The sequence below is a fragment of the Capricornis sumatraensis genome, chromosome 8 (assembly GCF_032405125.1).
Source record: "Capricornis sumatraensis isolate serow.1 chromosome 8, serow.2, whole genome shotgun sequence".
NCBI lineage: Eukaryota > Metazoa > Chordata > Mammalia > Artiodactyla > Bovidae > Capricornis > Capricornis sumatraensis.
In genome coordinates this window covers 108,747,174-108,819,262 of record NC_091076.1, presented here as the reverse complement: position 1 = coordinate 108,819,262, position 72,089 = coordinate 108,747,174, and the positions used below count along the sequence as shown (strand labels likewise).

Sequence of the window (72,089 nt, the reverse complement as noted above, 5' to 3'; positions counted from 1 at the left end):
GGTTCGATCCCTAGATCAGGAAGGTCCCCTGGAGGAGGGCATGGCAACCAACTCCAGGATTCTTGCCTGGAGAATCCCTTGGACAGAGGAGTCTGGTGGGCTACAGTCCATGGGGTTACAAAGAGTCGGACACAACTGAGCAATTGAGCATGCAGCCACACACCCCTATCCAACAATATAGTGTTTCCAAGAGTGCAAGAGATAAAAAGGTGCGACGTATGCAATCATTGAATAAGCGCACTGAGTTTGCTAAGGTCCTATTTGGATTTTACTGTAGAAGAACCAGAGATCAAACTGCCAACATCAGCTGGATCATCGAAAAAGCAAGAGAGTTCCAGAAAAACATCTGCTTCTGTTTTACTGACTACACCAAAGTCTTTGACTGTGTGGATCACAACAAACTGTGGAAAATTATTCAAGAGATGGGAATACCAGACCATCTGAGCTGCCTCCTGAGAAATCTGTATGCAGGTCAGGAAGCAACAGTTAGAACTGGACATGGAACAACAGGCTGGTTCGAAACTGGGCAAGGAATACATCAAGGCTGTATATTGTCACCCTGCTTATTTAACTTATATGCAGAGTATATCATGAGAAATGTTGGGCTGGATGAAGCACAAGCTGGAATCAAGATTGCCAGGAGAAATATCAATAACCTCAGATATGCAGATGATACCACCCTTATGGCAGAAAGTGAAGAAAAACTAAAGAGCCTCTTGACAAAAGTGAAAGAGGAGAGTGAAAAAGTTGGCTTAAAACTCAACATTTAGAAAACTAACATCTTGGCATCCGGTCCCATCACTTCATGGCAAATAGATGGGGAAACAACAGAAACAGTGAGAGACTTTATTTTGGGGGCTCCAAAATCACTGCAGATGGTGACAGCAGCCATGAAATTAAAAGATGCTTGCTCCTTGGAATAAAAATTATGACCAATCTAGACAGCATATTAAAAAGCAGAGACATTACTTTACCAACAAAGGTCGGTCTAGTCAAGGCTGTGGTTTTTCCAGTGGTCATGTATGGATATGAGAGTTGGACCGTAAAGCAAGCTGAGTGCCAAAGAATTGATGCTTTTGAACTGTGGTGTTGGAGAAGACTCTTGAGAGTCCCTTGGACTGCAAGGAGATTCAACCATTCCATCCTAAAGGAGATCAGTCCTGAATATTCACTGGAAGGACTGATGCTGAAGCTGAAACTCCAATATTTTGGCCACCTGATGCAAAGAACCAACTCACTGGAAAAGACCCTGATGCCAGGAAAGATTGAAGGTAGGAGGATAAGGGGATGACAGAGAATGAGATGGTTGTATGTCATCACTGACTTAATGGACATGAGTTTGAGTAAACTCTGGGAGTTGGTGATGGACAGGGAGGTCTGGCGTGCTGCAGTCCATGGGGTCGCAGAGTCAGACACGAATGAGTGACTGAACTGAGAGCCGCCATTTGACCAAGCCCAGCCTAGGGGAGAAGACCACATGGGCACATGAAGGTGGGTAGGAAACACGGGGCAGAATGCCAGCCTTCTATGATTACTTGGGAACCTCAGAGGTGGGAGGTGGAGGGGAGTCCAGTGTCTTCCACAGTGGATTTTTAAAGTAAAGATCTATTACTCTACGAAATAAACTTCCAGAAGAACATGAGTGGTAACAGCGTTCCCTGTAGCCAAGCTACTTTCCAGGAGCAGAAAGTATGTGGGGAAAAGGGTGGCTCAGACGGTGAGCTCTGAAACATGAGGAGGCTCCGGGCGGGGTTTAGAAGGAAGATTTCCCTGCTTTAGTCACTGGGCGATCCAAATTCGGGGAAATGAATATTACATTACACGTATAATCTTCATTTCCTCTCCGACCTCGGGCGGACCCCAATGCTCTTACTATAGCTGCCTGGGGGGAGGTTAATGTCCATTCCAGACCAGAAAGACCAGGCTCTAGCATGGAATATGCTGGGGTTGCTCAACCATGCGGTGATTTCTGCAGTCTGATGGGAGAGGAAAAACGACCCGGTCTCCTTGGAGAGTCTGCAAAGATGAGCCAGACCTGGGTCCCCGGTCTGGGCATATAATGATCATATCCCGGGTTCATCGTCTACTGATCCCTCCCACCCCCATGGCTGTAAATGTTCAGTAAATTAGCCTCCAATGTGATTAGTCACTTCATAAGTGGCCTTTTTGGGGGAAATTTGCCAGGACAACTGTTGAGTGATGTCTCAATTTATGGCCCAAGAGGGACACGGCATTGCTGGTAATGCCATTAAGCAGAGAAAGACGAGTGCAAATGTACCATTTTCCCCTTTCGCTGGTAACTTTAAAATGTTTTTAAATATCGCTGGCCCCATCGTCACGGCATTACTCCTGCCCAAGAAGGAAGAGATGGGGGCTCCGGAGGAAAAGAGGAGAACCCTTAAGTGGGGCTCCTCGGATTTCTTCACTTTTACTGCATAAAGTACTTTTCTTCCCTCCCTCTTGCATGGAAAAAAAAAAAAAAAAAACTTTCTGCTCTCAAAACTTGGATTGTGCAGTAAAGACTGCAAAGATGTAATAAAGATTTAATAAAATTCCTACAGCGGCTGATGGGAGGAAATGACCGCAGGGCCCAGTCGTGGAGACGTGTCCCTGGGTCCCTGTTCACTGCAGACGAGGACCTGAAGTCCACGGGGTGCTCCAGGGTCCAGATCCGGGAGGTCCAGGGAGCTCTCACAAGATGGAACTGTGAGGAGCGCCTTCTGTGCTCCTGTTTGAACCCTTGTCCTCTCCCTTGGCCTCTCGGCTCTTCACCGGTAGGATAGAAACAAGTGGGCCCAGGACACTGAAGTGGGGCCTACAAACAGTCTGGCTGCTCGTCCAGTCCCATCCTAAGGTTATGGATTTGGTCACAGGTGAAAATAGGCTCCCTATTTCCTCTCGGGGCAAAAATAAAATAAAAGAGTAGTTTGCCAGAGCATCCTCGGATTAATTGGAGGAGACCCCACCCTGTCTAGACGTGCTAGCCCAGAGCCCTCCTGTTCCCCATCAGCCCTGACTCTCGCATCACGGAGGTCACTGACTCCCCGGGGGTGGCAGGCATCATGGGTATGGGAGGGCCTCGTCCCATTGACCTGCAGGGATCCCAGCACCGCCTCTCAGACAACAGAGCATCGCTACTGGCCTCCATTCCCTCCATCAGGCTGCCTTCACTTCCCCCAGTGAAGCCCACCAGTTCTGCTGAGTTCATCTGCCACACTGACACAGCAAGGTGCAAAGGATGTGTCATCACAGATGCGGATGCAAAGCATCCCCTTTCCTATCTAATACTAAGGATTATATTATACGCACATGTGACTTAAATATATGAAGTAGCCACACATGCCCCCACTTTTGTAACATGGTCCTGAAATGAAGTGACAGTGTTAGTTGCTCAGCCGTGTCCGACTCTTTTGCCTCCCCATGGATCTTAGCCCACCATTCCTCTGTCCAAGGAATTCTCCAGGCCAGAACACTGGACGGGGTTGCCATGCCCTTCTCCAGGAGATCTTCCAAACCCAGGGATGGAACCATCTGAGCCACCAGGGAAGCCTCTTTATAAACCATCAATTGTTAATATCAAACTTAACTCACTAAGTATTGAAAACCATTTCTGACTATCATCTCCCAGGGGTCCCTTCTTAGAGCACATCTCTAGCAACAGGCTCTGGGCACACACGGTAAGGATGGTAGAAACTAGCAAGGCGGCTCACCCAGTTACCAGGAAGAGCAGGGAGATGTTCGCTGAGCACGACACCAAGGAGTGCAGACAGCACGTGGGCAGGCCATGCACCCCAGAGACGGCCTGCAAACCCAGTTCCTCAGACCCTGCTTCCTGATACCCACGTCTTATTCTTTCCTGGATTATTCGGAACATCTCATCTGTTTCTCACCTGACCTTCACACTCTGAAGTCAATGGGCAGGGCAGGCGTTGCAATCCTCATCTTGTGCTAAGGAGACTAACACAGAGCCCAGCGTCACACAGCTTGCCGGTGAAGAAGCTCGGCCGTGAGCTTCCATCTCTGGACCCCAAGGAGGCAGATGCCCTTTTCCAAAATCCAGTCTTAGAGCCTTCTACTTGACGCTACCCAAGCCGTCCCCAGCAGCCACACAGAAGTGAGCCAAGCACGAGTTCCTGCAGGGGCTCACGACTCCCCAGCAATGTCACGCGAGATGCTGTGGTGTAGACGTGTTTGCACTCATCTGTGGGGCAAGCCCTCAGCTTTCAACTAAAGAGCTAGAATCCCAGCGACGTGTGAGAACAGCCGTTTGCAGAAAAGCGGGAGATTGCCACTGCACAAAACCATCCCCATGTTTCCACCCGAGGGTCCCTGTAGAGGACCTGCGTGACCCGGAGAAAGCAGGGAGGCTGTTCTCTGTCCTCTTCAGAGCAACCGTGGACACCACTCAGGGACTCAGGCCCTACATGGAAGACCCCGCCCGGGCCCCAGTAACCCTTCCTTGTGGGAGAGGGGAAGAGTCCACGCCGGACGAGTGAGAAGGAAAAGGGTGGCTTTGAAAGTGAAACCGCTAGTCTCTGTCATGTCCAACTCTTCGCGGCCCCATGGACTGTAGCCCATCAGGCTCCTCTGTCCATGGGATTCTCCATGCCAGAATGCTGGAGTGGGTTGCCATTCCCTTCTCCAGGGGATCTTCCAGACCCAGGGATTTAACCCAGGTCTCCCGCATTTCAGGCAGACTCTTTATTGTCTGAGCCACCAGGGAAGCCCCGCCGTTTCAAGTGGCTTTGATCCCTGACATTTTGAGCAGGGTACAGGGAGATGGTTTTCTCCCACAAATGCTGACTCCTTGGACGAAACGGGGACTGGATGTTGTCAGGATTTCAGAGCTTGCGGCAGGCAGGGCTGGGCCGGGAGGTGAACTGAGGCAGTGAGCAGAGAGAAGGCTCCTTGACAGGATGCGGCTCCGTGTTTATCTTTCGAGCCACCGAGGGCACGAGTTGGCCAGGTCTGGCAGAGGCTGGCGTGTGGCACTTCCCGCCTCGTGCTTCTGCCAAACCACCTCAGTCCTGACGTGGAGAACCTTCGCTGCCTTCCACAGGACCTCCCTGGAGATCAGCGGCTGGGACTCGGCGCTTCCCCGCCCGGGGCAGACCGTCCAGACATGGTCCACTAGAGGCCTGGTCTACCCGTCAGACGCCTTTCCGTCCCCCGTCACCACGATTCAGAGTCACGAACAAAAACACCCCAGGAGCTCTTTGGTTTTCCTGTGGCCCTGCAGTCCAGGAAATCGGATGTCTACCGCGAAATTACCCTGTGCTTGAGATGCAGCGTGCTCTAGCTGGAAGCCTGCACGGCTGGAAATTTGGAACCTTTTCTTCAGAATCGGGGTCTATCACTAGTCCTGTGACTTTGGGCCCTTAATACAAACTACTGATTCAAGGACAGCTAACCGGGTAAAAACGGCCTTAGCTAAACGAGGCTAAACGGCCTTGTGAAAGCTTCAGAAATGGAAAATGTACAGAGACTGGACCACAAAGGAAGAGAAAACCAAGAGCAGAGTGAGGCTTTGCTGCAGCCAACGTCTTGCACATTCCTGCGTGTGCTCGGAGCGTTGGCTTCGTCCCTGGCTCTGTCTTACCTCCCTGGGCTTCCTATTTCCTTTACCTCCATCTTCATGATGCTTTTTAAATGTTTCTTCTATATGCCTACATTACGTATATTTTAAAGCCATCTTAAATCATTTTTAAAACATAAATTAAGGAAGGGAGAGAGGAAAGGTGGAAGGGAAAAGGGCTGGATGTCATTCAACAACACCCACCACCGTCTCATCACTCAGGTCACTGAAATCTCAGCCGGTGCCGCCTCCTCTGAAGATGCTGCCTCACCCCTGGTCCTGGAATGATCATGGATGCCAAGGAGAGCCATCAAGATCTGGGTCTCTCATGTGCTTGACCTCGTGGTCTCCCCTGATCTTCAGTCCTGCTCCGCCAGCCCCTTTACCACCAACCGCCACGCCACACCACCATCTAGACTTCAAACTCCTGGGACCTTGTCATGTCTGAAACGGCAAATTCTGGCACAGCACTGATATCAGTTAGGCCTCCATATACTGCAGGTAACAGAAGATGGTTTGAACTGTAAAGGGAACTCACTGGCTTATGAAACAGAAAAAGACTTCAGGGCTAGATGGATTCAGTGACTCACTATGGTCTTTCCAACCCAGTTTCTTTCCATATCCATCCCCTGCCGTCCTCAGTAGCATCTTCAAAGTGCAAATTATGTGTAGTTCTGGGCTTCATCCTGTGTCACACCATTAGGAAGAAAAAGCAGGTCCTTTTCCAGAAACATCCAGATCTTCTTCACTCTCACTGATGCAAGCTGGGTTCCACGTTCACTCTGGACTAGAAACGTGGCTCATCGTTGGATTACTGTATGCTGAAGAGCAGAGGCCTAAGACACTTATCTGCACCCCTAGGGCCAGTAGAATCAGCTCTACTATCATACACAGGCTGCATGAAGGAAGCATAGACACCAACACAAAAGCCAGGTGACTTTGTGAGAGCAGAGGGATGGATGCTGGGCCAGGAACAACAGTGTTAGGCATTGCTTCCTGAACCTAGTCCCCCATTTTTCTGCTTCTCCTTCAATTAATCTAATCTGCTAGCTCTTATCTTTATCAGGGGCCCCTAGCCTTAAGCAGCCCAAGATGGTAGCCACTCCTATGTGGCTTAATTGAAAAATAAATGGAATTTACAATTCATTTTCTCAGTCCCGCTGGCCACATTTCAAGTGCTCAGCGGCCCCATGTGGCCCGCAGCCACCGCACTGAACAACACGGACCCACACTTTCACCATTAAACCAAGTTTCACTGGACAATCTGGCTTCAGTTCCCACTATCCCCATTGTTCCTGCTCATCAGCATCTTTCTGCCCTGACTTCCACCTGAGACCCTCTGACCAGTATCTCCAACTTACTGACTGTATTTTCCTTTTGATTCACCCACCTGGGAACCGTCCCTTTCTGATGAATTCACCTGTCTATACTCTTCATAAATATATATACTGGAACTGCCCAGTGCCACTGGAATCAACCACACACACGGTCAGCGTGGGGACCTCACAAATTTCATTTCCAATCTCATCTAGGGTCTCAGTGCTGCCAAGCAGTCTGGTTTTCTTGCCTACAGTCTCTTCTCTTTCCTTTTATCAACTTTTTCTACCTCCTCAAACATGTGCAATGATTCTAAGAAGGTGGCCTTACTTTCTTCCAGGGAAGAAATTCAGTATGCCTTATCAACTCACTGCAACTATACCTATTATTTTCTCCAGCCTATAATGTCAGACCTACCACCCCTGTCTTCCAAATTCCTCCTCTCTTAGCTAAATCATCACCATTGTGGTTGTTCAGTTGGTAAGTCATGTCCAACTCTTTGGCGACCCCATGGACTACAGCCCACCAGGCTCCTCTGTCCATAGGACTTCCCAGGCAGGAATAGTGCAGTGGGTTGCCATTTCCTGCTCCTGGGGATCTTCCTGACCCAGGGGTCAAACCCGCATCTCCTGCAATGCAGATGATTCTTCATGACACCGTCTTTCAGAGTGCCACTCGGCTTCTTTTCTTCCCCTCAACCCTCCAGTGTTTGAAGCCACCACGATCCTAAGTCCACTTCTCAATGCGTTTCCTCACCCTATGCTTTGATTTTGTCTAAACACATGAACCCGCGGGTCTGTGTTTCAGCTCAGGCCTCCTCCTGGACTTTGGACCTGTTCACGCAACTGCCTACGGGTGCAGCTCCACAGGGACGTCCTCAGGCCCGCAGACTCTAGAGAGCTAACCTGACCCTGTCCTCCACTGTCCACACGCCAGGTCCCTCACGCTGGCACTCTTCTTACTCAAGCCGGGAACCCAGGCACTATCTTGACATCCTCTCACAAAACTCTGGCCACGTTACCACCTAAAGAGCTCTCAGATGTGCTAAACTGGTGCCAGCGTCCACCGTCATCCCCCTGCCCATGCTACCATCATCTGTAACTGACGTTACTGCATCAACAAAACTGGTCTTTGAGTCTGACTCCTTCTCCAATCCATTTACCAAACACAGGCAGAATGAACTTTTTAAGGACTATCTCCTAACTAAAATTCTTTGTCTGCTTCTCTTTGGAGAAACTCTAAGACGGAAAATGACTTACACGGCTCTCCATCATCGGAATAGTGCTCATTCCTGTCACTTTAAATTTTCCCGACATATTACATATCCCACCGTTAACTTATGGGAAAAGCACTGCATGGAAGCTAAGAGTTTGGATTCTGGTCCCCGAGATGTGGGCTCAAATCCTAGTTCTATTTTCATTGGTTTCTTCCTTTATAAAATGCTGTTAATCATAGTACTAACACTAAAAGGTTAATTTGAAGATGAGCTGAAGTAACAGTATAATTCCTGGCATGTAATATATGTTCAGTAAACATTTTTCAAATCAAAGAATAAACTATAGCTTTTTAAAAATAAGGTATCTTCATAACAATGTATTAGAGTTTAGACCTCGTCTGCATTAAGTGTGAAGAGGCTTGGTACCAATGTATGAAAAGAATACATACTGGCCAAGCTTCAGAAGGAGGTATATTTGGGCTATAGAATACTTTTTTTTATCTTACAACAGATAAATACCACTTACTGAAAGGCATAGAAAAAATATCTAATTAATAACACTAGGGTAAATCCAGCATATACTGCAATAAAGCACTAATAAGACTATCAGCAAAGCATAACTCTTTCATGGTACTTGCTTCTTAATGGGGAAAGAAGATGGAAGAAAATAGGAAAATAGAGATATAAAATGTCAAGAAATGATAAGTGCTCTGAAGATAAAGTTTAACGAGAAACACACGAAGGAGGTTAAGAGTAGTGGGTGAGTAGGTGCTGCTGTGGTGGGTGGTTAAGGAAAGCCCGCCCGAGTCCAGGACTGCAGGGACAGAGCAGGTGACCCCAGGAGCCACTCCAGGCAGGAGGCACAGCGTGCACTGAGCCTCGAAGCTGGAGCGGGCTTTGTCTGGGCAGAGAACCTCAAGGAAATCTATGCAGCTGCACAGAAGCGAGCAGGGGAGCCGACAGGGGCAGGTGGGAGACAGATGACGTAGGACCTTGTAGGTCAGCGCGGAGACGGGCGCCACTCTAATCCAAGAGGGAGCCGCAGAGCTCTGTAACCAGGCTGGTGGAGACCACCATCGCCTGCAGCCTCCTGCCGCCTCCAGTGCCTGTTGCTCGGTGTGTAGCTGCAACACAGACGCACGACAGTGAGACAATTCCAACAGAGCTGCCCGGTCTCGGCAGTGACGACACAGAAGAGTCCATACGGGGACAGTCAGAGTCTACTCTCGGATTAGCTACCATGCAACCTGGACCCCAAACGAATGGGCTGACTCTGTGCGTTGCTTGGAACACAGTATCGTGACCACATGTTATCAACCACCTTCCTCTGAAACTGCATCTTCTCCAAAGAGCAACAGTAACAGGCAGATCTGCCATAGTTTACTTCCCCCAATAAGGGGGCTCACAACTTTCACTTTTTCTATCAGCGTCATTACTTTGCGGCACTTAATACTGCATTTTCCTCTTTGAACACAAGGTGCTGATGAGATGAATGTATAAAGGTTTAGTACAGAAATTGTGAATCTCATCTGTAGGACTTCACTTGTTTAAAAAACTCCATGCATCACATTGAACAGGAGTGTTTGAACTCTGGATTTTTAGTACAATTATCTTGCTATTTGTCAATGAAGAAATTCTGATATTTGAATAAACAAATGAGAACACCAGTGACATCACCTTAACAGGTTTTTTCCCCATTTTTTTGTAAGCAAACTTATTGAAAGAAAGACACAAGAAACTGCCTGTCTCTACAATTCCCTCTCTGCTCGCCATATTGCAGTTGCCTTGTGAAATAACATTGTCCCTTTAGGTTGTTTAGTCACTAAGCTGTGTCCGACTCTTTGCGACTCCATGGACCATAGCCTGCCAGGCTCCTCTGTCCATGATCTTTACCAGGTAAGAATTCTGGAGTGGGTTGCCATTTCCTTCTCCCAGAGATCTTCCCGACATAGGGATCAAATCCATGTGCGGCGAGCCGGCTCACTAGGCGCAGCCGAAAGGAGCTACCCCACGTCCGAGGTCAGGGGCAGCGGCCTTGAGTGCCAGGCTGTGACGGCGCAGCAACTGCCGAGAGGAGCTACCCTCTGTCCAAGGTCAGTGGCGGCCGGGAGGAGACACCCAGCGTCCGAAGTCAGGGGCGGCGGCCAGGAGGAGACACCCCACGTCCGAGGTCAGGGGCGGTGGCCGAGAGGAGCTACCCCGCGTCCGAGGCCAGTGGCGCCGGGAGGAGACACCTCGCTCCCGAGGCCAGGGGTGGTGACCCTGAGGAACCACCCCAAGCCTGAGGCCAAGGGCGGCAGCTGGGAGGAGCCACCCACGCCCGAGGCGAGGGCCGGCAGCTGGGAGGAGCAACCCGAGGAGCGGTGGTTGCGCAGGCGCAGGAGGGCCTAGAGGAGCTATCCCACGTTGAAGGTCAGGAACGGCGGCGGTGAGGAGATACCCCTCGTCCAAGGCAAGGAGCAGCAGCTGTGCTTTGCTGGAGCAGCCCTGAAGAGATACCCCACGCCCAAGGTAAGAGAAACCCAAGTAAGATGGTAGGTGTTGCAAGAGGGCATCAGAGGGCAGACACACTGAAACCATACTCACAGAAAACTAGTCAATCTAATCACACTAGGACCACAGCCTTGTCTAACTCAATGAAACCAAGCCATGCCTGCGGGGTAACCCAAGACAGGCGGGTCATGGTGGAGAGGTCTGACAGAAAGTGGTCCACTGGAGAAGGGAATGGCAAGCCACTTCAGTATTCTTGCCTTGAGAACCCCTTGAACAGTATGAAAAGGCAAAATGATAGGATACCAAAAGAGGAACTCCCCAGGTCGGTAGGTGCCCAATATGCTACTGGAGATCAGTGGAGAAATAACTCCAGAAAGAATGAAGGGATGGAGCCAAAGTAAAAACAATACCCAGTTGTGGATGTGACTGGTGATAGAAGCAAGATCCGATGCTGTAAAGAGCAATATTGCATAGGAACCTGGAATGTCAGGTCCATGAATCAAGGCAAATTGGAAGTGGTCAAACAAGAGATGGAAAGGGTGAACGTTGACATTCTAGGAATCAGCGAACTAAAATGGACTGGAATGGGTGAATTTAACTCAGATGACCATTACATCTACTACTGCAGGCAGGAATCCCTCAGAAGAAATGGAGTAGCCATCATAGTCAACAAAAGAGTCCGAAATGCAGTACTTATATGCAATCTCAAAAACGACGGAATGATCTCTGTTCGTCTCCAAGGCAAACCATTCAATATCACAGTAATCCAAGTCTATGCCCCAACCAGTAACTGAAGAAACTGAAGTTGAACGGTTTTATGAAGACCTACAAGATCTTTTAGAACTAACACCCAAAAAAGATGACCTTTTCATTATAGGGGACTGGAATGCAAAAGTAGGAAGTCAAGAAACACCTGGAGTAACAGGCAAATTTGGCTTTGGAATGTGGAATGAAGCAGGGCAAAGACTAATAGAGTTTTGCCAAGAAAATGCACTGGTCATAGCAAACACCCTCTTCCAACAACACTAGAGAAGACTCTACACATGGACATCACCAGATGGTCAACACCGAAATCAGATTGATTATATTCTTTGCAGCCAAAGATGGAGAACCTCTAAACAGTCAGCAAAAACAAGACCAGGAGCTGACTGTGGCTCAGATCATGAACTTCTTATTACCAAATTCAGACTCAACTTGAAGAAAGTAGGGAAAACCGTTAGACCATTCAGGTATGACCTAAATCAAATCCCTTATGATTATACAGTGGAAGTGAGAAATAGATTTAAGGGCCTAGATCTGATAGATAGAGTGCCTGATGAACTATGGAATGAGGTTCGTAACATTGTACAGGAGACAGGGATCAAGACCTTCCCCGTGGAAAAGGAATGCAAAAAAGCAAAATGGCTGTCTGGGAAAGCCCTACAAATAGCTGTGAAAAGAAGAGAGGCAAAAAGCAAAGGAGAAAAGGAAAGATATAAGCATCTGAATGCAGAGTTCCAAAGAATAGCAAGAAGAGATAAGAAAGCCTTTTTCAGTGATCAATGCAAAGAAATAGAGGAAAACAACAGAATGGGAAAGACTAGAGATCTCTTCAAGAAAATTAGAGATACCAAGGGAACATTTCATGCAAAGATGGGCTCGATAAAGGACAGAAATGGAATGGACCTAACAGAAGTGGAAGATATTAAGAAGAGGTGGCAAGAATACATGGAAGAACTGTACAAAAAAGATCTTCACGACCCAGATAATCATGATGATGTGATCACTAATCTAGAACCAGACATCTTGGAATGTGAAGTCAAGTGGGCCTTAGAAAGCATCACTATGAACAAAGCTAGTGGAGGTGATGGAATTCCAGTGGAGCTGTTTCAAATCCTGAAAGATGATGCTGTGAAAGTGCTGCACTCAATATGCCAGTAAATTTGGAAAACTCAGCAGTGGCCACAGGACTGGAAAAGGTCAGTTTTCATTCCAATCCCAAAGAAAGGCAATGCCAAAGAATGCTCAAACTACCACACAATTGCACTCATCTCACATGCTAGTAAAGTAATGCTCAAAATTCTCCAAGCCAGGCTTCAGCAATATGTGAACCGTGAACTCCCTGATGTTCAAGCTGGTTTTAGAAAAGGCAGAGGAACCAGAGATCAAACTGTCAACATCCGCTGGATCATGGAAAAAGAAAGGGAGTTCCAGAAAAACATCTATTTCTGCTTTATTGACTATGCCAAAGCCTTTGACTGTGTGGATCAAAATAAACTGTGGAAAATTCTGAAAGAGATGGGAATACCAGAGCACCTGACCTGCCTCTTGAGAAATCTGTATGCAGGTGAGGAAGCAACAGTTAGAACTGGACATGGAACAACAGACTGGTTCCAAATCGGAAAAGGAGTATGTCAAGGCTGTATATTGTCACCCTGATTATTGAACTTCTATGCAAAGTACATCATGAGAAACTCTCACTGGAAGAAACACAAGCTGGAATCAAGATTGCCAGGAGAAATATCAATAACCTCAGATATGCTGATGACACCACCCTTATGGCAGAAAGTGAAGAGGAACTAAAAAGCCTCTTGATGAAAGTGAAAGAGGAGAGCGAAAAAGTTGGCTTAAAGCTCAACATTCAGAAAACGAAGATCATGGCATCTGGTCCCATCACTTCATGGGAAATAGATGGGGAGACAGTGGCAACAGTGTCAGACTATTTTGGGGGGCTCCAAGATCACTGCAGATGGTGACTGCAGCCATGAAATGAAAAGACGCTTACTCCTTGGAAGAAAAGTTATGACCAACCTAGATAGAATCTTCAAAAGCAGAGACATTACTTTGCCAACTAAGGTCCGTCTAGTCAAGGCTATGGTTTTTCCTGTGGTCATGTATGGATGTGAGAGTCGGGCTGTGAAGAAAGCTGAGCACCGAAGAATTTATGCTTTTGAACTGTGGTGTTGGAGAAGACTCTTGAGAGTCCCTTGGACTGCAAGGAGATCCAACCAGTCCATTCTGAAGGAGATCAGCCCTGGGATTTCTTTGGAAGGACTGATGCTAAAGCTGAAGCTCCAGTACTTTGGCCACCTCATGTGAAGAGTTGACTCTTTGGAAAAGACTCTGATGCTGGGAGGGATTGGGGGCAGGAGGAGAAGGGGACGACCGAGGATGAGATGCCTGGATGGCATCACGAACTCGATGGATGTGAGTCTGAGTGGACTCCGGGTGTTGGTGATGGACAGGGAGGCCTGGCGTGCTGCGATTCATAGGGTCGCAAAGAGTCGGACACGACTGAGTGACTGAACTGAACTGAACTGTTTAACAGGCAGATTTAACAGGCAGATTCTTTACCACTGAGCCACCAGGGAAGCCCCCGGCTATCAAGGTAGAGAGAGTTAATCAGATAGAAGCAAGGACCAACCAGAATTGAGAAATACTGCTTGAAAGGCCTGTTTACCTGCAAGGATTTCATTATCTTTTCAAAGGGTTGTTTTGTAGTTTGAGGGGAAAAAAATTGCACACTACTTTTCATGTCAATTACAAGGACTTAATTGTTTTGAAGCAAAGCAAATGATTTATCAAAACAAATTGCAAGTATCACAAAGCCAGGCTTAAAAGTCAGGCTGTAACTGGTCCCCAGCTGAGCTGTCCATTCCCCAGCCTCTAAAAGAGAAAGAAGACAGTACTTGTAAATGTTTTCACGTATAATATTTACATTTAGATCAGAAAGAAACAGATGGGCAACTTGGCCCCAAATGTCTACAAGATGTGGGCAGATGTCAGCTCATGGGGTCACCTGAACGGCACTTTATGGCCGAGGACACACGATTCAGCTTGTTGCAGTCCGCTCGAGGGGCGTCTGAGGTCCACCACTCTGCGCCTGGCATATGGTGCGATGTCATTAACCCGGGAGGCCGGCAGGACCGTGAAAGTGGAACCACATGTGTCGTAGCAAGAAGAAAACTACGATTCCATCGCTAGTTTAAACGTCTAAGTTCTGCCAACCATTCCTTCACGTATTAAATATCATGTTAACACGCTGACGTCTGTACCCTAATTAATATGGCGTTTGGGGTGCAAAAACTTGGGACTGGATGGGTCAGAAATGAATGCCCTAAGTTTGAGCTGGAGAACGCAGAGGTGAAATACGAGGGCAGAAGGACTGAAGAGCTCCGGGTGCATCTGTTGTCTGTGTGTGTAACTAACGCACAGCAGTGAGGGAAAGGCCCTCGGTCTGTCAGCACATGGGGCATCTCTGCAGGACCCTGGATGCCTGACCCCATCCGGAGCCACCCCAGGCTCCTGCTGCTCAGGAGCGCTTGCATATGCCAGTGGACATCGCACGCCATTCTTCTGCCACTTAACTTCACACGGGTCTCTATTTCCATTTGGGTTTGTGACGTCTTCATGGTATGGTCTTCCAGTGATGCTCTTGACTCTCTTCCTCCTAACTTCAGCAGGCTGTTTGCTCTAACAGCATGGTTAACGGTTTCTTTTCTAAAATATGGTATCTGCTGCAAGCTTCAAGAATTACAACTTAAGTTTGTGAAGACACTTAAGGCTTCCCTAGAAAGTTGGCCAAGTATCTCCAAGTATTCAAACTGCCTGAAAGATTGTTACATGTAATTTCAGTGTTTCATTTCAGATGTACAATTACATAAAAACAGGAATGGCTGATAGTTTCATGTGATTTGAACAGTGTCTTTTAAATTAAGGTGAAGTCATTCACATTTATCTGTATTGAGTCTTTCTCTCTCTCTCTCTATACATATATACACATATATATATACACACACACACACACATATATTTGGAGAGAAAACAGGTTATCATATCTATTCATAACAGAAAATCTCATGTCCCTCATTTCTATGTTTCTCCTAGAAGCTACAGGAGATGCAAAGACTGAATTTGAAATGAGTTTGGAAATGACTACCAGGGTGTTTTTGGACAAACACATTTTTTCTTCCTTTCTGAGCTTATTTCATGTTCAGAGGCTATATTCGCTTTATCACATAGGACTCATAGACTGGTCTGCCATAAAAAGACAATTTGGTGTCTGTCAAATCTATGTAACACATCTCAATGTAACTCCATAAGGAGTGTTTTTATGGATTCTGTTTAATCTTCTTTTGCCGTGAAATGATTTCATGAACTGTCAGTAAAGCAGCAGAGACTTAATCCACACTGAATTTTCTAACACCACTGAGCTCACCGTCTTTTGGAAACAACGATCATGTACAGTCTTAAACAACTTTTGTTAAATTTCAAAAAATTCAGTTTCTGTATCACAGTGATTCCATTTTCTGCTCCTTTAAAAAGATGAAGTTTAGATAAAAGAAGAACACATTACACGATTCCAATTATACAGATGCCTCCAAAGCCAATATGTACAGAAAGGAGATCCTCAGTTGCCTCAGGCTAGGGAAGGGATGAGAGTCTCTACATTGAGATGGGTTTTACTGAGATATAATTTATTGAGATGGTTAGACAGCATCACTGACTCAATGGACGTGAGTTTCAGCAAACTTTGGGAGATAGTGAAGGACAGGGAAATGCTTTAGTCCATGGGGTTGCAGACAGTTGGACACAACCTAGTGACTGTTCGTCCCCTTCTCCTCCTGCCCCCAATCCCTCCCAGCATCAGACTCTTTTCCAGTGAGTCAACTCTTCACATGAGGTGGCCAAAGTACTGGAGCTTCAGCTTTAGCATCATTCCTTCCAAAGAAATCCCAGGGGTGATCTTCAGAATGGACTGGTTGGATCTCCTTGCAGTCCAAGGGACTCTCAAGAGTTTTCTCCAACACCACAGTTCAAAAGCATCAATTCTTCGGTGCTCAGCCTTCTTCACAGCCCAACTCTCACATCCATACATGACCACAGGAAAAACCATAGTCTTGACTAGACGGACCTTAGTCGGCAAAGTAATGTCTCTGCTTTTGAAGATACTATCTAGGTTGGTCATAACTTTTCTTCCAAGGAGTAAGCATATGTATGAAACATTCTAGGTGTATGAAACATTCTAAAATTAGATTCTGTCAACTTCATAAATACACTGAAATTTGCTGAATTGTGTACATAAATTTATATCTCAATAAACCATTAAAAAACAAAAAGATAAAGGGTAAAAGGCAGAGAATAACTTTTTCTCCCCAAAGAATATAAAATTGACATGTGAAAATAGTATTAGGCGCTCAGTCATGTCTGATTCTTTGCAACCCCATGGACTATGACACCAGGCTCCTCTGTCCTTGGGATTCTCCAGGCAAGAATATTGGAGTGGGCTGCCATTTCCTTCCCAGGGATCTTCCCGACCCAGGGACTGAACCCACGACTCTCATGTTTCCTGCATTGGGAAGCAGGATCTTTATACTGGGAACCCTATGTGTGTGTGTGTATACACACACAGACACACACACATAAATATATAAATACACATGTCGGGGGTATATCATTAAATGTGTTACTGCTACATGGGAATCACTATCTATCTACACACACGTACACACGGAGAAAAAGAGAGAGAGCTATTTTAAAGGATTAGACCATGTAGTTACGGAGGCAGGTGAATCCCAGATCTCCAGGGTTGTCTGGCAGGCTGGAGGCCCTGGGAAGAGGCAGCGCTGTAGTTCATGTCCAAAGGTCGTCGGCAGGCAGAAGTCCTTTCTGCTCAGAGGAGACCAGGCTTTTGTGCTATCCATTACTTCAGCTGATTAGATCAGGCCCACCCACTTCATGGAAGGCAATCTGCTTCACTCAGAGTCCACTGATTCAAGGGTTAATTTCATCCAACAACATCCTCACAGAAACATCCAGAATAACCTTTGACCAGATACCTGGGCATTGTGGTCCAGTAGAGCTGACATGTAAAATTAATTAACCATTATGCCCCACATGGCTTGAGTGGATTTCTTGTGCCCATGAAGTAACCAGAAAAATCACAGCAGCTGAAGGGGGCTCACAACCTGGAAGTTACTATTCAGCAGTGTCTAGAGTGGATGGTTAACTGTGGACTAGTTAAAATGATCTTCTCCTCAACAGATGCCTGCTTGGACTGAAGACAACTGGGGGACACCCCCACCACCCTGGACATAGGTAAACCGTCAGGAGCTGGCTATAAATCAAGCACAATGCTGGACAGAGCGGGCTTGACTTGATTGAGATCAAGTCTCTCCCACATAAAATACACATGACTCATGTCGAATTATTAGTCACAAAATCAGATTTCTTTTTTAAAAAAAGTGATCTAAACTGAAGTCATAGGAAAAGAGCTGTCTCTTCCTGTCAGTTGCAATGGCTTTGTTACGGTCTGACCAGGTGAGGCGTCCCGTCTGGGCAACACCTGACCTCCCCCTCCTCTCACAGGCTAGGAGGCCATCTGCAGGTCTGCCTTCATTCGAGCTGTGATATCAGCCATCCCACAGCCATGGTGATTCAATAATACTGAACATGCGTTCCTCACAGGGTATCTTATTACACCCTGGCTGTTGTTTTTGTGACTTGACCACAACCTAAATTGGTCAGAGATTCATTAAGACCTCTGAAGCAGCTGGCCAGGGACCCCAAAGGAAGGTGTGAAGATTAGCAGCCTCGAGTCGAGGCTGTTGGAGGATGTACTTAATTAATAGTGACAAGGGATTACTGGCTCCATCGCCTTTCTAGACGTGTCTTGAACCACATGGACTGACACTGGTTTATTTTTGTTTGCATTATTGAGTAAACTCTAGAAACTCGCTAGATTTCCAGTCTTTCCTGCCCTAATTCAGCAGGACCTCGGGGCCCCAGGTCTCCTGTAAAGCATGCCACTGGTATCTTGGGGAGTGACATGCTTCTGGGGTTGTTGGCTGGGGTCTGCCTTGCTCATTCTATGTGTCCTCTACCCTTTTGCTTGCGTTGATGGCACGCTCTACCCTTCTTTTGCTCCTGTTCCCTTATTAATATCTTATCAGTGTGTTACCTATGACACTCATAGGTCCTAAGGGTGGCATTATAACTAAGTTGGTTTTGGGGGACCAGTTCCCTGGCAGTCCAATAGTTGGGACTTCACCTTCCAATACAGAGGCGGTGTAGGTTTCCCCCTCTTGGGCAGCTAAGATCCCCTGTGCCCTGTGGCCAGAAAACCAAAACGTAATACAGAAGCAATGTTGTAACAAACTCAACAAAGACTTTAAAAATGGTCCACATCAAAAATAAATATATTTTAAAAAAACTAAGTTGGTTTTACGTTTCTAACTTAGAATCCACGACGCAGATCAGCAGCAGTGGTAAGGCACAGGGTGCTCCATGCAGTGGGCTTCTTCTGGGACCCCTGAAGTTGTGTTCAAACAAGACGTGGGTTAACAGAGGAAAGACTTACTACTCACAAGCCAAATACTCACTAAAGGCAACTGACATTTCCCTCTCGTTTTGTCCTGGATTCCCAGCTACCTTCTGACTCTCGTCGTGTGTGCTCAGGACTGACTCTTTGCGACCCTGTGAACTGTGGCCCAGCAGACTCTCCGCTCATGGGGTTTCCCAGGCAAGAATACTGGAGCAGGCTGCCCTTTCCTTTTCCAGGGGACCTTCCCGACTCAGGGGTCGAACTCGAGTCTCCTACTAGACCTGCGTTGGCAGGTGGGTTCTTTACCACTGCGCTACCTGGGGACTCTCAGTAGCCCATGATATATGTGAAAATATGCACTGACCGATTATTTTTTGTTATACGTCTGTTCCTTCACTTACGGCATTTATTTTAAAAATGGAACTCAATCTATTTAAAATATCTACTAAAATGTTTGCATTACGACAGCTTGAAGAAAACAGAGTGAATTTTGACTCTTTCATTATTAAGCATTTTATAAATGACCCAACATGCTATGAGGAGTTAGTGCTTTTTAATAGAATTGTTTAAAAAGCAAATAACCATGGCAACTTCATACATCCTGAGTCTCTGACCTAAAGCCTAATTATTTTTTAGAATAGCTAGTCAAGTAGTTATTAGGGCCTGAACCATTATACTCATTTTATTAGTCGGAAAATTGAAATTGGAGAAGTTATCCCTTATTCAAGATATTTACACATACTGCTGTGGGAAAGCCTTCTCTATTACGTAACTGAGAACTCCTGTCACTAAAATAGTAGTCTGTAAATAGGGTCGCCACATTCGGCAAATAAAAATACAGAACACAGATTAAATTTTAACTTTAACTTTTTTTAGTGTAAGTATATCCTATTCTCTATTTACAAACCCCAGTCCACAAAATATGAACGTTAGTAGGTCTGCAGAGACCATGTACGGACCCTTGGTGGGGGCGGGGGGCAGACAAGGCTCAGGACTCCCCCATCTCCTCCCTGTTCAGTCAGAAAGGGCGTCAGCTCTCACCCAGGGTTGTCTTTGACAAAAGTTTTCAGTCAATAAAAAGGAAGAGTTTAAGAAACTATTTTTTAATGCTAGAAGACGTTTTCCTTCATTGTGTGAACAAGAGGTTTGATATGAAAGAAATAAGAGCTTCAACAGAAATGGACATATAAGTTTGCTGAGAATTAAGTGAAACCTACATTATACAATTTAAAAGTGATAACTTCAATCCCAGCTGGTTTGAACAGGAAAAAAAAAAAATTGTAACCAGAAGGAATATAATTTGTGTCTGTATGTGTTTAATTGTAACCAGGAAGAAATATATTTTATAAAGCAATTCTATTAGAATCAATCAGGAAATACATGTATATACAGATATACATATGATATGTGATACTCAGTATCACACACATTGCAGAAGATATATATATCTATGTATATAGATATAGAGATAGATAGATCCTCTGTATATATGAATTAGGATGTACCTAAATAAGAATAAAAATTATGTGAACATATTACATCCTCTACATAGAAACATAGTTATTGCAAACAAAGAAAAATTTATTGTTTTCTTTCCAGCCAAAATTGAATAAGAAAACTCTCAAAACAAAATGTAAGTTGCCCACAGTTTTTAAAATAAATCTATCTGGTATCACCTACTACAGATTACCAGCAGAAATCATATGATGACATCTATTTACTTCTAAGACTTTAAGAAACATATCCTTAATTCCAAAAAACAGCTGACACGCTGAGCTTTCGAGGTGAATTCTGGGCAGACTGGAAGTAAAGCTTTCCCTTCGGGCTCACTGGCTTGCTCTGTGCACTGAGTCACACCCTTTCCAAGTGGACCTATTTCAGTACATAAAATATACATGGCGATTCCTGTTTATATTACCACGGCAGCACTAATCTCTCCATTTTCATAAAACTATACTCTGCCGAGTTAGAATAGGAAACTGCAATAAAAAGGCAGTTGTGATTCGATCAAGTCCATGCCCAGCATCGGGGCAAACGTGGGGTTGCGCGCGCTTATACCTGCAGTAACACGCGGAGGTGTTTATGGGGAAGAGAGGGTCGAGATGAAAGCGAGGGGAGACCGGGGACCAGGAGCGGCCCTGCGCCTCACAAGGCAGCCTGTGTCTCCGGGATGCCGCGGGTCACCCGCAGTCTCTGCCCAGGACGTGGGCACCCGCATTCCTGGGGTGCAGAATCCCGGCTCCTCAAGCTCCCGTTCTAATTCTCGATCTTAGGAAAGCAGCATTCCTACTGGAGGCACGCACACAGTTCATAAAACATCTTCCTCAAGAGGGCTGGCAGGGAGAGGGGAGAGGGCGTGGGGGGCACCAGCGGGAATGAATGGTCCCTCAGAGTCGGGAGGCTGCGGTGCCAACAGCCTGCCAGGCCACCTCCGAGCGCCCGCGGGGCACCTTTCGGCGAAGTGCTCTGGGTAAATATTTGAGTACCTCTCCTGCTCAGCACTTTGATCAATACCCTGCTCATTGGCACCTTTTTTCCATAGGGATGCGCGGACCAAATCTTCCACCTCTCCCGGTGACTTTCCTGGAAAGGGGAAGAGGCAGCAGATGATATTTTCGGCGCAGATTTTAAATGAGGGAAAGCGGTTCACGCTGTTCTTCCATTATTCTCCAGGCAGCCGTCTCACCAGGGAGCCAGGGGCTCTTCGTGTTTACCCCACATTCCGGTGGTGAATCTGCGGCTCTGTCTAGGAGAGGAGCACAGAGGTGGCCTTGCATGGAGTCAGACCACTGGGAAGAGCTTCCTCTCATGGAAGAAATCACTGAATTCACAGCCACACAAGAACGGGGGCGGTGGGGGGGGGGGAGGGGTGAGCACGCTGTGTGTGTGAGCGCGCTCACTGAATACTTTCTCATTTAAATAGCACGGAATTTTTTGTTTGTTTGTTTTGGTTATGAATTCTGACTTTCTCTAGACACCTAGAACTTGGGCTAGAAGGGAAACTTCAAGCTCTAAATTGTGAATCAAAAGATTGAAAAATACAGCAACATTCACTTCTGCATTGTATCACACCCGCTTGCTTCTAACCACATAAACTGTAGGCTCCATTGCGGCCTCTCTAGTACATTTCAAGAAGTGCATGGATAGTCTCAGGGGTCTTTCTCAGTAACTTGCTTCAACATCTCAAAAATATGAACATTAGAGCTATTTGGGGGAAAAAAGAGCCCAATGCTGAAGAATAACCTGAAAACAGTTTAAAAATTAAAATATTATATTAACCTGTTCCCTTTTAATTAATCCCTGTTCCCAGTTTAATTTAATTGGAGCATAATTGCTTTACAATGCCATGTCAGTTTCTGCTGTGCAACCACATAGGTCAACCATGAGTAAACATATATCCCCTCTTGAGTTCCCTCCCACCCCTGATCCCACCCCTCTAGGTCAACACAGAGCACGGAGCTGAGCTTCCTGTGTTATACAGCAGCTTCTCACTATTTATTTTACACACTGTAGTGTAAATATGTCAATACTACTGGTGCGTTATCTAGTACAGGACCAGAAGCCTGGATCTCTGGTTGGGGTTCTTGGATTGAGTATCATGCAGACCATAAGAAGAGACTGCTGGCCAGTGTCCAGTCCACAGCTCTGAACTACACCAAGGCCCTAAGAGGACTTCTTCCCCGAGGAAATGGAAAACTGAAGAACTGACCACATGTAGAGTGGGTTTCTACATGCGGATGATTTTCTGAGTACCAGTGCAGGTATGACCTAACGTATTCCTTGTAATGATGCTATGAGGTAGATATTATTATTAACCCTGTTTTACAGATGAGAAAGCTAAGATCCAGTCACTTACTCAGCTTAGTCGCTAAGTCATGTCCAACTCTTTGTGACCCCATGGACTGCAGCACACCAAGCCTCCCTGTCCATCACCAACTCCCGGAGCTTGCTCAAACTCATGTCCATCGAGTCGGTGATGCCATCCAGCCATCTCATCCTCTGTCGTCCCCTTCTCCTTCTGCCCTCAATCTTTCCCAGCATCAGGGTCTTTTCCAATGAGTCAACTCTTAGCATCAGGTGGCCAAAGTATTGGAGCCTCAGCTTCAGCATCAGTCCTACCCATGAATATTCAAGATGATTTTGTTTAGGATGGACTGGTTGGAGCTCCTTGCAGTCCAAGGGACTCTCAAGAGTCTTCTCCAGCACCACAGTTCAAAAGCATCAATTCTTTGGCACTCAGCTTTCTTCATAGTCCAACTCTCACATCCATACATGACTACTGGGAAAACAATATCTTTGACTAGACTGGCCTTTGTAGGCAAAGTAACGTCTCTGCTTTTTAATATGTTGTCTAGGTTGGTCATAGCTTTTCTTCCAAGGAGCAAGTGTCTTTTAATTTCATGGCTGCAGTCGCCATCTGCAGTGATTTTGGAGCCCCCCAAAAATAAAGTCTGTCACTGTTTCCATTGTTTCCCCATCTATTTGCCATGAAGTGAATTGACAGAGCCAGAATTCTTACCCAGGCCACCAAGAAGCGGTGAGAGGCATCCTGACCACTATCCCGTACGTCTTCCCTCTAGCCTCTGAGAGTAAGGTCAGAGGACAAGGCCGCAGCACCGAACAGTTTTCCCAGCAAGGGCAGCGTGAACACGGAGGAGCAGGGGAGTGCTGCAGCGGCAGGAGGGCCAGCTGGGTTCCTTGAAGGCGGCAGGGGTGCCGAAGGTGAAATGTGTTCTCTTTCACTCTGTCCTCTGTTGACCACTCCTTTAATAAACAAAGCACCGTGTACTCCTTTAGGTGGAATCCACCTTGATGCCAAAGAAGAAAGACATGTCCTTGGCTTGAAGGGACCGTGGAAGGGGTAAGCGGCATGACACTCCTGACCAGATGGACTTTTCCAAATCCCAGGTCTATCCGTCAGCACAGCAGCAAACGCACTGCCATCCCTACTGTATCACCCTGAGCAATCAGCAGCGCCACTGCTCCAGACCTCCAAGAATAAGAAAGTTTGCCACCCGATGGGTAAGTACACATCACCAGCACTTCCTTCATCTTGGAAGGAAGGCAAGGTTTTCCTTCCGGGTTAGTAGAAAATAAAAACACTTTGGGGCCTGTAATCTCCTGCAGTACAATCAGCAACCCTGACTAATGAGTTTCGTTTTTCAACTTTCTCAGTGGTTTGGGTATGGACTGAACAGGGTCTTGGCCTGACCAGGCAGAAGGGCAGCCTGAGGAAGACACGGCCTGTCGAGAGATGGTCAGCCTTCTGTTCACAGAAGGGCCAGCAGGAGAATCAACAGCTAACGCCCTGATTCGAAGTCAAGGTTCAAAAGCTAGTTGGGAAAAGAAGCAAACTTAGGGCTTGACTCAGGCTGATGAGGATTCTCTCTGGAGACCCCCATCTCTGAGGTCCAGGGACTGGATACCTTATCATTTCTGTTCTGCTCACTGACTGAGATCCCACTTATCCCTGAATACCAGGCAGCAGGCTAGATGCCTGGAACAGTCACAGCACAGGAGAAGATCACTAGCATGAGCATTTTATTTTTCATTCTGGGATTTAGGGCTTCCTTATTGGCTCAGATGGTAAAGAGTCTGCCTGCAATGCAGGAGACCTGGGTTCAATCCCTGGGTCAGGAAGACATACTGGAGAAGGGCATGGCAACCCACTCTTAATATTCTTGTCTGGAGAATCCCATTGACAGAGGAGCCTGGTGGGCTACAGTCCACGGGGTTACAAAGAGTCAGACACTTTTGAGTAACTAACACTTTCACACTTTCTGGGGTTTAAAGCCTATCCCTGACAAAAGTTGAGACTATTCTCTTATTTATAAGGGCCAACAGGTCAAAGGCAAAGGCTGTCCTGTTTCAGCAAGTAGTTGAAACAAATGGTTGTTGAATGTACTAGCATTTAGCAAATTAACACTGATATGGAGAAGATGCAATGCAGCCACATAAAAATGCTAATAGTGATAATAACATTTGGACCATAAACGTCAGGGTCATCTTTATAATGAGAATTTTCCAACTAGTCTCAAAAGTAGAATACTATGAAGAACTCGTGTAGTCATCATCTTATGGGAAATATTTTATGTCCTGACTGGTACTTTTTACTCTCAAATTTTCTAAATATACATTACTCTTTTTAGCATCAAAAACCAAGCAATGGCTCCAAAAAGTGGATTCACATTAATAATATGTATTTGTTATAAGAAGGCTATACTTTATACAGGGGGATTTCCAGGTGGCCAAGTGGTCAAGAACCCGCTTGCCAGGGCAGGAGCTGCAAGAGAGGTGGGTTCAATCTCCGAATCAGGAAGCTCCCCTGGAGGAGGAAATGTCAACCCATTCCAGTGTTCTTGCCTGGAGAATCCCATAGACAGAGGAGCCTGGTGGGCTACAGTTCCTGGGGTCACAAAGAATCAGACACGAGTGAGCACACACACATACTTTATATGAAGACACCAACACAGAATAACGTGAACGACCCAGCCCCGGTTCTCTCCACCGGAGGCTCAGTCCTGCATTTGGAAGAAACGAGAATCAGCAGCGGGGAAGCTGGGGGCTGCGATTTCCTAATTCTCCCCCTGATTCGGGCAGGGTCAGAGTATGGCGCGTCCGGTAGACACGGAACAAAACGGCTGGAGTGCCCGCCCCTCCTCGGCGGCTCGCTCTGGCTCTGCCCGAGACGACGCTGGCGGGGCCTCGATCCAGGCCGTGGCTGCGGAAGGCGAGGGTGCGGCCGCGGCCTCCAGCCCTCCGCCCACCGGCAAGACGGCCGTGAATCACCCCCGCGCTCCGTGGAGAAGACAGTTAATTTAGAAACGTGCGCTGTGTTGAGCAGGCACAGAACCAAACCAAATGTTTGCAGTAATAGAAATTTCCATATGCTGTACAACCTTTAAAATATGCTATTTGCCGACACCAGCCTTCAACAGCGGGACCTTTCTCTGGGCCTGAAATGACAAGCTGTCTCCAGCCGCCAGTACTAACACGATGTTACAAACCATACACTATGTGCCCTCGGGGCTCCCGGGCGAGGGGCCCCCTCTCCCAGCGCTGCCCATCCTTAAACACGCGGCGCCCAACTCTGCCCCCAGAGTGTGGGTCTGGGAAGGGGATCCCCCAGAAAGAACCAAAAGAGGCCGACTTTTCAGGGCAGAGCTGCAAGCAGGGCACTCTCTTGGGATCCCATGATTTCACACTAAATCAGTGTGCTAGAGTTATTATTATGTTATTATTAAGTTATTATGTTAATAAGTATAATAGTGACTAGTATTCAAGCAGCAGTTCATCTTTTTAAACGCCACTGTCATCTTCCTTTAACAAATAAGCAAACTGAAGCAGAGAGAGAACGCAGGAATTCCCTAGCATTGCACAGCTAACCACACAAAACAAAACACACACAAAAACAACCGGCAGATACTCGTTGTCGTTTCACTGCTAGTAACAAACTAAAATATATGAAAAGTCAGCCTGCATTCAAAGCATGTCCATGGTCTCCCTGGCCATGAAGGGATACAGAGAGAGATGATAACGTCAGGCTCAACAAAACTGTGATGTGAGCAAAGTGTCTTTGCAAAACAGACTTTGGACACTTCTTCGCAAGCCTCCACTGGAAATTCCCTCCCTCCCCTCCAGTGAAGCTGCTCAAGATACCAGCCATCTTCACCCCTGGGCACACCAGGCTGCTCATCGCACATGCCTTCTCAAGTGCCAACTCCAGGGCTGACATCTGGCGATTCATTTGTTCAAGGACGCTGCTCTCAAATGAATTTTTCCTCTTGCTCAACCAGGCCTCCTGGGTGGGCTTCCTCTCTCACCCTCCTTTGCTTCCCTCAGTGCTCTGGGCATTTCAAGATGCCATTGGACCAGTCTACGCTGCTAACATGCAAGGGGAAAAAGTAACAGAACTATCCAATGTCTGTCCTATTCTCCAGAGCAGCAGCTGCACAATTTTATTGAATAATGTACATTTGGAAAAGTGCATTATCAAAATTCACAGTGCTGAGACTTTTCATAAACTTGAACACACGTGTGCAGCCAGCACACGGAGGTGACCAGCCCTGAGTCCGCCCCATGCTTCTTTCCAGTCACTGCCTCTCAACCAAGGATCACCACTGTCCTGACTTACAACAGCATAGACCAGTTTTGCCTTGTTCCCTATTTAAATGTGCACGCATGCTCAGTCACTACAAAGAGTTGGTTGTGTCCAACTCTTTGCAACCCCGTGGACTGTAGCCCACCAGGCTTTCATCCATGGAATTTCCCAGGCAAGAATACTGGAGTGGGTGGCCATTTCCTCCTCCAGGGGATCTTCCTGACCCAGGGCTCGAACCCATGTCTCCCGCATCTGCTGCACTGCTGGCAGACTTTTCACCGCTGAGCCACGAGGGAAGCCCTCCTATATAAATGGAAGCATATAATGCGCTGTTGTGCATGTCTGCCGTCTTTCACTCAACAGTATTTCTGTGAGGGTCACTCATACTGTCCTATGGGGTTGAAGGTGTTTATTCGCTTTGTTTTTCTATAGCGTGCAATTGTGTGAATATAGAACAATATATTTACCCCCTCGGCAATTGAAGGGCCCTTTTTTTTGGTATAAGTACAGCTTGAACATCCTTGTGTGTCCTTTTAGTGAACATAGGGACATGTCTTTGAGGGCCACAAACCTTGGCGTGGAGTTGCTGGATTACCGAGTTTGCACACATTTGCCTTTATTAGATACCGTCCTGTTTTCAAAGTGGTTTTATGAAGGTTCAATGGGCTACGGAGCTTACGAAGCCAGGCATCCCCCTTTCGTTGTATCCTTTCTGCCAGGCTCACAGTGGTATTATCCTGCGGTTTCTATTTGGATTTTTCAGGTATGTATCGCGGGAGGTGCTTGTAGAGATACCCATTCTAGTTCAGTGTCCGCTCCCTAGAAGTGATTTTCCGAGAAGGGATTATAGGTATTCTAGACCAAGGTTCCTGAACCGTGGAACTAATGACATTTAGGGCTGGACAGACTTTATTCTGGGGGGGCATCTGGGGTGGGAGGGGCAGGTAGACGTCTTGCTTGGCTGAAGACCGCTCTCAGAGCTGTGTCAGTCCCGCGAGGTCCTGGAGGTTGTAGTCTGCCAGAAAAAGCCTACAGGAGACCAGCACAGCAGCAAGGCCAGGCCCGGCTCAGTGGGGCAGGGGCCCAGGGAGCTCCTTCCTCCTCCATGTTTGTCCCATGAGGATGGGGGCAAAAGTTCACTCGCAATATGGGAAGAAGGTGCGGTCACTCTGCCACCATCATCCCAACCGGAAACCTCTGAGATGCTTCTGCACACTCTCCAACCACCCTGCATGGAGACACAGCCATGCAGAACGCGCCGAGCCAGCCAGGACCTGCCGTCGGCAGAAAGTGGGAAACCAAGCAGCCGAGTTGGATTCCTTTTATTTGGTAAAACTGCAATATAAGAGGAGAGGCAAGTTGCCAGCATATGTTCCTCTAATTCAGCTTGCTTAGAGCAAATACACTTTGAGGCCAATAAATATATATATATATATATATATATATATATATATAAAATCAGCAAGGACATATGTCTGTGTGTGTTGCCGGCGGGGGGGGGGGGGTAGATGAGGGGGCGTGCATTGTGCCAAGGGAGCCAAACAGGGCCTGCAGTCTGGAGATAAACCAGAGTAAGCATGTGAGTCTGATTCTGTGACCAGCATTGCCCACCACTGTTCACAAGCAGGCTGAGGGCTCTGGAGCCAGGGACCTAGGTTTGAGTCCCGGCTCGGCCGCAGGATTGCTGGGTCATTTCATTTCATTGCACCTCCCGGTATCCCAGTTTCCTCATCTGTAACACAGGCTTTATGAGACTAACCTCTCTCACAGAGTTCTTTGAGGACTACTGAGTAGGTAAGTGCTGTTAGGCACACAAGACAGTGCCTGACCAGGGCACCGCTTGGTAAGGGCGGGCTGCGGCACACAGTGGCTCTTACTGCCCTGTCCAGTAGGCAGTGCTGCCTTCCCTTAGGAAAGGGACGCAGATGCAGAAAGGTGGAGCACATCGCCCAGCGTCATTTGCTTAGTTTCAGAAGCGTGATACCTCAAACTCAGGCAGGGTCCTCGGGCTTTCTACTTATCAAGATGACTCCGTTCTAAGGCAGGGAGCCCAAGGCTGTCTCCGCTTCACATGACTTCTCAGGAGTGAAGAGGGTGAGGAGCATCCTGAATGGCTGCTCCCATCTTCCTCTGCAGGAAGTGATCCCCATGCTGTGTCCCCAGTTACAAAGTCCCAGACACCTCGCTCCTGACTTTGATTCTATTTCCTTTTTACTTTACATTCTTTCAGTGACGTAACAAAAGAACTGTCTTAATTGTAGTAACTACGCTTTGTTATATAAGCAAAAGCATATAAACATGTCATAAAATCAACTGCTTAAAAAAAATCAAGAGTAGGCTTATTGGAAATGGGGTGGCTGACCGAGTTAAGTGAACTAGACAATTCCTTCTTCCACACTCACTGAGGACTTGCTGCTGGGGTTGCTGTTATTTCCTTGGGCTTATCAAACTGTCCCAACAACTTCTGCAGGAAGACTTTCTGGTACTATTTTAGCAAAGTGCCCTGGGCGGGGGGTGAGGGTGTGCAGTGGTGATCCCAGCATTTGAAAGTAACTGAGGAAAAGGAGGGAGTGATGGCATTGATAAATATGACTTTATTCCATGTGAATTTTGCAAGACGAATGGAATCTTTGGACCTGATGATTTTTGAAAACCGTTTGCGAGACATAATTATACTCCCATGGAAAGTATTTGAGTGGGGCCAATCTTTCACTGCAGAAAATCCAAGGAGAAAATCAGGGGGCCTTTGGGCTACATAAAGGCTGACAATAAGGCCTTATAAGTTAATTAAAGTCAGATTTATATCCTAAATCCTGCATCATTCAGCAGACTTTCTAGGGCAGTTCAAGCTTTCTTATCCAGGAACTTGGCCATGCCAGTTGTGTTTCACTTAACACTGAATCTTAGCTGCCCGAAAAACAAAAGTAAACACGTGGGGGCTTTTGTGGTGGACCTCTTTGGAAAACCGTGACAACTCCCTCCACAACAGGGATTCCAGGAGCAAGAGCTTTCTGAACCTTTGTACTGTTTGAACTCGGGTTCCTAACTTGAGTTTCTTGCTGTTCACCGCAGCGTTTATCTCCACGCAGGCCTTTATCTGTTTGTTTTATAAGGAAGAGACCTACAGTTGGTCCCAGGCAGCACAGAAGAGAAACAGTCCTTCTTGTGGGGACACAGCAGTCCTCCACGCCTGCACCTGGAGCAGGGCAGGTCCTGGCCGGCCCTCCAGACGAGGGGCATCTCCTGTCCCCCGGGCCCAGGTCGCCGTCGTCCGTATTCCGCGGTACCCACAGTTGACCCGACGGCTCCAAAGCCTTTCTGCGTGCCCCCACCGTGCCCGTGATGTGTCCAGCAGGGAAGCCGTGACCCAGTCCCGCCGCTGAGGGAGTCTGCTCAGGTCACAGGGGAGCACACCCAAGCACCCTCAGCCCCCAGCTTCTTAAAGGGAAGGCAAAGAGGGAGGGGCGAGTTCCCACAGCCATCCCTTCTCTCGCCTCACCTGAGTGGCCTGCCACAGCCAGCAGCAGTCCCCGAGCTGCGGGCGGCCCCGTGTGAGCAAGCGGAGCTCCAGGGGAGCTCCGGAGCCCCCCTGCGCCAGCCCCTTTGGAAAAGCCGGGCTAAGCCCTTCAGAGCCCTTCGCGGAAGCAGTTCTTTATCTGGTGGGTCAGTGCAGAGGCTCCAGGGCCCGGCGGCCCATTAGCATCACCCGGGGCTGAAACTCCCAAGATCAAAGAGACCTCTGAGGGTGAGGCTGGAGACACGCTTCTGTGGGCTCAGCTGCTACTGCTGCTACAGTGTCCTCCAGAAAATGCCGCTGTGTCATCAGCACTGTGACCCCAGGTTTTGTGCACCCTCTCAGAGCCACGAACAGTCTTACCTAGAGCTATTTACACCTGGAGAGCTCAACGTTTGCCCTACCACGCAAATATATATGTCATATGTATCATAGATATACATGGTCTATGCATGATATGTATGTATGTACTTACATGATCCATATATATCTCTATGATACATATCTATATCTGTGTGTGTGTATATATAGACAGATCTCTTCTACATATAGATACATATAGACCTATATCATGTATATATAACACATGTCATATATAACACAGATCTATGATATATAGATCTATGATGATATCATATATCTATGATATAGATCTCCAATATATATCTATGTATTCAGATTCATATAGAGAGAGATCTGTGATATATACCTATAATATAGGTATATATTATATATTATGTATATTATAACAGGTCTATAAATATATGTATTATATATATTATATACATATATCATCTTATATATATAAAATATATACAAATATACTATATATATATAAAGATACATAAAATAGGCCTGCAAGCAACCCTCACCAAGTAAACACTTTCTCCTTGGTAATACAACAAAACTTTCTCTAAATGCTTTGCCTTCCATATAGAGTGCTTTTTACAGAAACTGATATTGCTCAGAGAAATACACTTATACTTTCAGAAAGCACCATAAATATATTATTTGCAAGAATTTACCCTTGAGGAAGAGTGTGATGTTAGAAATCGAATGTTTCTACATGTCTTGATTTCATGAGATTCTAGGATACGTCTTTCTCTTTCTCATGGATAATTTGACATGTTAATAAAACTGAAAATATCACTTTAAAATAGAGTTTCCTAGGAGAAAACAGGAGGCCTGACTGTAGGAACAAAGCAAATTTTTTTTTTTTCCCTGTCAATTCCCATTACATGAACTACATGTTAAAAAAAAAAAAAAAAAGCTGAATCTAACCACTCCCTCTTGCTGATTCTGGTTCCTGATTTACAGGAGGTTACTGTATTAGAGAAATTTTAAAGACATGGATTGTCCACACCCTGCCTCAGTGTTGGGGTAGCTCCCCAGGTATGATTTGCTTACAGACGTCTAACATATGTTCCGGTCAACGAAGCCCAGTCAACTTTCTCCGGCTGCCCCCAAGCTGCATCTGGAAAAGGTGTCTCAGGATTGATACTGGCACACCTGCCCAAGGCATAGGGGCTGTTCCCTGGAAAAATCAGTAAGGTGACGATAAACTGAATAGGATTGTAGTATCAGGCAAACTTTAAGTATTACTGGCCATCTGCCAATTAAGACTGCCTCCATTCATTCACTGAGCCTCACAAGGACTCCATGAAGCCTCCCCGTGAGGCACACTTTTCATATCACCATGATCCAAAGACGGAAACAGGGGAAATGACTTACAAAAAGCTACAGAGCTCAAAAGAAACAGAATTGGGTTAAAACCCGCATTGCCTGCCGCTCAACTCCTCGGGGGTCTCCGCTGCCATCCAGTGTGGGGAGATGGTCTTTTCCGCCTGGATGAAAGCCTCTGGGGGTGGCTTCTGTCTCAGGGCTCATGTTTTTCTGTCTTGGAAATTCGCTGATGAATTCTCTACCTTTACATCCTGGACTTGATGGAATTTAAGCCCAAACCACCTGCTAGATTTCTCACTCTGAACTGATACTATGAGTCCTCTCAAGGGCATAACAGACCGGCTGACGTTCTCAAATACACCCATAATTTCCACGCCTTGCGTTATACGTTTGCACTATTTCCTTTGAAAGGAATGCTCTTCTTCTCTTTCTACAAAAAAAAAAAAAAAAAAATACAACTTTCTCCATTCAGCTCAAAAGCTGCTGCATCTATAAAGCTTCACATGAGCTTTTTTTTTAAAAAAAAATTGAGACATATTTGACATAGATATTATGCGCATGGACAGAGGAGCCTGGCGGCAGTTCTGTCCCTGGAGTTGCAGGGAGTCGGACATGACTGAGTGACTAACACAACAACAAAACGCACGTGTCGATTTGAGACATTTGCACACATGGTCACTACAGCGGCACTTAGCACCCCTGTCGTGCTGCGTGGTTATCGTCTCTTTTTCTGCGGTTGAAATGATTAAATTTGACTCCGATGCTATGACACGGGCTCTATTCGCCACGCTGTGCTCTGGGTCTCTAGGACTTATTTACTACGCATTGCAAGTTGGTACCCTTAAACAACATCCCTCCCATCCTCCCGCCTTCAAGCCCACGTCAACACCATTTTACTCGCTGTTTTTATGAGTTTTGTTCTTTTAGCGTCTGTATGAAATTGATTACTCTATTTGCCTTTGCTTGAGTTATCTCAGTTAGTATAGCATCCTCGAAGCCCATCCGTGTTGTCACAAATGGCAGGACCTCCTTTCTCATGGCTGAACAATATTCCAGAGAGAGAGAGAGAGAGAGAGCGAGAGTGTGTGTGTGTGTGTACATGGGCTTTTTTGCTACTAATTTCCTTCTCTTTGATTTTGCTGCATGCTCTCTGCCACCCTTTCGCTTTAAAGCCTCTGCCTGAGCACCGTTACTCGGGCACCTGCCCATCTCCCACTGCACCGCAGTGTCTTGAGAGCCGTGTGGTTCTTTACCCCTGAACCACCAGGGAGACCTCTCCTCTCGTATGATCTTCCATTTCTCCTGCTCTGCCAACTCCTTCCCTTTGACCATTCACCTCACTCAGAATTCATCCACCATTAAAGCAAAGCAAAAACCCCCTTCCCTGTTCTCTCCTGACCCTCCGAGCCAGCGTTCCTCCAGAGTGATTCTCCACCCCTACTGACTACCTCCTCACGCCCATTCATTCCCACGCGTCCCACCGTCTCTCTCTCCTCCCAGCCTGCATTTGAAAACTCTCTGGGAAACATTTCCGATGTCCTCACTGTTACTGTGTCTTTCAAAAAATCCAACCTCCTGCTGTGGGTCTGCTTTAGGGGTGGCCTTGATCTCAGGAAGCGAGCGCAGAAAGCCACCCAGGAAGCGTGAAAGGTGGGTCCTGAATGTTTTATGATCCTCCCTGTAATGAGGCCTTAATTATAACTTTCTTTCGCACTGCTCTTGGTGGAGATGTTCTAAGCCGTTTTTAAAAGAACATTTGGAATACCTTAGTTTGGATTAATTCCATGTGTACATCTTAGAAAAAGAAAACCATGAGGGTCCAAGTAATGGGTCAACAACAAACGACCTGTGATTAGGAAAGGAGTATAGGCAGGAGGAGGATTCTATAGAGGGGAAGGCAGAAAGCTTCCAGGATGTACCTGGACGTTGGCTGGAGTCCACCCAATGACAGGACAGAGCACGGACGACAGGGACAACTGAAGACACGCTTCACTCTAAGGATCTACAGGAAGCTGGAATAGGCATGTGCCTGCGTTTCCTTGAGGGTTGGGGGAGGGCTGTCTCATCTTTGTTCTTGCCTAACTAAGGACTCCATCTTCATGAATCTGGGCAAATAGACTGTTTAATAAAATGAAAAACCAAAAAAAAAAAAAAAAGTATTCGCCCAGGCAAGAGATGCCACCTTCTATTCATTCCTGATGCATCCAGTTTCTCAACGCAGCCGGCCAAGCTGCGGGATAAAGTACACAGAGTAAAATTATACAGACTTGCAAAAATTCTGATTCGAATTCAGGGTATTAATAGCAGAAGGAATGTTCTTCTGGGAGTAATCTAAGTGTTATATTTACCTTTGGTTGGCGAATATTTGCAGCGAGGAATTTCAAATGCAAATATTTTAAAAGCATAGTGTGTTGGTAGAGAGACACTGTGGGCACTTCTGTTTTCCTTAAAAAAAGGTTTTTCTTGACTTTTTATTGGAATCCTAATGAGACCATAATTACGACAGCAAACGGGGGGGAGGAGGGGAAATGCAGCTGTTAAAAGCCTGGTGTTACTGTATATATAGTCCTTGCACTAAATTTAAAAAAAAAAAAAACTGAAGCCATTCTAAGGGGGGAAAAAGCATGATTTAGCAAAGTAGATGTTGAACACTTTATATCCTGGGTGCGCATATATATTTTTTTAATGTAGATTTCTGAAATTTGGTGATCATGTCTCTTCATTTTCTTTCCATTCTAATTAGTTGACAATGCAAAAAAAAAAAAAAAAATCTTGAAAAAACGCCAGCCTTTGTTTTTGTCCCGTCCACATGTATCCAGCCTCCCTAAATCTAGTGCTATGATGTTATGATTATGAAACTAAACACTTCCAGAGGCGAAAGATTTCATTATCTCCTCAGCTACATCCCCATGTAGAAGTGCTGGATGTCTGTGCATGGAGACTGTGTATCTTTTAACATGAAATGTGGACGAGGGAAGGGGTACCTGTTAACAGAGGACTTGTGAGCCCAAGTACTTCCCTGGTGGTTCAGACGGTAAAGCATCTGCCTACAATTCTGGAGACCCAGGTTCAATCCCTGGGTCAGGAAGATCTTCTGGAGAAGGAAATGGCACCCCACTCCAGGACTCTTGCCTGGAAAATCCCATGGATGGAGGAGCCTGGTAGGCTACAGTCCATGGGGTCGCTAAGAGTCAGGCACGACTGAGCGACTTCACTTTCACTTTCACTTGTGATCACAGGGACTTTCTCCTTCTGGGTCAAAGCAGATATCAGCCTTTCTGCTACACTAGACCAAGGGAAGCCTTGTGTCCCTTGAAGAAAGGACCGTAATCAATTGGATGCAATTCATTAAAAAAAAAAAAATTTACCAGTTCCCAAGTGGCACTCTAATTCTTCTGATCATGCCCTGGACCTAGATTCAAGCAAATGAATGTTTTAGAACAAGCAGGATGTTCAGAGGAGAGGCTAAGCAAAGGTGCTCAGACTGACGGGCCGTGAACTAGATAGACATGTTCAACCAGAAGCTGGGGTGCTGCTGCTGCTGGCGGCGGTGGTTTAGTCACTAAGTTGGGTCTGACTCTCGCAACCCCAAGTACCATGGCCCCCCACGCTCCTCTGTCCGTGAGATTTCCCAGGCAGGAATACTGGAGTGGGTTGTCTTCTCCTTCTCCAAGAAGTCAGGGTAGAGATGATCTAACCCGAATCCTCCTCTTTCCCTTCCTCTGATTGGGAGAATGAAGCTCTGTGAGTTAGCACAACAGTGGGGGAAACACCCACCAGCGAAGAAGAGTGAGGCTTCCAAGCATGGACACAGATTCACGGGAGCCTGACGTGCTCCTGAGCTTCACCCAGCACTTCCTCACGGGCATCGCCTCAAGCCTGACTTCCCTGCATGGGAATCGGAGCCTTCAGGACACAGTTGGGATGAGCACTGAAAGCCCCCTTCCATCTCACTGTACCCTGAGATAGGAGGACACCGCTGCCACGGCTGCTGCTGCTGCTGAGCCGCTTCAGTCATGTCCGACTCTGTGCGACCCCAGAGACGGCAGCCCACCAGGCTCCCCCGTCCCTGGGATTCTCCAGGCAAGAACACTGGAGTGGGGTGCCGTTGCCTTCTCCAATGAGGGAAAGTGAAAAGTGAAAGTGAAGTCGCTCAGTCGTGTCTGACTCTTAGCCGCCCCGTGGACTGCAGCCCGCCAGGCTCCTCCGTCCACGGGATTCTCCAGGCAGGAGCGCTGGAGTGGCTGCCATCGCCTTCTCCGTGGCTAATAAACTACATTTATGTCTCAAATGCTGATTAATGTGAGTCTTCGATACAACCACCCAGTCACCTTTCAGATAGATACCTTAGAAGCCTAAAGTTCTCAGCCCTGGGAGAGCTGAATTGCCATCACTTCCAGAATTTACAAAGTGTTGTAAAACAGTGTGCTCTGAGTTTGGTGACTGTGTCTGCTTATATGACAGATGAATAATCCAAGCCTGAAGAGCCAGCTATTGTCAGAGAGCTGTTATCTAGTAGTAAACAACACGAGAGAGGTGCCTTCAGGATGAGGTGAGGTCATGTTAGAAGTCTGGGGCTTAATGAAGAGGAACAAAGTTGCTTTTCACATATTTAATTTCCCAGTGTCTCAGACAGTAGAGACCTGCGTTCAATCCCTGGGTTGGGAAGATCCCCTGGAGAAGGGAATGGCAACCCACTCCAGTATTCTTGCCTGGAGAATCCCATGGACAGAGGAGCCTGGTAGGCCATACATAGTCCATGGAGTTGCAAAGAGTCAGACACAACTGAGTGACTAACACTTCGCATATTGACTAATTGTAGACAGTGTTATTTATTTTGAGATGTTTAAGTAAGTCTGTTTGATAAACGCAGCATATTCATTTTTAATGAATTATTGCCAGTATTATTCAGATTCTGACACCTCCAGCCCCACAACAGCTCCCAATGCCGGTATACATTTCTTTCCCACCCAAGAATCTTCAGTTCAGTTGCTCAGTCATGTCCGACTCTTTGCGACCCCGTGGACGGCAGCATACCAGGCCTCCCTGTCCATCACCAACTCCAGGAGCTTGCTCAAACTCATGTCCATAGCGTCAGTGATGCCATCCAACCATCAGCTCAGCTTTGTCTTCAAGCATCCTCTGCGCATCTCCCGTGAGCCCCCTTGTCTCAGCTCAAGTTGCCATAATAAAACTCCATAGACTGGGCAGCTTAAACAATAGGTATGCATTTTCTCGCAGTTCCGGGGGCTCAGAAGTTTGAGGTCAAAGTGGCAACAGGGTTGGTGTCTGCGAGACCTCCTCTGCTGGGCTATAGCTGGCTCCTCTCTTGCTGGGTCCTCACGTGGACTGTCCTTGGTGCCTGTGTTTGGAAAGAGCACCCTCTTCCTCCCCTGAGCCGACTGAATCAGGACCCTCCCTAATGACTTCATTTAGCCTTGAAAGTGAAAGTGTTAGTTGCTCAGTCATGTCAGGCTCTTTGTGACCCCATGGACTGTAGCCTGCCAGGCTCAGAGCTCTGTCCATGGGATTCTCCAGGCAAGAACACGGGAGTGGGTTGCCATACCCTCCCGTGGGGATCTTCCTGACCCAGGGATCTCCTGGAATCTCCTGCCTTACAGATAGATTTTTAACTGTCTGAACTTACCTCCTAAATGCCCTGTTACCCATATTAGCCATATTTCAGGTTGGAACTTCAAATGTTAATTTGGGAGAGGGGCACAATTTAGTCCACAGTACCCTCTCCAAATAATGCACAGATTGTATCCATGTCTTGATGACTACAAATTCCTTCCTTAAGGAAATGCTCACACCCCCCAAATGGTGCCAACATCACCCTGAAAGCAGGCACCCAGCACAACCCAGATGCGCCGACAAACCGCCTTCAGCTCCAACAGAACGTGTGCTAGTCGGCGCTCAGATGTCTCTGCAGTTGCCCGTCGCCCCAGCTCACTTCTCTGCTTTAAAAACGGCACCCCTCAGACGGTGCTTCTGATTACAAACCTGTCTGGCTCCCAAGTCACAGAACAGCAGCAAATTGTAACTAATCAGTGTTTTACGGCCATAATTAAACCACACACTTACAAATAAAATGCAACACTTAAAATGGAGTCCCAGTTTCTCAAAGCTGCATTAATATTTATAAAATGATTACTGCAGACAGGCACATTCTTTTACTGCTTATTAGGGCACACAGTATGCACGCAGGGGCAGTAAATTCTTAATTATCATCGACGCTGAAGACCACGGTTCCTTGGTCCCGCAGCCTTGTCCTGACAACTTCCCACCTTTCGAGGCCTATTTTATGGAGAAGCTTCTGGTCTTTTTCACTTCCCTACCTTTCTATTCCCAGGAGATGCTACCTTAAGAGTCGCCCTTGAGAGCACGCTGGAGGAATTATGACCGTCCCTTACAACCCCATGGAATATGTGAAATGAAATGGTTCACCCTTGGCTCAGGGAGGCTCCTCTGTGAATTCTGCAGCTCAGATGATGACAATTTCTCTCCCTCAATGCCCGCCCCCCCCCATAGCTGTTTCCACCAGACCACCACCATCGTCTCTTATTAGCCAATATAAGACTTGTAATTTCTCGACAGAATTTTTGTTGGGGTAAAAATCACGTACTTATACAATGGAGGTGGGAATTGATTTACATGGCGATAGCATGCGCTCTAAAGTGATACAGTATTTTAGAAACAGTCATTAGCCCAAAAGGAAATTTTAAATGGTAACAGTGAACTAACCCCACCAGCTGGCAGCAGAGCTGAGACGGGACAGCACTCGTGGCCAAGTTCACATCCATCTGAGCTCTGAGACGCCACAATCTCAGCCCCTGTGGAGGTTCAGGTTCCTTTTATACTTGGCAGGATGTTATTTCCTGATGGACACAGAGTAAGAAAATGGTTTTGGGGGAAGCACTCACAGGGCTCCAACAGTATCAAATGGCTTCTCACAAAATATCTGATGACCTAACTGGAAATTCATCAGAAGTGTACAGATTATATTTACTTCGTGAGAATGTTCTTTTCATAGAATTATGTGCTAGGTAGGGGGACCTGTGGGGCTATCCAGTCTAAATCTTCCATTATAGATGAAAGCACCAAGGCAAAGCGAAGTTAGTTGTCCGTGGTCGATCCATTATATGCTCAGAAAAAAAGTTAGCGGAATGGAAAACATCCTTGTCTCTGCGTAGATGGATTCAGCGAGAACTTGCATGCATGTGTACTTAATAGAAACTGCTGACAGTGGGCTTCCCTGGTGGCTCAGATGGTAAAGAACCTGCCTGCAATGCAGGAGTCCTGAATTCGATCCCTGGGAGAGGAAGATCCCCTGGAGGAGGGCATGGCAACCTACTCCAGTATTCTTGCCTGGGAAACCTCATGGACAGAGGAGCCTGGCGGGCTATAGTCCATGGGTTCTCAGAGAGTCGGACACGACTGAGTGATCAAACGCACACACTGACAAGGGCAGTGGAGAAAGCGAGAGAAAAGGCGATCCCGACGATCCTAATGCATGACAACCGTGTACTGTGAGCTCAGAGCGCCGCAACCGACATCTCCTCCATACGCTTCTTACATCTGGCTGTGGCGGCTGGCATGCCCACCGTTAGAGTCCTCCTGTGGACCTGAGATTTTTATCACCACGGAAACTCAGGTAGTATGCGAATAACTGTGCATACAGAATGAAGATTTAGCTCATTCTTACAGCAGCATGAATTCAATGGTCAGCATATCCACGAGTGAGACAGGACAAGCAGATTGACTGGGAAGAAGCTGAGGGAAACTGGAGAGCTCAGAAGAAAGCAAGAGGGTGCAAGCGATGGGAGGGGCTGGGGAGCTGGGACATTGGAGGATTGTGTGGCAGAAACACGAGAGAGGATTTATAAGAGAAAGTCAGAGAGGTGCCGAGAAAGAACCTTTCCTTCTTGGTCATTCAGGATAGGCTGATGGACATCTGTTCGATGAATAAGAAATATCAAATTCCTTCTAAGCAAGCAAAGTTGAAAGAAGATCAGTAGCGATTTAAATAGCAATCTGTTTAAGGAGAAGAACACGGCACTTGGGGTCAGGAAGACAGGGCAGTGTAGCACACATCTTTTAATAGACCGTCGAATCGCTGCATGTGCTTGAGAAAACCATTTAAAAGTGAGGGTCGGAATCTTTCTACGTAAAGCAAGGATAACATACTTTCCAGGAGTACTTACAAGAATTGTGTCTGACATAAATGTGGCAGGTATTCAAGACCTAGTACATGGAAGAACTAAGGGGGGATTCTCTGTGGCTGGAAACTTACAATTATAAAAGGAACGTCCTCAATTGCCAAAGTCCAGTCTGAACATTCTGGAAAATCCTCAAAGGATGGGACTTCCACCACCCTGCTCCCACCCAGCTTCTGCACCAGTTTCTTCTTGGCAGTATTGAAACTCAGAATCCCTCTTGCAGCCCGCAAAATGCCTGCTGAGGGTCAATTAGGAGGAGGATCGCTTGTGGAAACAACAGGTCACAAGGCCTGGAGGGATCTGGGGAGACAATGTGGGTCTCTCCCTTCATCTCCTTCCTTCTGCCCACAGTGTTTATTTCCTTCAGAGACGCCGAGCACTTGGTGCAGAGTTGAGAGAAAGCAGTGCGCGCAGGACTCTCAGTCAAGACCTGCTGGTTCCTCCTGGCAAAATTCTGAGCTTCGCTGAGGCATCAATGCCTCAGCTGGTATTTACAACATCACTTGATATTTACCACAACGTCATCTGTAAAATGCACTCAGCTAAGGTTTTGCCACAGGGGACCTGAAATTTGAACATAAGAAGAGAAATGCCAGGAGACCAACACCTAAAAGGACCTGGCTTTCAGAAAGGAATTATCTGGGAACCATGTGCCCACTTTCCAACGGACAGTGAGCACCCAGGAATGATCTGGAGGGATGTGTGCAATTTTACACTAGAGTTTGGCAGATAATGTGGGCAGGGATGTGGCTAAGGACACAGACTCGCCGGCTCTCATGATTTAGGAAAAAAAAAACAATGCTGGAATTAAAAAATTTTTCTTTACCTATTTATTTTCTTGCACTATGATTTTATAGTCTTGAAAACGGTGATTTCTTTAAATCGCTGATGAACTATATAATATTTAGGTTTTACTCTATAGATTCCCTCATTGTCAACTCTGATCCCTGCATATGTGTTAGGCGGTCCTGATACACCTCCAATAGAATCCTTATATAGCTTAACATTGTATACAGGTAGCATGATTGGGTGGGATTTTCAGCGTTGGAAGAAAATCTATGACAAACCTAGACAGCATATTAAAAAGGAGAGACATCACTTTGCCACCAAAGGTCCATCTAGTCAAAGCTATGGTTTTTCCCATAGTCATTATGGATGTGAGAGTTGGACCATAAAGAAGGCTTAGCACCAGAGAATTGACGCTTTTGAATTGTGGTGCTGGAGAGGACTTTTGAGAGTTCCTTGGAAAGCAAGGAGATCAGACCCGTCAATTTTAAATGGAGGGATTGATGCTGAAGCTCCAATACTTTGGCCACCTGATGTGAAAAGCCAACTCACTGAGGAAGGTGCCTAATGCTGGGAAAGATTGAGGGCAAGAGGAGAGGGGAGAGACAGAGGATGAGATGCTTGGATGGCATCACTGACTCAATGGACGTGAGTGTGAGTGAGCTCCAGGAGACAGTGAAGCACAGGGAAGCCTGGCGAGCTGCAGTCCATGGGGTCACAGAGAGTCAGACACGACTTGGTGACTGAACAAGAACAACAGCAACGATAAATACCACGAGTGGATACTTTTAGGTGATCACTCCCCACACCTATCACGTGACACAAAAAAAGCAGCCTGTGGACGTCCTAAGTAGCCACTGGGAACCATGAGAGGGCCAGTCTCCATGTCACTAGGCTGTCGTCCATCCCTGAGAGAGGTCCCACGCTGAGCAGATCCCATTCAGCCTTTTCTGGTGTCCCCAGTGGTTCCCTGCAAACCCACCGGAGCGTCCGCAGGCCCCAGCCCCTCCGCGAGCCTTCATCAGGAACCATCCTGACTCATCTCGTTCTCTCGAGTTTTACCAGCCATGCGGCTGCTCCCTTGGGCCCACCTCCCATCGCTGAACTAGTAACTGTGAGTTTTATTCTTGTCTGAAGACAGCTACGGCTACATCTACATCCGTCTCTCTCTCTCTTTCTAAATGTAAAATTATTCAATAGTGAAAGTAAGCGTAGTGTTTGCTATTAAAACTTAAGATAAGGTAGAACATAAAAGTCAGGCTTCCACATGCACACAAAACAGGAACTTAGGAAGATCATACTGTGGGTAAAATCCTGCACCGTGTTTTTTCTCTGGGAATGGCACCACAGGTGGTTTTATAATTCTGTGTGCCGATGCATGCTTATATCTCTGTTTTGATTTCTGGTTCCTTTGGTTTGATGCTTATTCAGACAATTTGTTTAGCTTCTGGCTCCACCGTTCCTTCTTCAGTGTTTTGCCATATTTTTCACTCTTGGCTCCAAGTCTGCAGATGAAGGCTACCAAGGCTGGGTTCTTACCACAGAAAAACCAATTGAAATGTGCAGTCCTGGACTGGATCCAGGACTTGGAAAAAAACCATTGCAAGGACTTTACTGGGCCAACAGATGAAAAAGGAACAGGCTACATAGATAACAGTATCCGTGATTAAAAACCTTCCCACCCTCTCCCACCAGGAAAAAAAAAAAAAAGTTTGGTCAATATTCTTTAACAGTGGAACTGAATGTCCTTATTATTAAAAGAAAACATACACTTAAGAATTTACAGTTAAAGGAGCAGAATTTCTATAACTCACTCTCAAGTAGTTAAAAAAAAAGATAAAGTATAAATGGTAAAATGGTCACAAGTGATATATTTGAGTAGAAGGAATATAGGAATTTTCTTGAAACTGTTCTATGAGCTGTAATTATACCAAAATAAATGTAAAATTAAATGCCAACTCCTGAATGAATTTAAGCCAAAGGAGCGAGTAAATCAAGACAAAGAAAAAGAGAATGAGAGAGAGAAAGGATGTTTTTGTCTAATGGTCCATCTTTGCCCCTTGAAGTTAAAATTAAGCATATTAGGATGAAAACCCCTCAGAAGTCATCAAGTACAAGTCATCTCACTTGGAAAACAAAATCAAAAGTAGTTGCTTTTTCTAAAACAATGCATTTCCAATTCTCTGTCTTAAACACTACACAGGCCTTGATCTCTGTTGCAGGGAAACGAGCGAAATTTAGTTGCTTGAGATTTCTCTATTCCAGAATGTATATTAAAATTTACCAGAAAGATAATGAGCAAGATCCTAATTTCTTATAATTGAAACAAGAGATGCCAGACAGCTCAGTTCAGAGTCCAGACGACATGAAATCCTTTCTAAAATGAACGGTAGGGGACTGAAACGTCACACACACACACGCACACACACACGCACACACGCACACACTCTTACCTTTAAATCCAAGACAGTTTCATTTTTGTAAGGATTGGTATCATGTGGACAGTTTATGGTTTTCAGTAACATGGCAACATTTGCTACGTGTATAATAGCAGCATCTAAAATGACATAATAAAAAAAGAATTATCTGTGATTAGAAGTGAACTGTTAAAACTACTCTGGTCAGTGCCAAAAATCAAGAGAGTTTATTATTTCAGTAGCTGCAGTGAAAAACCCCTCTGGGCGCCTAGAAAACCTACCCCCTGAGCTTTTCACCCATCCTCCTCACTGACACCGTAATGGGCTTTGTTAAATTCAAAGACAGTTACGTCAGCAATTTGTGGTCTCTCGTGGATTTTCCAGGCCTATAAAGCACACAAATTATACCCAAATATTGGCCTGAAAAATTAGTAAGCTATAGGGTTTGTGTTATTTTAGCCAAGCTTTACTGGAGTAAAAGAAACTCAGGGACCCTAAAACTCAGTAGTTTCTTCACTGCTTTATTATTCTCTTTTTTGGTGGGCTCAGTTCTGATATGTTAATGCTGTTTTTTTTTCTCTTCTTTCTTTTTTCCTTCATTATTACATGATTTTTATTATTTTTGTCTTACTTGCTTTTCTTTGACATCCAAGGACAATTTTGGCAGCTGTTAATTAACATTACATTTCTTGCACCTTTATAAAACTCTGTTCTTTGGCTTTTGCTTAGAATTGAGTGATTCAAAAAATATGTATAGTTATCCTACATTTCTAGAATTGCCCATGAATATCCTTGAATATTATAATCCCCGTGTTACAAGTCACAGATACCTGGCAGGCACTGAATTGATATAATTCCATACTTGAGTGTGAAACAGCAGTTGATTGGAGTCATAGCTTCAGGCCAGGCCAGGTAAGAAGCCTGCAGTGACTGAACTACTAACTTCACAGCTACTAGAATGAACCTCTGCAGTGACTGAATGACCAAACGCACTTGAACAAGGAAAAGCCTGAACCTGCACCAGATCCGCACTTAGAAGCTTTGCCCTCCTGTGGCCAGTTTCTGTTTGTCTTTTAAATTTGATGATACTTTTGTACTTTACAGTAAAACACAATATGGAAAATCACATCTACACAGCAGAAGGAGTTAGGCTGAACATCCTTATAAACAGCCACCCCAGAGAGCCTCCTTGTCTCGCATCCCCATCGCAACTCCTCCATCTCCATAAAGAACCATCATGCTGACTTTTACAGCAATAAAGATGCAAGGACGTACTTGCTATAAATGTCAGGACAGTAGTTATTTGTGGCCAAATTGGTGAGCCTCATTTTCTTCACTGTGAGGAACAATGGTAGCGCTAACTAACACACAGTGGTGTTTGGAAAAACAAAGCATAATAAACATGCACGTGCACACACACACACACACACACACACACACACACACAAAGATAACATGGCCAAGATTCCTACAAGCTACAAAGCTCTCTACCAAGAGAAGTCATTCTTATTTGACGTACAGAGTCTCGGGCAGGGGGTCTGGAGACCAACCTAACTGTAACCCATGAATCTGACGAGATGTATTGCTCATAGCTCTTATCATTCATATTTATGTGCAGGGAGCTGCAGGGAGCTGGGCTCCAAAGTTTTTCATAAGGTTATTTATCCAGTAGGCAGATAATTATAAGTAGCAATGGGGAAACATAACTGATGACAAATATGTGTTTACTTTAGACTCCTGATACTTTGATATGACATTTTCCACTAGACCGTCACATATTTTCCGCACTTCTGATATTTCATGTTCATAATTTAATTCCCACAAACACTAGTCCTGAGCTCCGAAGGTCAAAAATCCAAGAAGGAAAAGGAGACTTGGGTGAATAAAGTTATTTACATAGTTAATCAGGGGCTGAAGCCCAGGAGAAATGCAAATCGGCATGTTTCCAGAGAGGGAACAGTAATATAGTTTTTGGCCAGCGTTCACACCCCCGGAGACAAACAAAAGCTCTGAATTTCTTCCCTTGAACTTCTTTTGTGTATGTGATCTTACTCAGTTTCAGTTTTCAAGTTTATAGAAATAATCTTCTGGGTGAACCAAGGTCAGAACAGCAACCTGGGGTTTAACTGCTGATCAAGCAAACAGGATGTCCAAATATTTCCCCAAAGCAATAAACCATCAGTTAATGGTGTCATTCCCACCCACAATGCCCTCTTAGACCAACAGGAAATGTACCTTCGTTCGCTGCCCATGTGCAGGAGGAGCCATTTTAAACACTATATAAAAATGATCGCATTAGGATTTCTAGTTCCAACTAAGAAGATAACTTCTCAGGGAATTACAGGGTCTGTGTCTCCCCAACTACTTAACTCTCTTTTACTCAGTTGTTACAGGGTCCTGGTGGCTCCTTTATTTTATTTTATTTTTCAATTTTAATTTTTACTTTATTTTACTTTACAATACTGTATTGGTTTTGCCATACATTGACATGAATCCGCCACGGGTGCACATGAGTTCCCAATCACAATAGGGAGTACTAGAGAAGGATAGGGGGCTAGAATTCAGAAGACTTAGTTGGTGTTGTTATTGCTGTTTCAGTTGCTAAGTCACGTCCAACTCTTTTGCTACAGCATCGATTGTAGCCCGCCAGGCTCCTCTGTCCATGGGATTCTCCAGGCAAGAATACTGGAGTGGGTTGCCATTTCCTTCTCCAAGGGGATCTTCCCAACCCGGGGATAGAACTCACGTCTCCTGCACTACCTGCCTTGGCAGGTGAGTTCTTTACCACTGAGCCACCTGGGAAACCTTGACTTTAGTCCAATTTCTATCTCTATGTGGTTATTTTACAGGTCACTTTAAAATAATGAACAGACTTCTAAGAGGTCTGACTTAAATTCTGAACACTATTATGATTTATAACCTCCTCACATGATAAAAGGCTTTGCTGTAAGTTATAAGGGGTGTGAAAGAGTTAGTTGCTCAGTCATGTCTGACTCTTTGTGACCCTCTGGACTATAGCCCACCAGGCTCCTCAGTCTACAGCATTCTCCAGGCAAGAATAGTGGAATAGGTAGTCATCCCCTTCTCCAGGGGATCTTCCCAACCCAGGGATCCAACCCAGGTCTCCTCCATCGCAGGCAGGCTCTTTACATTCTGAGCCACCAGGTAAAGGGTGTTTCATCAAAATAAACAGTGGTGAGGATGAAGGAAAGCGGAAAAACAACAGCCAAAAGAGGGCTGGAGGCGTCGGGTAAAGTCTTGGTGGGTCTGCACTAAGGAACATCTAAGAGATATCCAACAGGCCTCGGAAGGCTGACACCCTGGTGGCGCTTCGCTAACGCCTGGACAATACCACCCATCTCACCGAGCTGGGAGGGGTGTTTTGTCGAGAGCTATCTTGGTTCACGTTGGATCACAAAGTTGAACCTTTTCTTCTCATATCTCCACACCTGACAAACTACTTAACATGTGCTGAGCTCTTGTTATGGCCTTAAGTCCAGAATCTTTTCATGTTCCTAGGCCAAATTCCCTTTTCCCCAGATCTTAGTTCTGTTTCTTTAAACCCCTTACCTAGACTCAGTGAATTTCATGTTCACATGCTCATTTTCCTACTGGGTCATTTTCAAATTTCTCATTGATTTATAGTTATTTATAAATTCTTGATATGAACTAATTGCTACTTATAACTTCTAATTATATTGATTTTATTTGCTAATGGCTACATTTTATTGAAATTAAGTTTTATACTTTAAATAGCACAAGAGTTTAAAATATGTAAAATCATTTATAAATCTTTTAAAAATGTGGTTTGTTTATTTCTTTTCTTAAGTATTCCTAACCTGAGGTCAAAGATATTTCTGACTTTTAAAAAAATGTTTTACATATGAACATGTCTGTCTAGAAATATTGTATTAAGTATAATGTTTTAATGTATTAAGTATAATGTCTACTTAATGTATTAAGTATAATGTCTACTCTTATATTGTATTAAGTATAATGTCTTTTCCCCAGATCAATCAACTGAGAGCCGCTTATGAAACAGTTTATTTTCCCCCAACTAGTTTTTAGCGTGACACATCGAGCTTCCAATCACGTGTCAGACCTTTTTCTGACCCTACTCCCCTATGCTGGACTCCTGTGCAATATCAAAAAGCTTTAATTACTATACTGTTAAAATATGTTGATGTCTCTTGTGTGCTTCCACTTTATTACTATTTTTCAAAATTATATTTGGCAATTTAGGTCCTTTAGGAGCTTCTTATTAAGAATTTTAGGACCTGCTTCCCTGGACTTCCCTGCTGACTCAGACAGTAAAGAATCTGCTTTTAGTGCAGGAGATCCAGGTTCAATTCCTGGGTTGGGAAGATCCCCTGGAGGAGGAAATAGCAGCCAACACCAGTATTCCTGCCTGGAGAATTCCACGGACAGGGGAGCCTGGCGGGCTACCATCCGAGGGATCGCAGAATCGGACATGACTGAGCGACTAACACTTTCACTTTCAGCACCTGCTTATCAAGCTCCATAAAAAATATGTTGGAATTTTCATCGGAATTAAAGGTAACTTATTAGCTACTTTGGAGAAAAGCCACACTTTTATTTCACTGTTGTTTCACATCCATGAACATGGACATTTTATCATTCAGTTAGCCGTTATTTGCTACTTATTTCTAGATACATTATGCATCTATTTTTCTCACTGTGTATTGCAGGTGTATAAAATACTAATGATTTACTTTTGTTGAGCACTCATCTGGCAACCTTCCTGAATTTTTATAAATTCCAATAGTTTATTGAATTTCTGGATTTTTTTTTCTAGTGGACAATTATATTTAATAAGAGCTATCATAAGTCAGAAAAAAAGACAAATACACATATTATCATTTATGTGTGGAATTTTAAAAATGATACAAATGAACTTACTTACAAAACAGAAACAGACTTACAGACACAGAAAACAAGCATGAGGTTACCAAAGGAGAAAGGAAGAGGGATAAACTTAGAATTTGGAATTAAGAGACATCCATCACTACATATAAAACAGATCACCAACAAGGACCTACTGAATATCACAGGGAACCACATTCAACACCTTGTAATAACCAATCATGGAAAAGAATCTGAAAAAGAACATATATATATATATGTATATATACACACACACACACTTATCCAAATCACTTTTCTGTACCCCTAAAATTAACACAACACTGTAAACCCACTATCCTTGAATAAAATGGAAAAAAAACAAAACAAGGTTGAATTTCTTCCCCTCACAATTCAGAATCCCAACCCTGCATATGAAATTCTAAGTAACTTTATGGAAGGAGCTTGATTTTTGCTATTGCCTCACATAATCTCCAACCCTGTGCTTTGATGTAAAATGAGTTCTGATCAAAATGCTGAGCTATTATTGACAGACAAATACAGCAGTGATTATTCCTGAGCTGGGAAGAATGCTTAGATGCTTCTCTTGTATTATCTCACTGAGAATTAAATGCATGTCCTGATAAACTATTCTTGTACCTATTCATCACACACACAAAAAAATACGTGCCCACCTACAAAGTTATCATATGGTTAACTAGGGAAAAACTTTAGCACCAGCAATTTTAGTAGAGAGATAAGTCAAAAATAAACAGATTCAATCTTGTCTAGCCCTACTGTATAATTTTGAAAAAAAGGAAAGAAAAATAATGGAAACACCTCCCTCTACTCTTGGTGAATCTGCCCTCACCCCCAACACGCATGCACACTTAATTGGTTCCATGATTTATACGGTGTGCCTTATGCTCCTTTTCTTCCCACTCACAATATTACAAACATTAATCATTTTCCATGGTCAATTATAGGGATTATAGCCTTGTGCTGTGTGTGTTCATGAGAAATATGACATCAGATGCAAACACGGTCTGCTTCTTGTTTCCCCAGCCCCACCCCCAGCTGCTCATAGATCATATTTTGATCTCTAAGAGAAAGGAACATGGATGTCTCAGTACAGAGTTAGGCTAGAAAAGCAAAGAGTAGACAAAATTAAATGAAAAGAGAAAACTCCTCTTGGAAAAAGCAAATCACATAAAAACTCCCAGAGAATGAATACTTTTCATCCATGGACCCCAGCTTCAAGATATCAGAGGGCAATGTCCACATTCAAGCTACTGAAACCAAGAAAGCCACAGCGGAGAACCTAGGAAGTCAAAGGCGTTGGAATTACTGAGATTCTCCAAGTCTCAGCACTTGTACCAGCCTCACTTCAAACGTGATCTGAGACGGCGTCTCTGCTCTCCAGATGAGCTCAGGTGGGAGGATGAACCAAAGGCGAATGACTGCAAAGCAAGCAGGCGCATGCTCCTTCAAGAAGGGGCCCATGTTCCTTTGTACGTAGTCAGTAAAAAAATTCCTACACTTTTCCTCCGTGTCTCAGCCCGATGTGTAAATTGCATGATTTTGTTCAGCAGAATCAGAAATTCAGAAGCCATGTTGGATTTGAGTAAATAGGACCAACTTCTTAACATGCCAGCAGTTCAGGGAATCATATATGGAACTCTGTGTATCATCAAGATAGGCAAGGTTACTCTGCAGTAAGGAATGATCCCAGCACTCAGGGGGTAATAAACACAATGAAACCACACCTTTTGTGCATCCTACGTAGTGTGCAGAGAATAGATAAGCAGGGGAATTTGTGCATCAGAGTTAAAGAGAGATGTAGGCTAAAGGCCACTCCATCTTAACAAGTACCTGTGGGACCACCCAGGCAGGAGAAGGCGGCATGGTACACCACGTCCCAGGTCTCAGAGTTTCTGCCTGTAAGGGACACACACCCCAGGTGTTCCTATTTCAGGGCTTAAACTCAGAAGGAGCAAGGACCTGTCATTTGCCATGTGCCAAGAAAAAAAGAGCTGGAATAAATGATAGCAGCCTTCGTGACCTCATTCCACTTTATAAAATGTGTCTAAGTCATATTCCTCACCATCCTGTGCTTGGTCATCAGTCCTGTCGGACTCTGCGACCCCGTGTGTGTGTGTGTGTGTGTGTGTGTGCGTGTGTGTGTGTCTGTGTGTCTGTGTGTCTGTGTGTGTGTGTCTGTGTGTGATTTTATTAAGTCCCTCCTCCACTCTCCAGCATCCCCTGCAGTGACCTGCCGCCTGGCCTGTTATTATTTCTTTACTAACGGCTCAGAGAACTGTATGGTTTGGCTCCTTCCAGAAAAATGAATTTGCTGCAATATATATATATATATATATATTTGCCTTTGGGTAAGAGAGACTGTCTGAGTGGTGGAGGGAACTATTATATTTCTCTGGCATTTGTCAGTGACTGAGAAACCTGAGGGCTTCCCTGGTGGCTCAGGTGGTAAAGAATCTGCCTGCAATGCAGAAGACCCCAGTTCAATTCCTGGGTTGGAAAGATCCGCTGGAGAAGGGATAGGTTACCCACTCTAGTATTCTTGGGCTTCCCTTGTGGCTCAGCTGGTAAAGAATCAGCCTGCAGTGTGGGAGACCTGGGTTCGACCCCTGGGTTGGGAAGATCCCCTGGAGAAGGGAAAGCTGCCCACTCCAGTATTCTGGCCTGGAGAATTCCATGGACTGTAAACCTGAAGCTTCAGTGCCACAAGATTTTCCAGCCAAGAACCCTTGCATGACGCTTCTGACAGCTTAAGTCAGTGTGTACAGTAACAGTCACATCTACATTGGGAGAATTAGCCAAGTGCTTCAGGGCAGGCCTTCACGGAACCAAGGAGTCAGAAATCAGCATGTCCAAGTTACAGAACTAGAATCAGGGGGTGACAGAAAACACAGACTGCAAGGAGCCAGTCAGCAGACCCTCCAGTCTCAAGGGCCATCAGATCTCTCTGTTTACCTATGGAGAGGCCGTTTGGTTACAACAACCCGTGAGTTTTCATGAATTACAGAGGTGCCCATCACCATCTGCCGTGGCAGCGGATAAAGTAACATGGCAGTGCAAGGAAACAAATCGACCTGTTTCCTTTAAGATTCTAAATAAAATCGGGGCTATATTATATTAGGGAATATCTCTTTGGCTATTCTTTTAAATTTGAAAGAAAGTAAAAGTCACTCAGTCGTGTCCTGCTCTTTGTCCTTGGAATTCTCCAGGCCAGAATACTGGAGTGGGCAGCTTTCCCTTCTCCAGGGGATCTTCCCAACCCAGGGATCAAACCCAGGTCTCCTGCATTGCAGGTGGATTCTTTACCAGCTGAGCCACAAGGGAAACCCAAGAATACTGGAGTGGGTAGCCTATCCCTTCTCCAGAGGATCTTCCTAACCCTAGAATCAAACCGGGGTCTCCTGTACTGCAGGCAGATTCTTTACCAACTGAGCTATCAGGGAAGCCCTTTTAAAGTTGAGGAGGTGCTATTTATTTTGAAAGTAAGAAAAATACCGTTACTAAAAATTAGAGATATTTCCTTGCGCTTCTTTCTATGTTATTCTATCCCAAGGCAAATAGGTAATATTTCCATGATCACTATCATTCTTATGCATACTTTTAATACTGTTCAAAATGTTGCGGCAGCAGAGAAACACTGGGCTAACAAGCTGGCTCGCGTGGACCACTGCCCCGGAGGAGCTTATCACCTAAGCCACGTTTGATATCAGGTCCCAGGTGTGAAGAGAAGTGGGAAGGGTAGAGTCTGGTGAGTAAGCAGTGATGGACTTTCTCAAGATTATCAGCCTCATCTGCCTGCTTCTAGATACGACCATCCCTGGGCACTGCCTTTCCACCTAACTTTCAGAATGTTCTAATTATTAAGGACATATCAGCTTACATTCAGATCATAAATCCTCACTTTCTGCAACTTTTTAAAAATCCTCCCCTCTATGGAGAAGTGGAAGTGAGGAGAAAAGACTGTGTGTGTGTGTGTGTGTGTGTGTGTGTGTGTGTGCGCGCACACACACACGCACAAGCACATGTGTGCAGCCATGTCCAACTTTTTTATGACCCGTGGACTGTAGCCAGCCAGGCTCCTCTATCCATGGATTTCGCAGGCAAGAATACGGGAGTGGGTTGCATCTCCTTTCCTAAGGGATCTTCCAAGCCCAGGGATCAAAGTTGTGTCTCCTGTGTCTCCTGCACTGGCAGGTGGATTCTTTACCACTGAGCCCCCTGGAAAGCCCCTACTGTGCCTGTAACCTGTCCATAATAGAATTCCCATCCCTGGAACTGTCCCTCATTAAAAGAAAAATAAGACGGAGAAGAGCACATCTTTATAACAGCTTTTTTTCCATGTTCTTGCCTGATCACACCTGATCTGAGGAGCCCTCTGACAAATTACTTCACTGGTCTTGGCTTTCCGACATCACAAGGTCAAAGTCCCTGCACCTCTGGATTAGCGTCTCTGCATAAGTGAATACGGCACTGATGTACTTTAGGGCTGCGTGAAGAGCCTCTGGCTTAAGCCACAAAACTGACTTTTTTTTTTTTTACACAGAAGCTGACTTGGAATATTACAATGCGGGGCGGGGGGGAGCCAAGAATTTTGTGATATTTATGCTTAGAGGCTGAGCCGGCAGGACAACATTTATGAGGCTTTTCCAAGCGAAGTCCACCGACCATCGGTAGATGGCTGGGCTCTGCTGAACATTCTGTATTTCTCATCGTTTATGGGATCCCTGTTGGCCCCGGAGTGCTGTCTGAGAGTCGGGAATGTGAGACATAAATCTTTGCTGGTCCTTTTAAATAAGACTTCAGTTGTCTCAAGGGAGAGTGTCCCTGGGTCAGTTCCTCGTAGGAACCTGAGGAATAATGGAATAGAGAGTACAGGTCACGGTTACCCTCAGAGGATGGATAACCTTCCTCTAAGCCTGATTCTTCCTTACAGGGGTTCAAATATTTCTCTCCTGATTGCCAAGTTCGACTTAAGCTTTATTCTTGAAGGAACCAGGTTTTTGTGAAATGGAAGCTGCAGCTTTGAGGTTCTTCTTTCCCCTCCTCTCTGTCCATCGCCCTGTGTCTCTGCAGCTTATGCACGTAAAAGTCACATTATATCATCTTACATGGGTTATTTCCTAGCTTCTTAATGTATTATTTTTCCCACAAAAGAGTATTTTCCTGAATATCTGACTCATCTTTATAATCTACTCACCTATTAGTTTTCAAAATCTCTGCCAACAATAAGTGTATCATAAATAATCATTGACTATATGTGTGAATAATTTTGGCTTCTTAAAACAGTTCATTGACAATCCTTAAAAACATTACCAGGAGATGCTGAACTTCCATTACCCCCTGGAGAGAACGCTAAGTCTTTCACATCCTCCCCTTAACTCCTTCTAGTGTCTCTGCCCATGTGATGGACTGAGTGTTTTTGTCCTAACAAAATCCATGCTGAAATCTTACCCTCCAGTGTGGGCCTCTGGGAGGTGATCAGGTCCTGAGGGTGGAGCTCTCATGAGAAAGGCCAGGGTTGCAGAGAGCCCCCTTGCTCTTTCTTCCACACAGGGACACAGGGAGGACACTGGCATCGTTGCACCAGGAAGAAGGCCCTCCCCAACACCTCGATCCTGGGACTCTCAGCCTTCAGAACTATTAAAAACAAACTTCTGCTGTTTGGGACACTTCAACTATGGCACTTTGTCATATGGACTAAGACATCCCAGAATCCCACAATGGACCTTGTGTTCATGGCAACCCGGAGGTCTTCCTTCTCCGCAAAGAAGAAAGAGGATGGCCCTCTGTAACTCTGGAAGCCCTTTCTGGCTTTTCCGCTTGTGAACTTGAATTTACCCTTCAAGTCACAGGGCACATGTTACTTTCTTTAGATATCCTTATTTGATTCCCCATGGGAACCTTCCTTAGTACTCAAGCGACACTTTGTAACTGTCTTTACCACATCCACAGTCCCACTCTAAGTGATACACTGTGGTTATCTGTTTCCCAGGCACTCCACCTCTCTTTCTCTCTTCTCTCTCTCACACACACAAATAGCATGAACATTTTCCTGAGCATAAATATTAAGCGCCAAACATAATACCTGAAAAACCATTTACTAAATGCATTTATGCAGCATGTATTTGTGGAATGAAAGACTAAAATAATAATGAATGGATGGATAGATGGATGGGACAGGTAAGAATTTAGAGATTTAACAAAAGATCGGCCTGAGTTTGAATCCTGTTTGAACCAGTTCTAGCTTCTGATCTTGGGCAAGTTCCTTGTCTTTCTCAACCTTCAGTTTTCCACCTTTAAAACAGAGTCACAGAAATACTTTCATAATAGGGTTTCGATAAAAATTGCACAAATTAATTCATGGAAACAGCTGGCAGTATCTGGACAAGGAGGAAGAAATGAGAAAAAGGAGGTAAAGAGCAGGAGGAGAGGGCAGGTGAAAAGGTGGGAAAAGAGAAAAGCGAGAAAAGCAGCGAAAGGAGATGAGGGAAAAGCAGCGGTGATGAAACTTATCTTCAGCAGAGGGGGCGGGGAGGCGAGAACAAGGCAGAGGAGACCCGCCGAGCAAACGGCAGCTCTTCCCAGGACCCCGCCCTGAGCTGGACGGGTTCAAAAAAGAAAGAGTCACAGCCGAAGAATATTGCCACATCATCCATGTGAATATCTCTTCAACTTACACAGGTGTTCAAAAGACTGGATGAGTACTTAAAAGAAAAATCAGTTGCAATGTTAAGCAATAAATGTACGAGGGGTTTCGGTCTCTTTTCAAATATGTTAACAGTAACTGAAAACGTCACTGAAAGATAGGACTCTCGTGGTGTATTTCCTTGGGCAGGGCACCCGCAGTGAGGGCAGAGCATCCAAGGGGTATTCCTAAGACAAAAATATCCTGTGTGGGAGGAGCCTGAGGAAGCTTGCTATAGGAGGATGTTTTATCCCCACAGTATGCTGTCCCCCCACCGTTATGACATGAGTTAAAGAGGAAAAACGGAGTGGGGCTTTCCAAAGAGTCCAATTGCATTAACAAAACAGTTCCTGAATCAATTGTCAGACCTACAGCAAAGCCATTGAAAATAAATGAGGTCCCACGCACCAATGTCAAGTTGGATTCTAAAGGGGATTTCGGTGGTGGAGAGTCTGGTTCAGTGTTCATAGCCCAAGGGAAAATGGAGACAGAGGAGCGGATTCTCCTTTAAACTTACGAACAAACATTATCCCCAGATAAGTGAGACCTATTGCAATGAGCTTCCCCTATGGCTCGGTGGGGAAAGAAACAATCCACCTGCAGAGCAGGAGACGTCTATTCAATCCCTGGGTTTAAAAGATCTCCTGGAGGAGGAAACGGCCACCTACTCCAGTATTCTTGCCTGGAGAATCCCGTGGACAGAGGAGCCTGGTGGGCTACAGTCCACGGGGTCACAAAAGAGTCAGACACGACTGAGCGTCTGAGCAGCAGTGTAATGCGGGCTGGTGTCTCCAGCAGCACCCAGAGGTACCTCCCTAGATGTCAGGCCACCTTTTGCTACTAATCAAGTAAATCCAGGAAAAAAGGAGTCAGCATAAATCCTTCATATACTGACCCTCCATACTTACCTATTTGTCATTACAATATACAGCATTCTTACTGTTGAGAAGGTTCTGAACGGCATTAATACAAACACAGACACACACATACACACGTATGAAATGAATGAAAATCTCTCTCATCTTGTCTCCACTCCCCTGAACCTGTGGTAAACAGATATTACTCGTGCCAAGGATTCTGCAGCGTGTATTTCAGGTCACATTGTCACAGGGCTCAGGAGTGGAAACACGATGCAGAGAAAACTGGTTTTTAAGAATTTTAATGACCTCTAAGTTACTTGCTTCTTTCAAGAAATGTTCCACATGTGAAAAAGGAAGTTCTTTAGCTGAAAGTATGTTTCCAAAGTGTTCTTCTGCATGAAATGTAAAAGAGTGTGGATTTAATTTTAAAAGCTGCTATGTATATGTATGGGCACATAACCTTGGTATATGCAACAACCCAATAGCAACGTATGTATGTCTATATTATATACACACACACATACATGTATACATATTCCCTGGGAGTCAGGACAAGATTCAGTATCATTTTTTGCCCCAGATGCTCAAACAAGTGATTTGTACAGAGTGGAACTTCAGTAACTTTCTTTTCTTTTTAATGTACCCGAGCTGTAACCAGAGTGGGTATATGCGCCCACATACATGCAGTTATTGATGTCATTATAAAAGTGATTAATAGGTCCTCAGAGGTCTTTCCATTTCCAACGTGCTTGCCAAAATGAGTGGGCTCTGGGAACGCTGGGGAACTGAGGGTCGGAAAAGGTCCAGTTTCCATCTCCCGTAGCGGCCCCCAAAGCTGTGATTATTTACTGAAGGCCAGGATGTGCTTGGCACTGCACAGCTCATGGGGCAAAAGCTCTGACTCTGCCCAGTGGGGTTTGAGGAACCAGGCTCATAGGACATAAAAGACGAGTAAGAACTGGCAAGAGTGAGCAGCAATCTAGGCTTGTGGCTTAAAATATCATTGAAATAATCATTAAAACCAGGCGCCTAACACACCCCATGATCTAGGCCCAAAACAGGGAAATGTAAGATTCCTCACCCTGCGACCACAGGCCCCTTTTGTAATTGGTAGGCATCAGGAAAGGGAGTGATGAACTGCTTCCTACGTGTTCTAGGAGAGAGTTGTGGATTTTGTGCTGGTAATGCTGCTATTATGGATCATACGCCCACAGTTTCACAGCTTATGCTGGGATGTATACAACAGTGATATGCAACTGTGATGGTTTCAACAGGAAACACTGTCAGGATATACAATTTGCAAAAAAAAAAAAGAACATCTTCTCGAAAAATGTTGAAGTGCAGGCTGATACCTGCAGTGTGCCATGTGGGGGCACGGGTGACTTGATTTCCAAAGAAAGGCACACCTTCGAAATGCTAATTCCCCAAATATGGGAAGCTTCCTATGAAATGACATCAGGCAGAATAACATCTCACAAAGACGTCCCCGGCTTATTCCCAAGAAACTGCAAACACTTGGCCAAAGGGTCTTTGCGGACATGATTGAGGGTCTTGATCTTGGGAGATTATCCTCAATCACAATAGGCCTGATGATAGGGAGTCCAGTCAGAACAGAAGATGTAGTGATCACAGAAGCAGAAGCTGAGACGACGGGAGAATGAAACCACAGGGCAAGGAACACAGGAAGCCTCCAGAAGCTGCAGAAGATGGGGAGGCAAATTCTCCCTAGAACCTTCAGCAAAAATGCAGTCCTTCAGGAATCCTGATTTTAGGACTTCTGACTTCCAGATAACCAAGAAAATATACTAAGGCATTTGAGTGAAGTTGCTCAGTCATGTCCGACTCTTTGTGACCCCATGGACTGTAACCTACCAGGCTCCTCTGTCCGTGGGATTTTCCAGGCAACAGTACTGGAGTGGATTGCCATTTCCTTCTCCAGGGGATCTTCCCAACCCAGGGATCGAACCTGGGTCTCCTGCATTGTAGACAGATGCTTTACCATCTGAGCCACCAGGGAAGTTGGTTATGGTAATTTTTCACATTTCTTTGAAAGGTACAGTTCAGAAGATGAAATAGCAAACAGCCTGGGGAAAATATTTGCAAAGTATATATCTGATGTAGGAATTGTACGTAGAATATGAAAAACCCATGAAATTGGCAATAGATCAAATCATTCTATAAAACAGGCAAGCACTACCAGATGCTTCACAAAAGGAGGTATACAAACACTCAACACATAAAAACAGGCTCAGCATCTTTACTAATCAAGGCAATGAATGCTAAAACTACAAATAGATAGCATTACATACTGGAAACCAGTCAATCCTAAAAGAAATCAACCACAAATATTCATTAGAAAGATTGACGCTGAAGCTAAAGCTCCAGTAATTTGGACACCTGATGTGAAGAGCCAGCTCCTTGGAAAAGACTCTGATGCTAGAAAAGATTGAGGGCAGGAGGAGAAGGTGGCAGCAGAGGATGAGATGGTCGGATGGCATCACTGACTCGATGGACATGGGTCTGGGCCAACTCCAGGAGATAGTGAAGGATGGGGAGCCTGGCATCCTGCAGTCTATGGGGTCACAAGGAGCTGGACGTGACTTAGTGACTGAACATCAATAACATACGGAATGGCTAAAATTAAAAAGAATCTCAACATCAAGAGTTAGCAAGCATTGGAATGACTTCCTGTCTCACACACTGCTGATGGGAGTGCAAAATGGTACAACTACTTGGAAAATAGCTTGTTGGTTACTTATAGGCTAAACATACATTTCCCATCTATGACTAGGAATTCAGCCGAAATAAGTGTATCTACAAAAAGACTCATTCACGTCCGCCTCTTTGTGACCCCATGGACTGCAGCACGCCAAGCTTGCTTCCCTGTCCAACACCAACTCCCAGAGCTTACTCAAACTCTTATCCATTGAGTCGGTGATGCCATCCAACCATCTCATTCTCTGTTCTTCCCTTCTTCTCCTGCCTTCAATCTTTCCCAGCGTCAGGGTCTTTTCAAATGAGTCAGTTGTTCACATCAGGTGGCCAAACTACTGGAGTTTCAGCATCAGTCCTTCCAATGAATATTCAGGACTGATATGGACTGGTTGGATCTCCTTGCTATCCAAGGGAATCTCAAGAGTCTTCTCCAATACCCACAGTTCAAAAGCATCAATTTTTTGTCATTCAACTTTCTTTATAGTCCAACTTTCACATCCATACATGATTACTGGAAAAACAATAACTTTGACTAGATGAACCTTTGTTGGCAAACTAATGTCTCTGCTTTTTAAAATGCTGTCTAGGTTGGTCATAGCTTTTCTTCCAAGGAGCAAGCATCTTTTAATTTCATTGCTGCAGTCACCATCCGCAGTGATTTTGGAGCCCAAAAAAATAAAGTCTGACACTGTTTCCACTGTTTCCCCATCTGTTTCCCATGAACTGATGGGACCAGATGCCATGATCTTCATTTTCTGAATGTTGAGTTTTAAGCCAACTTTTTCACTCTCCTCTTTCACTTTCAACAAGAGTCTCTTTAGTTCTTCTTCACTTTCTGCCATAAGGGTGGTGTCATCTGCATATCTGAGGTTTTTGATATCTCTTCTGGCAATCTTGATTCCAGCTTGTGCTTCATCCAGCCCAGCATTTCTCATGATGTACTCTGCATAGAAGTTAAATAAGCAGGGTGACAATATACAGCCTTGACATACTCCTTTCCCAATTTGGAACCAGCCTGTTGTTCCATGTCCAGTTCTAACTGTTGCTTCCTGACCTGCATACAGATTTCTCAGGAGTCAGGTCAAGTGATCTGGTATTCCCATCTCTTTAAGAATTTTCCACAGTTTGTCATGATCCATACAGTCAGAGGCTTTGGAGTAGTCAGTAAGGCAGAAGTAGATGTTTTTCTGGAACTCTCTTGCTTTTTTGATGATTCAGCGGATGTTGGTAATTTGATCTCTGGTTCCTCTGCCTTTTCTAAAACCAGCTTGAATATCTGGAAGCTCATGGTTCACATACTGTTGAAGCCTGACTTGGAGAATTTTGAGTGTACTTTGCTAGTATGTGAGATGGGTGCAATTGTGCGGTAGTTTGAGCATTCTTTGGCATTGCCTTTCTTTGGGATTGAAATGAAAACTGACCTTTTCCAGTCCTGTGGCCACTGCTGAGTTTTCCCAATTTGCTGTCATATTGAGTGCAGCACTTTCACAGCATCATCTGTCAGGATTTGGCATGACTCAACTGGAATTCCATCACTCCACTAGCTTTGTTCATAGTGATGCTTTCTAAGGCCCACTTGACTTTGCATTCCAGGATGTCTGGTTCTAGCTGACTGATCACACCATTGTGGTTATCTGGGTCATGAAGATCTTTTTTGTACAGTTCTTTAGTGTACTCTTGCCACCTCTTCTTAATATCTTCTGCTTCTGCTAGGTCCATACCATTTCTGTCCTTTATTGTGCCCATCTTTGCATGAAATAGTCCCTTGGTATCTCTAAGTTTCTTGAAGAGATCTCTAGTGTTTCCATTCTATTGTTTCCCTCTATTTCTTTCCATTGATCACTGAGGAAGGCTTTCTTGTGTCTCCTTGCTAGAGAAATATTAATCAGAATTGAAGAGGAACAGACAGCGTGGGTGAATCTTGAAAATATAATCTGAGTAGTAAACACTTAACACAAAAAAGTACATGCTCTGAGATTTCAACTACGTGGAACTCCTGGAAAGGCAAATCTAACCCATGTCTGTCTGTGGCCAGAGAAAAGAGGGGCACTGGCTGTAAAGGGACAGAACCTTTGAGGGTACAGGATGGTTCTATATTTTGGTTGTGGAAGTGATTAGAAATCACTCAAATATCACTCAATATCTCAAAGCTTACCAGAGAGAACCCTCAAAGCTGGCTTCATTTATGAAGCCTGCACATCAATAAGACTGATGCTTTCTCTTCCCAGAAGCAAATTACAGAGACATCTACCAACTATACGTGTTCCTACTGAACCTTCGTTTTTATATCAGATTGTGCTCTAACCCTTTCTTTTATTGGATGAGTTCCTTTCCAAGTGGTGTTTAAATAAACTCCAACAAATAGAATCCTGAATGCAGGGCACTTCATGAATACCAGCAGTCGGGCCAGCCATTAAAGAGCTGCCAGAGTCTATATGGCTCTGCCCTCTCTGGGGCCTCTGCTGCAGGCACGCAACTCCACAGCACAGGACTGCATACTGGTGACAAAAGGTAGGTATTTAAGGAATGACAGAAACAGGAAGAAACAAATGTCTAGGGAGAGTCATTAACCGTCCTCGCTGTGGTGAGTGATTTCCAGAGACCAATATGTGGCTACATCAAAGTGTCCCTGTATGCTTTTGAAGAAGGTTATTTCTGTCTGCTCAAAGATGTTATGAAATGTTTCCCTCGGTGATAACAGTTACTGCTCCTCCACTCCCTCCTGAGGATAGAATTACAACACAAGGGGATAACAATTAAATATTATTAGAGCCTGTGGTTTCCATGGTGAGCATCCATCACTTAGCATGTTGAAAAGGACTGAAAGTGGGTGGCATTGCTGAAAAATTCACTCTGAAATGATAACCAAAGCCCTGGAAAAAAATAAATGGCCATCCCATCAGGAGGCTTAAAGTCAAGCCCAGTTAGAACATTGCACCATCTTAGAACTATTTTGACTTTCCAGAGCTTTACTGATTTTTCAGAAAAAATTCCCTGAATCATCTCACTTCAGATCAGAGTTGGAGCTGAAACAGCAGGCAAAGAGCAGTTCAGTAAAATTAATCTTTCCTCTAGCTGTATACATTTTTTACTATTTGTATGAAGGAAAGTCATGTGGATATGCCAAAACTGATGGGATATAAAAAAGTCACTCCTATCTCAGCTTCGAATGCTCTTTTGTGTGTACAGCTCATGTCCTGTTCTCATTCTGGTGTCGTTTCATAAAATGATGTCATGAATAGCAAAAGAAAACATCAGGCGAACAGAGGAAGCCATCTGAAATTAAAAGTTTTCCAGGAAAATGTCAAAGAGGACAGTACGGATGTGGATAATGGAAAGATAACCATCTGAGGGTCTCCGGGGAGATAAACTTCTAAGAAGCATCAAAACGTGTTATCACGATGTCTGCTGGTAACTTGAGCCAACTTCAAAGATTTCCTTGGTGGATTATACCAAAAGGCCCCATTATCAGAAAGGAGTAGTTAATTAAAGTGAATTATCAGAAGGTGCAACTTGCCTTCAATGGAGCCCAGCTGCTGAGTTACACTGTAAAAAGGAAATTGGACCACTCATCTTCTTCTATGCCTAACAATTTTTCTTTGAACTGGATATCTGATTTTTAAAACTGGAACAGAAGGACACCAGGAAACATTGTTTAGCAGATGTCATATTTATATGAGCTTTTCTTGATGAATTGCAATCATTCTACAGAATATCTTTTCTGGATATTTAAAACATCCTAACTCTTGCTGTCTTGGAGTGTTACTTCCATCATTAAACCACCTTTGTCCCCAGGTGTGCGTTTTAACTGCACCGACAGTGCCGGCAATACTTGGGTTTGCACTATTTAAAACCGCTCCTTCACAAGGGGGAATTGAGACTGAAGGTCACAATATAATAAAATCATTTTCTTAGTCATTCCTGAAAGGAACTTGAAAGGAACAGGTGCATAGTCAGGGAGGAAGACTGAGCTGATAGCATAAAAGACCTTTTCTTTTGTTCTTGTTTTTTACTTTTCTCCCCAGTAGGTTATTATATATATATATATAAATATATATATATATATATATATAATGACAATGCAGGCTGACACAAATACAAACAGCAACCGTGAGGAAACGATGGCACAGACTGCTGATAAAGAGAGGGGTGCTGCGCAGCTTGCTTTCCTACATCTTTGCCGCGCACGCATCTGGGAACCTGACAAGCTGTCACAAGGCTGAGGAAGTAAACAGATGCGGACTGCTGATAAGAATCTCTGGTGAACTTTCAGAACTGATTTGCCCGATGGCTTGCTCGTTATCGGAACACCACTATAAACTCTCACCTGGGGAAGCGCTCCAGCCTGCCCGAGCAACTTGCATCTGGCGTCAATCGTGGCCATAAAACCAGCCCATGAGTCATCTAACAGCCCAGGTGTCTACGATTCCCCACTTCCACAGCCGGCATGTGGCCACTTTCAGATCACAATCTCCCTGTCTATAAGGACAGTGAAGAGAGCTCTAAGAGGTGTAGTCCAGTCCCGGACATGCTCAGGGCTGAATGAAACACTCTCACTCATTTCCCGAAAAGTCAGCAAACACTGTTTGAGTGATCAAAGTGGAATGACATGCTCAGGGAGGGTGCGAGCAACTGGACGAACACCAGCAGTGCGGCTTGCATAACCGGCAGATGCCTGCTCTTGAAAAAGATTGTCCCGACTTGCAAAGCTGGTCCTTGTTCGACGGCGAGCACAGTGCGTCAGTGGTGCCCACACTTGGAGGCCTCAGTTGTCTAGAGAGCTTCTGCACAGCCCAAGACAAGGCAGCAGTTAAGATCAAGCTCGTTTCTGGCTGAGTCTGCGATTTTTCCAGGGTTTGAGACAGAAATGATGCAAAAATGTTAAACTTTTTTTTTGTTTCTGAAGTTACAGAAGAATAACTAATGCACAACACTGAATGGAAGCCCGTTGTACATACAGGGGTAAAGAATTCTCCTGTCGGTGAAGGGAACACGGGTTCAACCCCTGGTCCAGGAAGATCCCACACGCTGCAAAGCCACGCAGCCTGAAAGCCTGTGCGCCACAACTGCGGGAGAAGCCGCAGCAGCGAGAAGCCTGCACCCAAGAGAGCAGCCCCACCCGGCGCAGCTAGAGAGAGGCCTGCTCAGCGACAAGCGTCCAGCGCAGCCAAGAATAAAAGAAATACGAGTCACTTTCTAAAAGTGGTTAACTGTACATCACGGGAACTGTACCTCAATAAAGTGTAATTTTAAAGTTCTAGGGGGGAACGTAGCTGAGGAATTAAGCCCAAAACATCTAGAAATCAATCTTGGATTAATTCATTCTACAAACATTTTTGCACACTCAGTAAAGATTGAAGGCAAAAGAAGGAGGGAGCAGAGAATGAGATGATTAGACAGCTAATCACTGACTACTCAGTGGACATGAATTCGAATAAACTCTGGGAGACAGTGGAAGACAGAGGAGCCTGGCGTGCTGCAGTCCATGGGGTCGCAAAGGGGTGGACATGACTTAGCTACTGAACAGCAACGTATTTCTTAGCACATCCCCATGACTGCACAATATATTTTAACGTTAATAATATGAGCAACTCTGAAGCAAATTAGTTTCTAAAAGGTTATAAATTTGGACCATGGAACAATAGATTCAACTGATGAGTTCAGAGTGAATTCTTTCCGTTGCCTTCAAGTCTTCCTACCCCAAAATCTTACCTAGCAAAAGCTGGCCGATCTCTAGCTACCTGAAAGATTCCCTTACATCGTAAGTTAGGCTCAGTATGACATGAATAGCCTTCAATCAAGTCAGTGAAAGTGTTTTAGAAGGATAAGGATAAACTAAATATATCTTGGACTGAGTTTATTTCTCTTTCTCTTCACTTGTTTTGAAAATCAACAATTTTGAGGTATAATTTACATTTAATAAAATGTCCCGTGGTAAGTGTATAGCTGGTGAGTTTTAATGCACAAGTACTTGTCTATAACCACCGCTCTGATCAAGAGATCAAATATCCCTGTCGCCCTAGAACTGCATCTGTATCCTTGGTAATCAACCCTGCCCTGTCCCTGGCCCCACACAACTACTTATCATCTCCTCTCTGACACTTATTTCAGTATAATCTGGTCTACAACAAAGTGTTCGCAGACTATGACTCATGGGATAAATCTAGCCCACTCTTTGCAAGGCCCACCCACAAGATAAAAAGGTTTTGTTTTTTGCCCCGGTTAAATGGTTGGGACAGGCAAAAACAAAAATAATATTTCCTTATAAATGAGATGTTTATGAATTAAAATTTTAGTGCCCAAAAATAAAGTTTTACTGTAACTCTGGCATGCCCATGGCTGCTTCTGTGCTAAAATCGTAGAACTAAGCACCTGTAACTGAAACTAAAATATTCACTATTTGGTCCTTTATGGGAAATGCAATCATACGGAATGCCGTCTGCTGAATCTGGCTTCTTTTGCTCAGGACAACTTTGGAAATCCTTCCATGTTGCTGCATGAAACAATAACTCAGCCTTTTCACTGCTGGATAATATTCCATTGTTTGAATATACCAGAGCTTGTCTACTCATTCACATGTTGACATGCATTTGGGTTGATTCTAACTGGGGGCTGCCATGAATTAAGCTGTTATAAACATTCTTCTACAAAACTCTTTCTGTAATATGCTTTCATTTCTCTTGGGAAGATATCTAGGCATGGATTTGCTGACTCACCTTCCCTGGTGGCTCAGATAGTCAAGAATCTGCCTGCAATGTGGTAGACGTGGGTTTGGTCTATGGGCCAGGAAGATCCCCTGAAGAAGGAAATGGCAACCCACTCCAGTGTTCTTGCCTGGAGAATTCCATGGACAGAGGAGCCTGGTGGGCTACAGCCCATGGGGTCACAAAGAGTCAGACAGGACTGGGCCAGTAACACTCTCACTCACTCATGAGAAGAGTTATGGTTAACTTTGTAATGAAAGAAGATTCCACCGGCTCTGGACCTTTTGCCAATATTTAAACTTTTGTACTCTTAGGGGGTATATGACAAGCATTTCTAAGCAAAATAAATGATTTAATTTGGGTTAACTTCTTGGGTTATTTGTGTTGCAAAACTAACGATGCTTGTGTCTCTACCTCTCTTGTTTCCACATAAATGATATTCTCTTTGAATTTCTACTTAAAAACTGCATGGTTCTTATAGACAACTGAAATACTCTGCATTTCTCAGTTCAGGTGAGGATGAAATAGATCACGGTCCGTCTGCTTGTCCTGTGAAGTGCCAGATGACGTGGCTTTGTGAGCCCCAGAAGGTCTCCACTGTCTCTCCTCTCCTTCTTCTTTTTTTTAACAACCCTTTAAAAATGTGAAAATCATTCTAAGCTAATGGTCTATACAAAAATAGGCCATGTCCCAGATTAGACAGACAAGCTATGGTTTACCCTTCTGTGACATAAACCGTGTTTTTCATCATTTAACAATGCTCAGAGTTTTCTATGTGTTTCCTTAAAAGTACTGATTAAAGGCAGGTCAGTCTGACATAGCATGGAACAGACAGCTTTCAGGGAAAGTGTGCTAAGACACAGAGAATATTTTCTTAGGTAGGCGAAAAACCAGTGTTCTGCTGAGTCAGTGTCTATCAGCTTGAAGAGCGGATTACTAAATCCTCATGGGGCTTCCCTGTTGGTTCCATGGATAGGAATCTGCCTGTGAATGCCGGAGACACAGGTTCAATCCCTGATTTGGAGCCATCCCACATGCCTCGAAGCAAGCGAGTCGAGCCCGTGCTCCACAACAAGAGAAGCCACCGGAACAAAACGCCCCACTCGCCGTGCCTCGAGAAGGCCCTCGTGCTGCAGTGAAGACCCAGCACACCCATAAATAAAGAAATACATTTACTTTAAAAAATAAATGCTCATGAATTTTACTCAGATGGGTATTCACGCCATTGCTAGCCTGAAATGGGCCATGGTGCAAGCATTTACACCATCAGAATCAGTAATTGTTTTCTTTTTAAAGAGGTTTGCCTGAGCACCATTGGCAACAACCTCTCTGAACGCTGGTGCTTATGAAACCTGCATGCACAGACTTGATTGCATATGAACAAGGACAAATCACCCACCAACCACAGCCCCTCGGAGACAGCCTGCACCTTCCTTTCCCAGGGTAATGTGCAAAAGCCATATTTTTCTCACTCTCGTAATCTCATTCAAAACCTACAAATCCTGACCATAAACTCAGGAGTTCAGTCATTCAGAATCCCTCCCCAGAAGGCTAAAGAAATTAGGAAAATGCTTGTCTATCTGCATATTTCTGCTCTTATTGTTTCTGTCGCTAAGCAAACGCACATTCTAGCTTATCCCTGGATATAATCAGAATTATAAAGTCCCCCATGTTTTTAGTTTAACATTTTGCTCTTGCTGTATTTATAACAAGTTCAGATGACGGCTTCTCTCTGGTTGTGACTTTTGTGAACTGAGTTGGGTTATTACGTAGGTCAAAGGTCAACTGCATGCCGAATCTGGCCCATGATGGCTGCCCTGTCGTGAGCTACTATGTGTCTTACATTTTAAAGAGTTTATAAAAGGAGAAGAAAAGGAAGAGAAAGAGGAGGAGGAGGAGGAGAGGGGGCAGAAAGAAGATAGGGCACCAACCGTGTGGTCTACAGAGCCTGAGACACACACCGTCAGGCACTTTAGAGAGACAGAGTTTGCTAGCGCTTAGCACAGAAAAGCAGCACAGCATTATCATCTCATAATCTACTTATGAGGTAGATTTGTACATTATGACCTAAGATATGGGACACGGTGTTTCTTCCTACGCATTCCCTTATGTCTGCATGCGTGCTTGCTCAGTCGTGTCCAGCTCTTTACCACCCCACACACTGCAGCCCGCCAGGCTCCTCTGTCCATGCAGTTCTCCAGGCAAGAATACTGGAGTGCGTCGCCATTTCCTCCTCCTAGGGGTCTTCCCGATCCAGAGACTGAACCCGTGTCTCATGAATTGCAGGCAGATTCTTCACCATCTGAGCCACCAGGGAAGTCCCCATTCCTCTTTAATCTAATGACCAATATATAAGTGAATAGGAAACAGAGCCACAGATTCATGGAAATTCACTTGTTTTCCTCTCTTCAGACTTTTGTTTCAACCTTCCTCCTTTTTTATAGGCAAGAATATTCATTTAAAAATAGGAGAGACAATGAAGCAGGGAGTAATCAATGTCCCATGCCTATCACTTCACGTACCATCATGTGTACCATCATCAAATAGTCATAAGTTCTAAGTCTTTAAAACAGGACACACAAATAAGTTTTACTCACTGCTTGTGATTGACAGGGCACCACAAGACTGCAATATAGTTCTGCATAGGAACCCTGTGCTTCCGGTATGTACATGCTCAACTCAAGATCATGTGTTGAGAACCTGCTATACTCTAGGCATTATATCAGCAGTCTGAAAGCAGTCTGGATACACATTTATCTATAACTAAAAAATTAAACCAGTCAATCCTAAAGGAAATCAACCCTGAATACTCACTGGAAGGACTGACGCTGAAGTGGAAGCTCCAATACTTTAGCCACCTAAAGCAAAGAGCCAACTCACTGAGAAGACCCTGATCCCGGGAAAGACTGAAGCCAAAAGGAGAAGAGAATGGCAGAGGATAAGATCATTGGATAGCACCACCAACTCAATGGACATGAACTTGAGCAAATTCCCAGGAGATAGTGAGAGACGGGAAGGCCTGGCGTGCTGCAGTCCTTGGGATCTCAAAGAGTCGGACATGACTTAGCGACTGGAAAACAACAACAGCAAAAACTTAAACATACAGCCACACTGTAAATGGTCCATTTTATTCAGGCATTCCTCCAAACACGGGTGTCTCCTCATTACCCAACACTGGGCCAGCATGCAGGACAATTTGCATTTACAGATGGGCTAAGTGACGAGCCTATTGACAAAAGAGACCCAAGGTGGAGTGTTTCTCTAATCCTGCTACTGTTCTCTCAGCCTTTCCCCACAAAGCAAACAACATTTCTGCTTAGTGGAGGTAGCTGCTGATGGACGTCTAGCTATAAGCGGTGGGGCCTCCGGAGCTAATCATGAAAATCAAGGTCTGGTTCTGCATCGGATTATCAGCATCCCAAATGAAGCAGGGTGGCTCGTGGTGTTTAAAATATAAAATCAGAAGACCTCACTGGGCAGAGTGAGGAAAGGGGGTTCCTGGCAGCAAGGACACCAGGGCGGAGCTCTGGAGGCAGGGGGAGTGGGCCGAGTGCAGGGCAGAGGGAAGGGGCAGTGCAGGAGGGGCGAGACCCCTGCTGGGTCACCAGGGGGCCCGCAGGCCTCAGACAGAGCTTGCACATCAGAAGGAGCAGCCTTTTCATCGTAAGGCCTACAAATGTCTGAATGGCCTTCCCTCTCACCCTGCTCCCACTGCCCTGTGTCCTTCACAGGAAGGTCAACCAATAAATCCCTCCACGCCTAGTTCCATCCCGGCACCTGCTTCATTAGAGGCCCTGAGCTAACACGAAAGGTGATTACAAATAGTCACCTCATTATCATGCAATTTGGTACAGCTGTCTCCTGGGGGGGGAATCAATAAAATGGTAACAAGGAAGATTCGCTAATGTCCAAAGAATCCCAAAGTAGCAGGAAAACTCCATGGATAGAATCAAGCTGCTCAGAAGTGAATCACACCTGTAAGTGCAGATGGAAAGACGCTACGATGCTAATAGAGATGGAGAATGACTTCCCAAGGCAGAGCTCTGAAGTGAGGTGCCCTGGATGTCCTGGCGGGCAGGTCTCAGCAGTCTTCTCATGCTAACCTCTGACCAGTCCCACCTACGGAGGAAATGGCTCTCATGTTAGAATCTAAACTTCCTGTTTTATAGCCCAACAAGCCAGACTCTAGAAATTGGGTCTAGAAACCAAAGCAGATTTGGTTTCAAGTGTATTTTTTTTTTCCTCTTCAGAGAAAGAGACTTGTTTAGGCTTTGGCCTGAGAGTATCCTATCCTGTGAAGAGTTTCCAAAACCAAGACAGGGTGTGGTGAGCGGCCCTGGCACTGGAGAGAGCCGAAGATGGATGCCCGGTGGCATCCCGCCATGCATCACACCCACAGCCTTCACTGTCATTAGTACAGATTAGACACCACCGCCACGCCCTACCACGCACTCGTATTTTCAATTAGAAAACCTCCTGAGGTCTCTGTGTAAATGTCTTACAAAGAGTAACATGCAGGCCATTGTCTATGAGGACTCTGAACAAAGACTTCGTGCTCCCTGTCATTGTTTCGTTGAGATACAAAATGAATAAACAGAGTCCCCAAAGATGCTGCAGGAGACCCCCCCAAAAGAAATGGAGCCCAGCTCAAAACTAAAGATCTTTACAACGTCAATTGTTCTTACCCTGATGGCTCAGACAGTAAAGAATCTGCCTGCAATGCAGGAGACCTGGGTTCAGTCCTTGGGTTGGGAAGATCCCCTGGAGAAGCAAATGGCAACCCACTCCAGTTATTCTTGCCTGGAGAATTCCACGGACAGAGGAGACTGGTGGGCCACAGTCCATGGGGTGGCAAGGAGCTGGCCACGACTGAGCGGGTAGCTCTCTGTCTCTCTTACTACTTCAATTATGCATGTTTTGGGCAATACTGCATTGTTTTACATTTTGGCATCTACTGAAATTCCTTTCCGTTGCACTGTTTAACCTAAAAAGTCATTAAACTCAAGAGAAATACAGATTGGCACATTCGGAATAAGCCATCAGATTAGAACATAATGATGTCCCATCCACCATGTCGCCACAGGCACAGCTAGAGGGGAAAAGAGAAACACCAGACCACATTCACAAGCAAACGCTCTGGTCAGACTTACTATAAATCTCAACTGGGAAAACCTGGAACTTCATATAACTTGAAAGAAATTAATAAAAATCTGTGCAAGTTTGTATAGATTTCAAAACTTGTCTTAAGAAGAAAATAAACATGAAGAATTTGGACAACATAGGGTAAAACTGAAGTGTCTAGCAAGGTGGTGCTATGCTTCGGGAATTGTTATCAAAATATATCCATTTTGTTGCATTTTTTACAAGTAAAAAGATAAAGAAGTATGAAGCCTATAAAAAATTAAAATAAAAATGTGTCAATATACACTTAAGATTAGAAGATGCAGGCTCCTAAGGGGTCACAGTGGCAGGCTCTCCCTGCCTCCTGTGAATGAGTCAAGCTCTTTTGCAGGATGTTGGGAAACTGCTCAAATGAACCAGATCCATCCTCCACATAAACTGTGACATTAGCCTCTACTTACATAGGAAGAAGGTGAATGGAATACTTGGTGTAGTCATTCATTGTACTGGGAATTTTTTATAAAGGTTCCCTTATACTAGGCATGGGGTTGAAAATAGTGATTAGGAAAAGATGATTTATTCTCCTTTGGCTAATTTGCCAATGAAACAATTATCTACTAAGTATGCTTCCTAATGGAGAAGGAAATGGCACCCCACTCTAGCACTCTTGCCTGGAAAATCCCATGGACAGAAGAGCCTGGTGGGCCGCAGTCCATGGGGTCACTAAGAGTCGGACATGACTGAGCAACTTCACTTTCACTTTTCACTTTCATGCATTGGAGAAGGAAATGGCAACCCACTCCAGTGTTCTTGCCTGGAGAATCCCCGGGACGGGGGAGCCTAGTGGGCTGCCATCTCTGGGGTCGCAAAGTCGGACACGACTGACTTGACTTAGCAGCAGCAGCAGCAGCAGCAGCATGCTTCCTAAAGCAATCTCTGTGTTTACTTCCAGGGGAAAAAAAAAAAAAAATTAGAGACCCTAATTATGACCCCAGCCCTGAAGGAAAGATCTGGAAACAAGTGATTCAAATGAGCAACCTTTCCATGCATAGCCCTTACCCTAATTAATGACCATTATGACACAAGGGCTGGGACCCATGCCAATTATTAGCTTCATCTCTGGGTTCTATTTCTCAACATAGACTCGATAAACAGTTCAAGACTTGCTGGGAGTTTAAAGGCCAAAATCGAAGCCAAAACCCCGGGTATATTAAAACCATTCCTGCAACAATAACCTCCAACTGGGAAATGAACTAATCATTCCCATTGTTCAGCTCAGCTCCGAACTGAAGGGGCTGAAATCAGCCCTCTCAGAAAGGAAGCTCCAGCTTAGCTAAGGAGAGAAAAGCCTGGGCTGACCCTCAGGTACCCTCCATCTCTGGGCTCCTCTGACCACCTGCCCCCCTTCCACGGCACATGCCTCTCATTCCTCCATGCCAGCATTGATCACTGAGCTTAGGACGGTGGATGGTCCTGGGT

General features: G+C 45.1%; 1 non-coding gene across 1 annotated transcript; it reads right to left on the bottom strand.

Moving 5' to 3' along the window:
- Positions 1-58,015: 58,015 nt before the first annotated feature.
- On the bottom strand, positions 58,016-58,087 carry TRNAC-ACA (transfer RNA cysteine (anticodon ACA)). The gene has a single exon. It is a non-coding gene; the product is annotated as a tRNA-Cys (tRNA).
- Between the last annotated feature and the right edge of the window lie 14,002 nt (positions 58,088-72,089).